At 44.8% G+C, this 68,849-nt stretch overlaps 1 long non-coding RNA gene across 1 annotated transcript; it reads left to right on the top strand.

The window, feature by feature from the left end:
* The first annotated feature begins 8,449 nt into the window (after nucleotides 1-8,449).
* On the top strand, nucleotides 8,450-43,833 carry LOC112205877 (uncharacterized). The gene is made up of 7 exons (XR_002939987.1): nucleotides 8,450-8,572; nucleotides 17,892-17,980; nucleotides 23,706-23,790; nucleotides 26,450-26,558; nucleotides 41,165-41,284; nucleotides 43,047-43,130; nucleotides 43,660-43,833. It is a non-coding gene; the product is annotated as an uncharacterized LOC112205877 (long non-coding RNA).
* The last annotated feature ends 25,016 nt before the right edge of the window (nucleotides 43,834-68,849 follow it).

Below are 68,849 nucleotides of genomic sequence, written 5' to 3'. Positions count from 1 at the left end.
CCTCTCTCCTTCTGATCTTTTGCCAGGCTCCCCATTGGCAGAACCCAGTCCAGCCCAGGGAGCACAGGAGCTGAGCAATGCAGTCTGAGGGTGGGAGGTGCAGAGCCATCTGGGGAGGCAAAGAGGAGGGCCCAGCTCTGGCTTCTGTCTTTGCATTCTTTCCCTTGATCTTTCAGCTTGGGCCACACTAGCCTTCTCTCTATTCCTGAAAGATAGCAACCCTGTGGTGAGGGCCATAAAGGTGGCTCCTCGGGTCCTCTTTTAAGAAAGAACTTGCAGGCCGGGCTCAGTGGCTCTCACCTGTAATCCCAACACTTTGGGAGGCCGAGGCATGTGGATCACTTGAGGTGAGGAGTTCGAGACCAGCCTAACCAACATGGTGAAACCCTATCTCCATTAAAAATACAAAAATTAGCCAGGAGTGGTGGTGCATGCCTGTAGTCCCAGCTACCCAGGAGGCTGAGGTGGGAGGATTGCTTGAAGCCTGGAGGTGGAGGTTGCAGTGAGCCAAGATTGCGCCACTGAACTCCAGCCTGGGAGACAGAACAAGATCCTGTCTCAAAAAAAAAAAATAAAATAAAATAAAATAAAAAATAAGAAAAGAAAAAGAAAGAACTTGCCATTCAGCAGCAGAATGCAGTGAAATGACAGCCTCAGCCTTTAAGCCTAAGCCATCTTCCTTTCAGTCAAGCCCCAGCTAATGGTTAAGCACGGCAGGGGGCTAGAGCCTGGTGTATCTGCCTAAATGTGGGACTCCTATCCTTTCTCCAGAGCCCCCCATGGGGTGGGTTGATACTTTTCAAAGCTGTGTGGAGGTCTGAGATTCTCTCTTTTCAAATATGCTTCATTCCCCCTTTTTTTTCTTAGTCCCCCAAACTTATAGCTTCATCTCAGACTCTGATTCCTGGAGGATGCAACTAACACATCTGTCCCCACTGGATTTTGCATTCAATGTTCCCTTGAACTGCAAAGCTTCTCATCTTTAAGGTCTCAGCTCCAGTGCCACCTCCTCAGCAAAGCCTTCCTTGACTGACCATCCCCTAAAACCAGTCACTCCTGTGTTATTTCATTTCTGGCAGCTACTGCTGTCTTGAAACAATCTTGTTACTTTAATTTCTGACTTTTAAAAATTGACTCCTACCCTTGAATGTCAGCTGCATCTCCAGTACTTAGAACAGGGTTTTGCACATAGTGGGTGCTCAATATACATCTGTTGAATAAATACATGGTTGAAGAAATGAATGATACTTCCCTAGATACGGGGAGATGGAAAGGCAGGCCCGGTAACTGGAGTTGGGTATGGTGGGGTGGTCCCCAGGGTAGAAGGAAAGGCTAAACAGAGCATTGGGGGCTCTGCCCTTGGCTGCTCAGGAGTCATTTGGCTGACTCAAAACTCTAGGGATTTTCTTGTCTTATAAAGGCACAGGTTCCATCCTAGAGCTTCCCTTTCTGCCATGTGGAGGTAAGGTAAGGATAGACCACTTTAGACTTGGGAGTCTGAAGGTAGAATTGTTTATTTGTAAACAACAGCAGGAGAAATTTAGGGTAGGCTCTAGGTGGGACTTCCCAACAGCAAATAAAAACAATGAGGATTTAAAGGGTTCATAAGGTAGGCCCACTTCCCTGAGGGTCCTTAGCAAGACAGAGGACTGGTGAGACCCTCTTTGGCCTAGCCTGGACTCATGGGTGAACTCCAGGATCTTAAGACAGCTTGAAGATTCTGGCTGGGCTGGGAAGGATAAGCGGGCAGTTGGTTTCCTTCCTTGCCACCCCCACCTTGCTCATTGCTTCCCCCATCCAATTTTCTCTCCACCACCCCAACGTGGGGTCTCTGAGTCCCTGAGTCACTGTGTCCTCCAAGACTCTGCCCCGGCCCACTTCCCCATCTCTCCCTGCTGTGTTCTTAGCCACAGCCTCTGACTTTGGTTTTGTCCAAATGTGTGGCCTCTGGCTGGGATGGTCAGGACAGGTTAGGATGTGGCCCTGGGGCAGATGTTGCTTGTGCCTGCTCACCCCCACTCTCTGTTCTTCTGCTCACAGCACACTAGGCTGTCCTCAAGAAAGCAGGTGTCCCTACCAGCCATGTGCCCCAGGTCGGTGGGAGACTTGATCCCTCAGGGACATGATGCTAACTTCAGGAATGGGCATAGAAGACTGTCGAATGTGTCTGTCTGGGGCAAGGGGCTCCTCAGAGAGGAGCAGGGGAACAGAAGACATGGCCTTGTGATGCTGTTTGAGATCCTGGATCCAGCTATACCTGAAACCAATCTAGTCTTGGATTTTTCAGTCTAGTGAGCCCTTTTTATACTTAGTCCAATTTCAGTAACGTTTCTATTATTTGTACCTAAAAGCTCCTGGGCAATAGAAGTGTTACCTTGGAAAGGCCACCACTAAGCTTCTCCCCAGCAGGACTCATCCCCCAGGGAAGGAGTCTTCAGTGGATAAGGCTAGTGAATTGCCATAGGTCCTGGTGTGAGTCTGTCTGTCTGCAGGTCACTAAGCCAGGCAGTGACCTTGCCATTTCCTGTGCTTCTGGGGGTTGGGTTTTCCCTGGGCACCATGGGGTGGAAGAGATCAGAGTAGAGATCTGGCCCCCATGGAGCACCAGGACATCAGTGAGGAAGGGGCCACATTCCTGCTGCTGTTTGAGCAACCCTGGGAAGCCCAGGTTACGGGGAGCTAGTTGGAAACCAAGCAGCGAACTCCCTGTGCTATACGGGAATGTGCTCAGACCAGCTTGGGCTCCTCTACTGGGGGAGGCTGCAGAGAGGACGCTACCCACCCAGATCTGCCTCTGATTGGAGGACCTATGTCCAGCTGCTAGTATGATGCTGCCTTGGCAGAAGGGACCAGCCTCCCTGAAGGTCACGTCTTTTCCTGGAGCAAGGCATCCAAGGTTGGTTGGTGCCCAATTAGAAAGGCTCCACTCCCTCCTTTTCCCAATTTGGAACACTTCTTTTTTTTCTTTTCTTTTTTTTTTTTTTAAGACAGAGTCTCACTCTGTCACCCAGGCTGGAGTGCAGTCGTGATCTCAGCTCACTACAACCTCTGCCTCCCAGGTTTAAGTGATTCTCCTGTCTCAGGCTCCTGAGTAGCTGGGATTACAGGTGTTTGCTACCATGCCTGGCTAATTTTTTGTTTTTAGTAGAGACAGGGTTTCCCCATGTTGGCCTGGGGAGTCTCGAACTCCTGACCTCAAGCGATCCACCCGCGTTGGTCTCTCAAAATGCTGGGATTACAGGTGTGAGCCACCGCGCCCAGCCCAATTTAGAACATTTCTGAAGTGCCGTTCAGTTCTAGAGCTTCCCTGTGAGGTGGGATGAGGCCTTTGGGGAGACTGCACAGCAGCCCACCTTCTCTACCTGCCCCATTCCACTTCCTTCCTTCCCCTTCTGAGGGTGGTGACCCCGAGAGCACTTCCTGATAAATCTTCTGCTTACTCTTTGTCTCAAAGTCTGGGCCTCCTAGGCAGTCCATCCTGTGAAAATCCCCCATAGCACCATGGGTTCCTCATGGACACTTGTTCCTTTGGGTTAAGGCACTGTCCCTTAGGTGGGGTGGGGTTGGGGACAATACTTTTCCAGAGGAAAGGGAACATGGTAGCCGCACATTTGTTACTGGTAGCCTTTCCAGGCCTGCCTTCCTGTAGAATCGAAGACCACAAATGGTCGGAGAAAGGAGAGGCCCAGATCGGGGCATAGCCAGAAGTGGGGTCCTTGGGCAGTTAGGGGCTGCTAACTGAAGACCAGCATATCAGATCTGCACAATTCCCAGAGATGATCCAATTCAATTTCCCTGTTTAATGACAGCCAATGCTGGGAGAGAGACTGAGCACTGACTGCATGTCAGGCACTGTGGTAGGTCTTTTATGGATGTTAATTTCCAGGGTATTTCTTTGAAACGGGTGGCATGGTTAGCAACCTATTTAATAGTTGAGGAAGCTGAGGCACAGAGAGGATGACTTACTTGTGGCCGCACACTTAATATCAGCATCAGGATATGCCTTGGGGTTCCCTAATGCCATAGCCTTTCCACCTAACCACCACATTACATAGACTTCCCGGAGAGATGGGGAAACTGAGGCACAAGAAAGGATTTGCCTGGGCCACACAACAAAGGGAGGACAAACAGCAATCCCCTGGGCTCACTTTGAGCCAGGAACTGTGCCAGGCATTTTCACACAGGTTGTTGTACTCAGTCCTCCCAGTAAATTCAGGGATGACTAGGCTATGACTATGATGGGAAAAGTGAGCCCAGAGAAGTTAAGAAATTTGACCAAGGACACACAGCAAGTAAGCACAGTACTGGAACCCGAATCGTTGATTCTTTCCTCTGCAGCTGCTGCTACCTTTTCCGCGGCTGTGTTCTCTCTCTGCCCAGCTCCCCACTCTGCTGTCTCATGCCCCTTTGTGGCATCCCTGCAGCCAACATCCCTCTGCCCCTCCACTGCCCTCAGCTCACTGGTTCCCCCTAGTTTAGGGGTGTTCTCCAAATGCCCTCCCTTTGACCCATCTGCAACTCTACCCTACTTTCAAAGGCAGCTCAAAACTCCTTGCCTCCAGGAAGTCCTCCTTGATTCCGAGCACTTCATCTGCAGCCATGTTTGGGTACTGAATATGGCTTCCAGATCGTGTGACCCCAGGTGACAACCTCATAGAGCCTCACTCCCTTTATTTGTCCAATAATTGTAGCAACTCTCTCTCAGGGCTGTGGCAAGAATTTGTTGGTGTTTACAGTGCCTGGAATGCATGCAGTAGATATCTAGTAATTGATCATTATCTTTATAATAATGTGTTCCCTACAGTGTTCACCAAGCAGGCCTGTGTGTATGTGTATGTGTGTGCGTGTACAGGTGTGTGTGTGTGTGTATATATGTGTATATGTGTAGATATATGTATGTGTATATATGTGTGTATATGTGTGTGTTGTATATATGTGAGTATGTGTGTGTATATATGTGTGCGTGGATGTGTGTGTATGTGTATGTGTACACGTGTGTATATATGTGTGTATGTAGATATGTGTGTATATATGCACGTGTGTGTTTGTGTGTATGTTTATATGTGTGTGTATGTGTGCGTGTGGATATATATGTGTGTATGTGTATACGTGTGTGTGTATGTATGTTTATATATGCGTGTGTGTGTGTGTGTGTATCTGTCCAAATCAAAAGATCAAAAGTCTTTGGTGAGTACTTACTGAGTGCAAGGTTTTTATGCTGGGAGGAGGCGCCCAGACCATTGGCCGATGAGGCTCTGATGAGGATGGGGTTGGATGCTCATTACCCTAAAATAGAACTGGGCCTCCTTGGCCGCCGAGCTCCTCCTTGGGCTTAGAATTACCTGGGCAGGGAAGGATCTGTGCATCTCTCAGACCACAGGTTCGCTAAGGCGGGGTGACTCCAACCCCGATCCCACATTTCTAAGGCGCGCTTCCTTCTGCAGATAGGCTGCGCCATCTGGTGGCCACTTTTGGAGAAGCAGCCTCAGGGCTCAGAGCGGCCTAGATCAGCCCATTCTCTGGGCTCATGGCACCATCTAGTGGCTTTAATGCACAATCACGGTCCATTAGCTTCAGCCTCAGCATCACCTGAGGATGAGGTTTTGTAAAAAATTTTGGGACTCCATCTTAGAACTACATAATCAGAATTTGGGGGAATGCATCCACAGAATTTATATTTTAAACAAGATTCCCATGCGATTCTTAACTCTGGAAAATTTTGAGAATCATGACCTTACAAATACTTCTGCTGAATTATTTGCACCTGCTCCTCACCTGTTTGGTAATAAAATCAGCATCCACTTTACGTCTCAGAAAGCTCATTTACTATTTGTTGGCACTACTTATCCTCTTAAGAGGGAGACCGGACAGGCTGAGGTTCTTGCTTGCAATTTAAAGTTGAGGAAATGGGGACCCAGAGAGTAACATGTAGTCACCCACGACCACACAGTGAGCCAGCAGATATCTTCCCTCCTCGCTCTTGGCACGTGGGGGGCAGAAAGAAGGAGCATTTGCCATCAGGAGGCCTGGGTTCTCCTAGCTGCACTTGGCGAGCAAGAGCTCTGCAAAAGTGAGATGGTGTCACTGGGGTGGGACTTGTTGGCCCCTGGGTCATACGATGCTCTTGTTTGTCTGTCTGTCGATTACTGTAGCTATCTGGCTTGCCCATTCTTCATCCTGGTTGGGTCGAGGGTGGGGCTGGGCACTGACCTGTCAATCAGAAATAAGGACATGGAAGTCTTCCAATCATAATACCTTGCACTTGTTGACAGTGTTACAATATTGTTAGGCCCTGTTCTAAGTACTTTACATGTATTAGTTCATGTGATCCTTGCCACAGCCCCTGAGAATGCATTATTATTATGGTCATCTCTTTATGCTGAGGATACCAAGGCACAGAGAAGTTAAGAAACTCACTCAAGGTTACACAGAGAGTGAGTGTTGACCCAGGCAATCTGCTCTGGTGCCCACACTCTTAGGCTGGTGCCATCCAGTGCCCCCGGAGCAAGCAAGATTTGGCTTCTGCACCCTCAATGACATCAGTATTTTCTCTGAGCATCCTTGGCCAAAGCACCGTCCCGCTGGGGCTCTCTTTCTCTATATGTTTATTTGCCTGGTAAATGTTTATTAAGCCCTGTGCTGAGTGCTGGATATATAGCAGCAATTAACCGCAGTCATTGCTCTTGTGGTGTTTGCATTCCAGTGGGGAGACAGGCAATACAGAGCAAACAGACTCATACACAAGGTAATTTTAGATGGCTAGGAGACCTGGGAGGGATGAGGTCAAGATTATCTGATGAGGGCAACTTGAGAATGGGTGGTCAGGGAGGGCCTCTTGGAGGCCCTTGTTAGGTGTGAGTCCTGAAGGAGGAAAATGAAGCAGTCACATGCAGAACAAGGGGAAGAGTGTTCCAGGTAGAGCAGATGGCAAGTGCAAAGGCCCTGGGGTGGGAACAAGCTTATTGTATTTGAAGAACAGAAGGAGGCCACTGTGGCTGGAGCAGAGCGACAGGCACAATGAGCTTTTGTGGGTTTGGTTGGAGAGCATGTGTCCCCATCTCCTTGGGAGTTGTCCCTCCTCCCCACTGAGGACAGTGTTTCTGGGAAGGTGGATTGGGTTACTGTTCTGCCCTCTTCAGAAGCCAAGACAGTTCTAAGCCTTCCTCCTACTACCCTGCCAGGGTGCGGCTGTGATCTAGGCTGAGCCAATGGGACACTCATATGGTTTTGTTTTTTTTTTTTTGAGACAGAGTTTCACTCTTGTCACCCAGGCTGGAGTGCAATGGCATGACCTCGACTCACTGCAACCTCTGCCTCCTGGGTTCAAGCAATTCTCTTGCCTCAGCCTCCCGAGTAGCTGGGATTACAGATGCCCACCACCAGGCTTGGCAAATTTTTATATTTTTGGTAGAGACGGGGTTTCACCATGTTGGCCAGGCTGGTCTCGAACTCCTGACCTCAGGTGATCCACCTGAAAGTGCTGGGATGACAGACGTGAGCCACCGTGCCCGGCCCACTCATATGACTTTGCGTGACATAGATACAGATGGAACAATGGCAGCCCAGGCACAGCAACTGCGGGACCCTGAGGCCTGGTGTTCCCACCTTGATGTCTGCTCCAGTTGCCTGGCTCCCTTATCCTATTCTAACAAATCCCCCTTCGCTTATGTTGGCCAGAGTTTACTTCTGTGGCCAAATGACCCTACTGATGCAGTGGAGGAATGAAGGCAGATGAAGTTGGGCCCAGATGCGCTAGGCCTGGTTGGCCAAGCCAAGGAATTGGGTTGTGTTCCAAGGAAAATGAGGTCCCTGGGGATTTTTCTGGCACTGCCCTTCTGAGATGCTGTGATTCTGTGTGGGTGGCTTCCCACCTATGGGCATGACCTTAATCCACCAGCCCCTGTCCGGAAGCTCTCCCCTGCCCACCCAGGCCCAGGTCCCCACCACACTCTACCACTAGTGCACAATTGCCCTCCGCAGGCACCCAGGCAAGGTGAGCTTGGGATTACTTGTCTATTTCCCATGCACCCCCCATTAGGTCTCTCTATGGCTCAGATAAACATCTCTAAGATTTTATCCCTACCACACACTCCACCAAATGAAGAGTAAAACGAGAAGGGAGGAGAATAGACAATCAGAATGTTCGTCTTATATGTTGTGGAGCCCAGGAAGGGGGCTGAGGAGGGGTCAGGGAGCCAAGGTTCAGCCAGCGCCCCAAGTGCCTCCTGCCCTTGAATTCCGAAGCATCAGGAATCAGTCACGGTAACAACAGCCAGCTGGTGACCCCAATCCCTCTGCACAGCAACAAGCCCTGGCTCTTGTTTTTCTAAGAATCTAGTCAATCCTCTTTCCTGTAAGTTGCAACCCAGTCCTCCCCCTAGGCCGGGCTGAGGACACAGCTTGTCTTCCCAATGGTGTCACCTAGAACTCTGGTTCCCCTGCTCCCTTTCTCTTCAAATAGGAAAATTGGCACAGCTTGACTTTCTTCCACTGCCCTCCCAGCCACAGCTCAGACACCTACAAACTCCCACCGCAGGCTGGAGTGCCCTGGAGCCCTAACTGTGATACCCAAGTCAGTTTCCAAATCTGTACCTTTCTGCGTCTCCTGTTCCCACTCTCAGTGAACTCAGCTGGTTCCTGCCCTTCCTCCCCAATGACCAGCCCTGAGGAATTGACAGCTAGGCCACAGCCGCCTCTTCCTCCAGCTTGACCCTAATTGGAATAAGTACCTCCATCATGGAATCCCAGAGGGACTTACGGTGGGGTTGTAGGCAGTGAGCCATGATTGCACTACTGCTCTCCAGCCTGGGCAACAGAGTGAGACCTTCCAAGAGAGAAAGAGAGAAAGAGGGAAAGAGAGAGAGAGAGAACAGAAACAGGAAAAAGAAAGAAAGAAAAAAAGAAAGAAAGAAAGAAAGAAAGAAAGAAACCATTTAACATTTAAAGTTTACATTTAACAAGGGCTTACAATGTGCCAGGTGTTTTACAAGTATTCATTAATTGATTCAAAAGACATTTATTGAGGGGTGTAAAATGATTATCTCTATTTTATAGATGAAGAAACTGAGGCATACAGAGGTGAAATAGCTTGCACAAATGTTGCTTAGCTGGTAAGTAGATTAGTCATGGCAAAGCTAAGCTAGGCAGCCTGCCTTCTTTTTTTTTTTTTTTTTTTTTCCATGATGGAGTCTTGCTTTGTCGTCCAGTCTGGAGTGCAGTGGCGTGATCTCGGCTCACTGCAACCTCCACCTCCCAGGTTCAAGCGATTCTCCTGCCTCAGTCTCCCAAGTAACTGGGATTACAGGCATGCACATTTTTTTTTTTTTTTTGTATTTTTAGCAGAGACAGGGTTTTGCCATGTTGGCCAGGCTGGTCTCAAACCCCTGACCTTGTGATCCACCCACCTCAGCCTCCCAAAGTGCTGGGATTACAGGTGTGAGCCACCATGCCCAGCCCTTACAGTCTTAATAACTGAAAGACAACAGCTTCTAGAAGGATTTTGTAGCTCTCAGCATTGCCTGCCATGTCTGTACTGGGCAAGGCCTTCCCCGGGCAATTTCCTTTCCCATGACAGAAAAAGGGTGGTGACCACTCTATCCTGGTGTTGTGTGGTCAGCTATCTGGCTGTGGGTGCAAAAAGGATGCACTGAGACCAGGTTTTGAAGGCATTGACAGACACATGGAGCTCTTGGAAGGCTCCTCAGCTTGTCCTCTGGAGTGGTTCTCAGAGGTGGATGATGCCGCAGAAGCAGAAATGCTGCAGGTTCTCGCTTGGAACCTTCCATCCAGTCCAGGCCTGGAGGAGCAGCCATCCCAGGCAGGAATTGCAGGAAAGGCTGCAATCCGTAGAGAGATCTGAAAATGAGTCTATCTTAGTGAGGCAGCAGTTGGGAGCAAGAAACGGAAGCCCCCTTAGACTAACTAAGGAGAAGGGAGTCGGAGTATGATTACAAGAACCCTAGGAGGCCAGCTGGGGGGCTTGAAAATCACGGGCTCAGGCTGCACTCAGCTCTTTCTCCCTGTGGTCTCTGTTCCCCAAGCTCCCCTCTCTGCAGTCACCCTGGACAGCTCACTCTCCCTATCCCCTGACCCCTCACAGTGGCTCCGCGTGATCTCTCGGTCCACTCAGCTGTCCTTCCAGGTCCCTGTGGAGAATCCCTGAGATAGGAACATAGAAGGTGTGGGGGCCAGAGGGGGTGCAGAAGGTGAGGCACCATTTCATCTGTAACAGCCATGACCAGAAATGCTAGTAAATGCTTTTTGAGGCTTGTTTCATCGTGAGATTTTGCTTCAGAGGCCATTTGGGCGTTTTTCAGCCCTGGCCTCTTTGGCTGCTGGAAATAAGATCCCACTCTAGCAAAGGGAGGTCCTTTTTTCTTCTTTTACAATTCCACATCTTTCCAAGGGTGATATTCAGTAAGCCCACCTCAGATGGCGTCTGAGAGTGTTAGATTTTGCTCATCTGATGCTGAGGATGGTGTCTGAAACACAGTCAGTGCTGAGTAGTGGTTGTGAGCAGGAGCGGTTGGCTTCCTGCATATCCCAATGAAATCAGCCCGGGGGCTGCAGGGTGCTTTTCGGAGGGGCCATTCCCCAGGAGAGTGAGGATTGTGGGGATCCCAGTCAGTCCTGTCTCTCTGAATTCAGCCAGCTGCTTTCCCGAGCTCCCAAACAAGGCCGTTTTTTCAGCATCTATTACATTGGTGAAAAAGTAAATGTGGTTTTACTCAATGGTAAAACCACAATTACCTTTGCACCAACCTAATAGGGTTCCAAGACCTTGGGTGTCACAGGCCCAGGCAAATGAAGCTGAGGGCCAGGGGTGAGAGGAGATGGCTGGATTGGAGACTGGTGCATGAACTGGGCATAAGCACTGCAGGAGGGAACTGGGTGGGGCCTGGGAGAGCTGCTTTCGGGGATTCTGAGGCTGCAAGGGAGTCTGTGGTTGGAAATAACCCCCAAGAAAAGGACAGACTGGTGTCAGGGTGTGAAATGTCCTTAGACCTCTCCTCTGCCCCAACCCAGTGACCTAGAACTCAGCTAGTTTTGATGCTTGTTGAACCAGAAATGCTGTTGACTGAGTCTCTGAACCCTCTATTTTTTTGTAGGGGGAGGGAGGGAGTCACATAGAGCTGCCTTTTTTTTTTTTTTTTTTTTGAGACAGAGTCTTGCTGTATTGCCAGGCTGGAGTGCAGTGGTGTGATCTCGGCTCACTGCAACCTCTGCTTCCCAGGTTCAAGTGATTCTCCTGCCTCAGCCTCTTGAGTATCTGGGATTGCAGGTGTGTGCCACCACACCCAGCTAATTTTTGATGTTTTAGTAGAGACAGAGGTTCACCATGTTGGCCAGACTGATCTCAAACTCCTGGCCTCAAGTGATCCATCTGCCTTGGCCTCCCAAAGTGCTGGGATTGCAGGTGTGAGCCACGGTGCCTGGCCTGAGCTGCTTTTTAAAACATGAATTAGTTGCTATATCAGTTAGCTGTTGCTGCCTAACAAACCACTCCAAAGCATAATGGTTTCATACAACATTTTTTTAAAATTAGTCTACAGGCTGGCTGGTGGTTCTGCTGATCCAGGCTTAGCTGATCTGGGCTGGGCTCTCTTTCATCTGCAGAGCTGATGGGTCAGCTGAGCTGGGCAGGTCTATGCAGCCCATGGGATGGCGTGGCTCTGCTCTATGTGGGCTCTGGTCCCCAGCAGTGCAGCCTGGGCTTGTCTTCACGGTGGAGGCGGCTTCCAAGGCAGAGGATGGAAATGTGCAAGGCCACTTGAAGCCTAGGCTCAGAACAGACACAACTTTGCTTCTGACACACTCAGTGAGTCACAGCAGATTCAATGGGTGGGGAAATAGACTCTAGCTTGCAATGGGAGGGGGTACAAAGTCACTTATAAAAAGTTTGAAGACGTGGAAGATTGGGGCTATTTTTGCCATCAATCTACCAAGTCACTAATATTTCTAGCCTTTCTTAGCAAATGCCCAGTATCTACAGTAAACTGAAACAAAATAGGAACCACCCTTTCAGGATGGTTACTGTTAGGATGTGCTGTTTCTGTTTTTTTTTTTTTTTTTTTTGAGATGGAGTTTCACTTTTTTTGCCTAGGCTGGAGTATAATGTCGCGATCTTGGCTCACCACAACTTCTGCCTCCCGGGTTCAAGCGATTCTCCTGCCTCAGCCCCCTGAGTAGCTGAGATTATAGGCATGTGCCACCACAACTGTCTAATTTTATATTTTTAGTAGAGGTGGGGTTTCTCCATGTTGGTCAGGCTGCTCTTGAACTCCTGACCTCAGGTGATCTACCTGCCTCGGCCTCCCAAAGTACTGGGATTACAGGCCTGAACCCAAACTCACTAGGTCTGTCTTTCATATCTCTTACCTATTTGGCCCTGTAGGCAAGTGAGTTGACCATCTCATCCTCCAATACAACCAACTCATGCTCATGAACTGGCTCCCCATTGTCTACAGGAGAAAACTAAACTCCTTAGCTTGGCAGTAAAGGCTTTTTGCCATGGACTATTCCAGGCTTACCTCCTGCCTTTGCCTTTTGTCCCTCTCCTCAGCTCTCCCTTACACCCTAAGTCCTTGTCACACATTTGCAAACACAAGGCCCTTTTTCTTTATGTTCTTCTGAACCTGTCTACTTTGCAACCTGTTCCTTCTGCCAGGAATACTCTTTCTGTGCCTGGAGAAACTTTCTTCTCCTTCAGGTTGTGGCTCAATGCTGTGCCTACAATGTCTCACTCTATCCTTTTGGGCTTCGCTTGATGCCATCCTTCACATCTTGACCCAGCACAATTGACTCCTCCTTCCCCAGCTCTGTCTTTGAGAGTGTTATAAACACAGCCCTCTCACTCCACTGGATGCGGCTGTAGATGTGCCAGACTGCCCTGAAGTGTGTGTTTTCACCAACACACCTGCATTCACATCTTGCCTCCACCACTCTTGAACTCGGTTACCCTGGGCAGGTTAGTTGATGATTTCTTTGAGCCTCAGTTTCCCCATCTGTGAAATAAGTTTACAATATATCTACCTTCGAGTGTTGTTCTGAGAGGCTCAATTGAGGTAGCAGGTAGAATATACTTAGTATGGTGCCTAGAACATAGCAGACGTTCAATAAATATTCGTTGTATGAACAAATAGCCCAGGCCCAAGTCCTTTGCAGCCTCAGCACCTCCCAGCCTTCATGAGACCCTCTCTGTTTCTTTTTGGGCAATAATATTTCTGTTCTTCAATCCATGTCAACTTCTTAATCGCTTTGTGGGGATGAGAGTAAGGGGCACAAAACATGCCCACAAAGTACTTGAAATTATTGCTATTCAGGAATCAAAAGGCAAAGATTAGTTGCCTGTCTCTGTCTCACAAACAAATTAATGGAGTGGCAGCTTTTGGTGCAAAATACAGTTCTTGTCGAAAGGATTATAAGTATTAAATCCAGCTAGAATATACTGTGATTGTATGTGTGTGTGTGTGTAAAGCAAAGCTGCAATAATCATACATTTACAACTAATAAATTGGGTCCTTTAATTCCTCTGCAATAAGCCTTTGAAATATAATCTGTCATTTCAGACTTACTGAACATGACTTTTCATAATTATAATTCTCCAGCACACATTACTACTTATAATTAAATTCACTTTTAGGAAATATGGAGCTTTTTTTGTGGATTATCTGTTCATACGATGTCATGATGGTAAAATTAATGTATAATCTGTTGAATACATTTGGTTAGTTTTTGGATAAAAAACACATACTCTGCTATTGATCAAAAGCTGGAAAGACAGATGAGCTGAACAAAATACATACTACTTCTCAGCAACTGGCTCAAACAAAGCCAAAGCAAACCCAGGCATGTCTTTCCCATCCCTGCCTCCTAAATAGGGCATCTAGGACAATGAAAAAAAAGCATTTGAGTTATTTGAAAGGACACAAATGTTAAATTATGGCCAAATTGTCTGCTGGAGATGACACAGTGTCATAAATTTTGAACAGCAGTTGAGTAAAGGTCTCTTGCTGGATGGATGATCAGAAAACAGACCCCAAAAGGCTCCAAACCAGCAACCGTGTGCAGGAGACATATACGGATTCATGAGTTAAGACACAAAGGAAAAGATAACCAGATAAGGAAAAATGAAAACCCTGAGAAATAGGCACAGAGAAAGTGGGCATTCATGGTCTAACAGCACCATCTTCAGTGTTTTTTTTTTTTTTTTTTTTTTTTTTTTTTTTTTTTTTTGAGGCAGAGTCTAGTACTGTCATCCAGGCTGGAGTGCAGTGGTGCGATCTTGGCTCACTGCAACCTCTGCCTCCCAGGTTCAAGTGATTCTCCTGACTCAGCCTCCCAAGTAGCTGGATTACAGGCGGGCGCCACCATGCCTGGCTAATTTTTGGTAGAGACAGGGTTTCACAATGTTGTCCAGGCTGGTTCGAACCCCTGACCTCAGGTGATCCACCCACCTCGGCCTCCCAAAGTGCTGGGATAACAGGCGTGAGCCACCGTGCCTGGCCCATCTTAAGCTTTTCATCAAAAAAGCTACATTGCATTTTTACAACTCTGGACAAAAATGTTTTATCCAGCTCAAGGTCCAGGCTGGCCAAAGCCATGAATTGGTGTGTTCCCTACTCATGTCTCAAGAGAAGTAAATGCTTCCTGAAGACTGGATTTGAAGAATGATGAGGAAATCTCTCCCCACCAGTGGAAATGTCCTTCCAGGTTGATTCTTTTTCCTAAGGCCCAGGAAGAAGACCTCTGTTTCAAGGATAAGGTTTTCCTGAGAGGGGCAACTTGAATGAGAAGTCAAATATTTAGCATGAACCTGACAACGTGTATAACTTTGACAGAGGTGTAAGAGAGAGGGCACCTCTGCACTTGGGACAATGAGTTTGAGCAAGAGGACTGGGTGAATTGCTGTTGATACAGGAGTGGCTTCCAGGAGCAAAAGGCAGGGAAAAGATTAGAGAAGGTCTATATGTGTATGTGTGTGTGACAGTGTGTGTCTATATGTGTGTCTTTATGTGCCTGTGTATACACATGTTTGTGTGCATGTGTTTATGTATACATGTATCTATGTGTATGTGGTCTGTACATATGTGTGTCTGAGTGTGTAAGCATGTATCTCTAGGGGTGTGTCTATGTGTCTGTCTGTGTATGTCTGTCTGTGTATGTGTGCCTGTGTCTTAGTCCATTTGGGCTGCCATAACAACATTTCATATACTGGGTTACTTAAAATAACAGAATTTATTGCTCACAGTTCTGGAGGCTGGGAAGTCCAAGATCATGGCACCAGCAGATTCAGTGTCTGGTGGGGGATCCCTTTCTGGTTAACAGACAGTGACTTCCAGCTATGTCCTTATGTAGTTGAAGAGACAAGAGGTCTTTCTCTGGCCTCTTTTATGAGGGCACTGATTCCATTCACAGGAGCTCCTACCTCATGACCCAGTCACTGCCCAAAGGCCTTGCCTCCTAACACCATCACCTTGGGAGTTAAGATTTCAACATGGGAATTTTGGGGAATACTGACATTTAGACCATAGCAGTCCGTGCATGTGTGTATGTTTCCATTCTGAGTGTGTGAGTGTGTGAGTGTCCCTGTGTGAGTGTGTGTGTCTGTCTGGTATCTGAGTGTTTATGTGTGAATGTGAGTGTCTGAGTGTGAGTGTGTGTGTGTCTGTCTGGTATCTGAGTGTTTATGTGTAAGTGTGAGTGTCTGCATGTGACTGTGTCTGGGAACTGAGTATCTCTGTGTGATCGTCTGTGTGACTGTGTGTGCCTGTCTGGTATCTGGATGTGTGTGTGTGTGTGTGTGTGTGTGCGTGCGTGGTGTGTATGAAGACAGTGAGAGGGCGAAGAGAGGAACAGGCCTTAGGCAAGTTTCTTCTCCTTTCTGGCTCCTGAATTCTCCATCAGTGAAATGATTCTTTCCCCAGTGAGTCAGTTAATCTACCAACGTTGCCCTGCTATGTGCCATCTCTGTGCAAGGTACCAGGGATGCAGAAGTGGGAGTCAAGGGGCACTGCCCTCACAAGCTATCTGTGGCATCAGGTGGTGGATGATTATGGCTGGCATCTTCCCAGGAACCTCACATCAACAGCAAGAAGGGCCACCACCTGTGAGGCAGGGCCTGCCTTCCCCGCGTTACTAAAAGTACGTGCCTCCCCTGTAATCCCAGCACTTTGGGAGGCCAAGGCGGGTGGATCACAAGTTCAGGAGATCAAGACCATCCTGGCTAACACGGTGAAACCTTGTTTCTACTAAAAAATACAAAAAATTAGCCAGGCATGGTGGCGGGCCCCTGTAGTCCCAGCTACTTGGGAGGCTGAGGTAGGAGAATGGCGTGAATCCAGGAGGCAGAGCTTGCTGTGAGCCGAGATCGCACCACTGCACTCCAGCCTGGGCGACAGAGCGAGACTCTGTCTCAAAAAAAAAAAAAAAGAAAGAAAGAAAAGTACGTGCCCCCACCATGCATAAGGACAGGGTTAGGACTGCCAGGGGACAGAGGAGGAAGTCCCTCACTTGGCAATAGCTCTCTGGCTGTAGCCCAGGCAGTCACTACTCTCTGAGGTGGTGATGGATGCCACTTTCCTAGGCTCTCCATTGTTAAAGACTCGAAATGCTGCAATCTCAGCAATTATGGAGGCATTTCTTGTGGCTATGGTCCAGGCAGGGCACAAGGAGGAAGTCATGGGCAGATTCAAGCAGGAGAGCCTATTAAGACAAGCTCTCTAAACAGAAGTGATGTCAGCACAAAGGTCAGCATTGGCCTTGGGCCTGAGATGAGATCAAGGACTGAGCAGAAATCACCACTGTGTCAACTTAAAGTCTCATAAATGTTTCTCTGGTTTGTGCTATGGAAAAGGAGAAGCCTAAAGATGGAAAGGTATTCGCTCAAGGTCACACACAACTGAGAGGCCAAGACAGGTCTAAGGACATTGACTTTTAAAATTTTTAGTTTTCTATTATTTTTAGAGACATCTCATCTGTCACCTAGGCTGGAGTGCAGTGGCGCCATCATAGCTCACTGCAGCCTTGACCTCCTGGGTTCAAGCAATCCTCCCTCCTCAGCCTCCCGTGTAGCTGGGGCTACAGACATGCACCACTATACACAACTGACTTTTTTATTTTTATTTTTTTTGTTGAGACAGGGTCTTGCTATGTTGCTCAGGTTGGTCTCAAACTCCTGGCCTCAAGCAATCTTCCCACCTCAGCCTCCCAAAGTGCTGGGATTACAGACATGAGCCTTGGGGCCCAGCCAGCATTAACTTTTAATCTCTGGCCTGTAAAAGTATGCACACAATATTATTTAAAACCTATACCTGACTGTCTCCCTCTCCAAAGTCAAGAATAGGACCAGAATAAGGCTGGAGATGAGATTGGATTTGGGGTTGGACTCAATCCCATTTCTATCTCATTATCTTACACCTGAAGGCACTAATAAATATTCAGTAGATAAATAGATGCAGAGATGGACATATAAATAGATGAATAGGTGAATGAACAAATGAATAGATGGATGGATGAATGCATGGATGGATGAATGAATGGATGGATGGATAGATGAGTGAATGGATGGATGGATAAATGAATGGATGGATGAATAAATAAATGGATGGATGAATGGATGGATATATGAATGGATGGATGGATGGATAAAGGGATGGATGGAGGGATGGATGAATGGATACTAAAATTAAGAAAAGGGACAAAGCTGAGGCCTAACAGCCCCCTCCCAGGATTGAAGGCCGGAGTTTGTCCACATATATTTTGTGTGTGTATAATACAGTTGACCCTCACAAAGGTTTGAAATAATTAGTAGCCAGTACAAAATCAGGAGATTTCACATCTTAAAAGTGCAGATTTATGGCTTTTATTCTTTTTTTTTTTTTTTTTTTAAGAGACAGGGTTATGCTACGTTGCTTAGACTGACCACAACCTCCTGGGCTCAATCTTCCTGCCTCAACTTCCCAAGTAGCTAGAATTACAGGTAAGTGCTACCACAGCAGGCTCTGGCTTTTCTTGAAAAAAAAAAAAAAAAACTCAAAAGACATAGTAACACCAGGTTTGCACTCCACATGAAAACAATCTTGAAGCTGAATAGCAGCTGCTCCTTTTGAAGGGAGAATGATTTCTGGTTCACTACAGTCCCTACCATTCCCTACTGTCCCCACACCTCCCCAATATCCTCAGCTACATCACTTGGTCAGCCCCATAGGTATCTGCATTATCAACTCTTAACTTAAAGAAAATCTTTTGTCACTCTTGTTCCCTTCAGTTTGCTGATGCTGCACCAGCCAGTCTGAGGCTGGTATTTTCTTACTTTGCCCTAATCTTCCCCTTCATCCGGCATTCTGCAGTTCTGGGTTGCGCACCCAGGTGACGTTAACCAATGCCCTAACTTAAGATGCAGAGAAGACTCTGCAGCCCACCTCGCTCCAGTCTCCCATGGGAATGGTAAAAGGTCTAGGCAGCTGGGTGCGGTGGCTCACGCCTATAATCCCAGCACTTTAGGAGGCCAAGGTGGGCGGATCACCTGAGGTCAGGAGTTTGAGACCAGCCTGGCCAACATGGCGAAACCCCATCTCTACTAAATATACAAAATAAATAAATAAATAATAAAAAAATTAGCCGGGCGTGGTGGCAGGCACCTGTAATCCCAGCTTCTAGGAGGCTGAGGCAAGAGAATCGCTTGAACCTGGGAGTCAGAGGTTGCAGTGAGCCAAGACTACACCAGTGCACTCCAGCCTGGGCAATAGAGTGGGACTCCATCTCAACAACAACAACAACAACAACAACAACAAAAAGCCACAAAGTCTAGGTAAGGGCTCCCTCATGGCAGAAAAGAAAGGTAGTTTGGGTGCTTGTGTTGAGTAGGCATGCAGGCAGACTTGAGGAAAGGATGAGCCGGCCATCCAGAAGCTAAAAAGGAATGATTTCGGAAAGTGTCCCTTATGCACTTTTGTATTTCATTGACATTTTAATTAAGACTGGAGCACTCTTTGGGGAGCTCTGCTCTGAAGTTGAAATCACTTTAATATGCTGCCCTAGCATAAAGCTAGAGATGAATGGAAGCCTGGGGTTCTCATATGTTTCATGGTACTTAGCAATTCTTTTTCACAATGCATTATGATATTAAGATGGTTTATGAGTTTCTATTGGTTAAGTGCAGCCATATCAAATTATAATTTTTCTCAGTGGATTTTGCTCTGAGAAGATTAAAAAGCACTCAGGCCTTCCCTGGTGGGAGGCAGGTCCCAGGATCACCTCAAGCTCCAGGCAGGCTCCAGTAGTTAAAACTGTTGCTGTAGAGCAATGAGGTGAGCTCTGGTTGAGGGGCGGTTGAGTGTCATGGCTGCAGGGTCACAATCTCAAGTTTAGCAGCACGTTCTGGAAGCTGTCCTAGCTGGGGATGAGTTGATGTGTACTAGGAATTGCATTTCACATAAGACCCTCCTCAACTTTCGTGTGACAAATTTTTGCTTACAGAGCAATGCACTTTCATATCCCATTTTGGTATTTAAATATTTTTTTCTCTTGGTGGCTGAAACCTAAACACAATCAGAATTGCATAATGTGAAGTATTCCCACCATGTTTTTTATTTATAACATCAACTGGATGTAGCTCTTTGGTTGGTGTGTACTTACTGCCCTTGTTCTTCATCAAAGTAGTTTTATCTATATCATCTAAACTTTGTGCAAAATGGCTCCCACAAGCATTGTGAGTGGTATTATCAGTTCGAAATCATTATATAACCTTCCAGGAATGAAATAAGTGAAGAATACTGAAATAACAACTGCTATTAAAGTTTGGGAACTTCAAAAACTAGGGTAAAGAAGGCTCATTTAATACATCTTTTAATAAATATTTGGAATGAGTGGGTACTCATCTGGAAAAAATATAAAGTTGGATCCCTACCTCACAACTTATACAAAAATAAATTCCAGATGAATCAATGTTTTTATACATACAATAAAACATAAAAGAATTGAAGAAAATATAGAGAAACTTTAAAATAATCTCAGAATTGGTAAGATTTTTCAAAATATGACTGAATCATCAGAAACCATAAAAGAAAACATTGATCAATTTGCCTACAAGAAAATCTTTATAAGGCTGCATAACAAAAAAGCAAACATTAAAGTAAAGCAAAATAAATGTGGAAAAATATTTGCAGCTCCCATCTTGCAATAACAAATTTTCTGAATGCATAAAGAATTTCTATAAATCAATAAGAAAAAGTTAAATGACTGAACAGAAAAATGTGCTGAGAATATGAGCAAGACACTCAAGGAAAATGAAATTCAGTTGATCCTTGAACAACACGGATTTGAACTGCACAGGTCCACTTACACGAAGATTTTTTTTGAAAAATTTACGCAAAGGTCAGGAGCGGGTGGCTCATGCCTGTAATCCCAGCACTTTCAGAGGCCAACGCGGGCAGATCACCTGAGGTTAGGAGTTCGAGACCAGCCTGGCCAACATGATGAAACCCCTTATCTACTAAAAATACAAAAATTAGCCGGGCATGATGGCGGGTGCCTGTAATTCCAGCTACTTGGGAGGCTGAGGTAGGAGAATCGCTTGAACCCTGGAGGCAGAAGTTGCAGTGAACTGAGATCACACCGCTGCACTTCAGCCTGGGTGACAGAGCAAGACTCCATCTCAAAATTAAAAAAAAAAAAAAGTTACATGAACTGTGCTTGCCTAAAAGGCAGACACTTCCACTTAATGAATAGTAAATACATTTTCTTTTCTTAATGATTTTCTTTTCTCTAGCTTACATTATAGTAAGATTGTACTATATGATACATACACAAAATATGTGTCAGCTGTTAATGTTATTGGTAAGGTTCACAGTAGGTTATTTGTAGTTAAGTTTTGGGGGAGACCAAAGTTACACATAGATTTTGGACTGTGATGGGAGTTGTCAATCCAACCCCTATGTTGTTCATGGGTCAATTGTACTATTTTTCATTGGCCAGATTGGCAAATATCACAAAGTTTGACAGTATATTCTTTTGAAAAGGTTCTGGAGAAATAAGCAGACTCAATAGTACATGCTTCACTTTCTCTAGATAGACTCATGAGAAACAAGTCATTGTCCCTAAGGGGTGAAACTGGGTGGCTGGTATGTGAAAGAGACTTTGCAACTTAAAATTTTCCACCACATGTATGTATTACCTACTAAAATAGAATATTATTCATAAATATATATAGATATAGATGTAGATGAGATATGTATACAATACTGCTGGCTTGATTCTTGAACTTATTTTTCCATTGGTGTTTGCCAATATAGGCTTTAGCCCAAGAACAAACATTCATGGAATCAATTATACTTTAATTAAAAAGGACTGTTCTCTCTCCTTTCTCTTCTACCCTGCAAACCCTTCAAAACCTCAAGGCTAAGAGAACGAACACATAGTAGGAACTCAGTAAATGTTGTCAAGTGAATGAATGCACCTGACTTGGCCTGAAGTGGGGGCCAGGAAAAACCACTTTCTTCCCACTTTTTTCATGATTAGGACCTGAACACCCATGCTTCCTGGTTTCAGAAAGAGAGAAATTGGGTAGAATCAAATGACAGGTCACCTGGGCCAGACGACGACAGGAGGAAATGGTTAGGTCTAGCTGTACAACTTTAGACATGTTACTTAAACTCTTTCTGAATCTCTGTTTCCCGGTCAGTAAAATGGAGATACTAATTACCTTCTAGGAGATCAGTAAATGTTCATTGAATTGAATAGAGTTCTTGTTAGCAAAGGGAAAAGAGTCTTCATCATAATTGAGATAAATAAAAGTGGGAGGTAGGAAAAGAGGTCAATGTGGTGGCCTTGCGGAGGGTAATGATTGGGGGTGGTAGGGAATGGAGCTTATTTCGTACTTGACTTAAAGATGTGTGGCCCAAGGAGCTTTTAATACTGTTATGCAAAGTTAAATCAGGGCATGGGTAATGTAAGTAAGGCCCTATGAGTGTTCATGACTTGGTGAGCTTTTAAATACATTGTTTATTTGTATTGCAATATCTCTCCTTCCTTCCTTCCTTCTTTCCTTCCTCCCTTCCTTCCTTTCTCCCTCCCTCCCTCCCTCCTTCCTTCCTTCCTTCCTTTTTCTTTCTTTCTTTTCCTTCCTTCCTTCTTTCTTTTTTCTTTCTTTCCTTCCTTCTTTCTTTTCTTTCTTTCTTCTTTCCTTCCTTTCTTTCTTTCTTTCTTTTCTTTCCTCTTTCTTTCCTTTCTTTCTCTTTCTTTTTCCTTTCTTTCTTTCTTTTCTTTTTTCTTTTCCCTTCTTTTCTTCTTTTTTTTTTCAGACATGGATGCCCTGTTGCCCAGGTTGGAGTGCAATGGTGCAATCACGGCTCATTGCAGCTTCCAGCTCCTGGACTCAAGTGATCCTCCCACCTCAGCCTCCCAAGTAGCTGGAACTCTAGATGTGCGCCACCACGCCCAGCTAATTATTTTTATTTTTAGTAGAGACAAGGTCTTGCTATGCTTCCCAGGCTGGTTTTGAACTCCTAGCCTCAAGTGATCCTCCTATCTTGGCCTCCCAAAGTGCTGGTATTTCTAACAGTATGAGTGTGTGTGGATGCTTATGTGCATGCATTCATACACATGTACATTTAGTAAAATGCTTCTAAACTAGGACTCCAGTTCTATCCCAGATCTCCCAGGAAAACCTGGAAAACCTTAGCTAAATGTTTTTTGGGGAGTGCTTGGCTTTCTTATCTGTGGTTGGAGATGATTCCCTTCTAATCTCACTCACAGGGTTGTTTTCTGGTTTTGTTTTTTGTTTTTTAAAAATCAGATGAGGTGAATGAGAAACCAGTCTGCAAACTGGAAAGAGTTATGCACATTAATAATTATGAGGGTTTTATGCCTTTGCTGAATTCAGGCTCTGACTCTTATTAAAAATGCCAACTCCCTTGGTCCTTCTGCTTGGCCATTCATACTCACTCTGCTTAATCATTTGCACCTCAAGGTAAATTAACAGATTAGGCCAAGGAGAGTGTGGAAGAGAGTAATTCACAGTATGAGAAATAATAATTACAACAATAATAATGGCGACATTTATTGGGTGCTAACTCTGCGCTGGACTCAGTAGAGACCTCTCCAGAGATGAGGGATGTATAAGAGAAGAAAAGATAAATTGTGGTTACTCTGGCACAAGCTTGCTAATAGAGTGTTGTGATTTTTTTGCTCATAAGGCTTATGTGCTTGTGTGTGCATGTGCGCATGCGCGTGCGTGCACGCTCATGGGGGCGTGTGCTTGTTAGCATATTGGTTTTCCTCATCTCTTCCCCCTCAGGGGGAGAGGAGACATAGGAAATGGGGGAAGGCTTCCGAGCAGGCTCCACTAATCACATGTGGTACAATGCAGGGATTTCCAAACTGTGAGAGGTTGGGGTCACAACCTTGGCTTTGCCAGTGACCCTGCTGTGTGACTTTGGCCAAATCTCACCTCCTCTCTTAGTTTCATTGTCTGCTCTGCTGAAATGAAAGGGTTTCCTGAGTCACCCTGGTAATAGACACCTACGGTTTTGCCCCCACCCAGGCCTCCATTCAGTTTCTCTGGCTCTGAACTCTGGGTAGAACGGGCCAGAAGGAACCTATCCTTAGTTCCAGGCCGGCGGGGAGCCTAGACTGCTGTGATTGGCTCCAGGATGGGCAAAGGACCCCTTCAGAGCCCTAGCGATAACCAATGGCTTTTGTTCTAGGGATAGAACAGATGCTGTTTCCCAGGGGACCAATCCCAGAAATATGTGGAGCTGAAGCTTCTGGCAGCCTTTTTGCTACCATGAGGTAAGTATCTGTGTGAGTAAGGAAGCAACACAGCCAAACGTGGAGCAGAGAGATAAAAACTGACTCCAGGGGCCATTGTTGGAGCACCTGGATCCAGGTGATCCTGAACAGACACCTCTGTACTTTTCTCTCCTATAACCTAATAAACTTGATTGCTATTGCTGTTCTTCATTTAAGCCTATTTGGCTTGGGATTCTGTCACTTGGAGCTGTGTGGTGACCTTATGCAGTGTTTATGGAGTTTACACAGTGGTTGTCATGGCCTTTTCAGTTCAGGAATCCCAAAGCTTTATGGCTTCTATGATTCTCCTGGGAGTGAGTGGGGCTGGCTGCAGGAAACTGGGTCACAAGGCCTCAGCCACAGTCGCCTTGACTCTGCTAGTGTGGTGGGGGCTTGGCCTCGTCCCCACAAGGAGAGAAAGTGTTGAGTCCCATGTCTCACCATTCTTCATGAGTATAATTATTTTGATGCCAAATTATTAATGGGCTTGGCTGTGACATGTTTTCCCAGACCCCCCTTGGAGATGTCAGGTTATAAATGGTGATCTCATTGTATAATATTTTTAAATCTGAAAATTTAAATACTGAAATACCACTGGCCCCAATGGTTTCAAGGAATGGCTTGCAGACTTGTAGTGATCTCTGCTCAAAACTTAGAAGCTTTCACATAAAATTCCACATTCCTGGTTTCCCTGAAGAGGGAGAAGGCCTGGCATTGCTACGTAGTACGTAGCGCCACTGGGATACACACCCAGGGTGATAAGTGCCTGACACTGAGCTGTCCCCACTCCCTTGGATGGGGCCCACCTTCCACATCCTGACCCGGGTCTCCACTGCTGTGCACGCACAGCCCCCATATCAGTCAAGAATAAGGAAGACTTAGACAATCCTCCTTCAACACCAGTGCCCAGGGAGTTTCCAAAAGTGCAGTCACCCCGGGATACCTCTCTCCTGCACATTGCTTGTGATCCCTAGCTGTGAACACTAACAGGAGCTTTTATGCTTCTATGCTCTGTACCAAACGCAGTGTGCACCAGCTCATATCATTCTCATGACAGTCCTGGGTGAGGGTCATTCCACCCCTTTTCACATAAAAAGTCCGAGGGTCAAACACACCGTGTATCTTTTTTTTTTTTCTTTTTTTGAAATAGGCTCTTGCTTTGTCACCTAGACTAGAGTGCAGTGGCACAATCACAGCTCACTGCAACCTCGACCTCTTGGGATCAAACGATTCTCCCAGCTCAGCCTCCCAGGTAGCTGGGACTACAGCTATGTGCCACTATGCCTGCCTTCTTTTTGTTTGTGGAGACAGAGTCTCACTATGTTGCCCAGGCTGGTCTCAAACTCCATGCAATCTTCCCACCTTGGCCTCTCAAAGTGCTGGGATTATAGTCACGAGCCACCACGCCCGGTGCCCACACCATGCATCTTGAGCCACCACGCCTGGCACCCACAGCATGCATCTTACCCCAGGCCATATCCCTAGGGAGAGCTGGGACCAGAGAAGACCTCCTGCCCTGCGAGCTTCTTTTGACCTTTGTATCTGGGGCAATCAGCAGAGGTGACTGTACCATGGCACCCCACACCCAGTCCAGTTGTGAGAGGAAGGAGGTGGAGAGGAGTAGGTAGACATAGTAAAATAAATGTCATGGAAGCCAAATTTAGAGGATATGGAGAATGTCAAAGTGAGAAGCTGGCAGGTCATTTGGTCTAATACTCTTGTTTTCTCCATGGGGGAAAGTGGGGAAGGTGACAGTTTCAAGGACACATAGTGGCCCTGGAAAGAGAGAAGGGTCATTACAGTGGTTGTAGTGGTCATTACAGTAGACCAGATTCTGAGACCTAATGTGAACCCTGGGCTTCCCCATTTAGCACTGCTTTCCCCTGAAAGCTTCATTCACTTGTCTACCCAGGGCAAGGGGAACTCCTGGCCATGTGCCTGGGGGCCTTTGCTCTCTCTTCCTGCTCCTCCAGAATAACTTCCCTTTGGGTAATTTTTCCATTACACTGTTCCTCTTTGGACTTTCAGAAATAAAAACCCAGCCCCCCTGGTGTGCAGTCACACTTGCGCCCTGAGGAGTAGTTAAAATTCAACTTGAGGGGCACTTAGTGTCACAGAAGCCTAGATAAAGAAACAAGATTTCAGGCAGGAAGAAATAATAAAATAAAGAGGCAGGACTTCAAGTGTCCTGTGAAACACAACATTCGGCCTCCGGCACACACATCCGTGGGAGACGGCTCAACTTCTTTATAAAGTGGTGAGTTTTGTGTGAGCACAGATGCATTTTGTTTTCCTATGAGGAATTAATGATTAAATTATCAGAAAGCTAAAAACCAGGCTGCCTGAATATTCCCCGACGTGTCCCCTGTGTCTCCCCAGCACCTCCTGCTCAGGAGGTACAGGCTTTATCTCCAAAGCTTTAGTTTAAATGTCCAACACATCTTATTAATGAAAGTAATAAGCTGTTGTTTATTATATGTCATGATGGGGAATATGACTATTTAATATAAACCTGACATTTAAATTCCACTTAGTTATGAGACGTGGACGATATCAAGGCATAACTCTTTACCCTGGAGTAAAAACTCCCTGGGTCTGCATTTTAAAGCATTGAAGTTTTCAAAGTAATCAGGTTCCTTTTTTTTTTTTTTTTTTCCAGAGGAACCAAATTGTGAAGACATCTGTTCTGTTATTAATTTCACATACATCTTAAGCTCCTCAAGGCCAGAAATGAGGCTTCATTCACGTCGAATTAATGAAACATGATTGTAAGTCCCTTGCTTGGAAATGCTGTCACACAGTTCTGAGCTGCTTATAAGCACTGAGTAATCTCTGAAACTGCCAGGGGATGGCCACTTGAAATCTGCCCTCCCCTCCCCCTGCCACCCAAAAACAATATCTGAATATATCACAACACTAACTATATCCTGAAAGATTAATAGCAGATAAAAATTTCTGGGAAATGAATCAGACTTTCTCAGTAAAGGATACAGAGATCTCAGGCAAAAGCAGATTGCATAGTGGAAGAGCTCTTTGGGATACAGTTTAATAACTGTGCCCCAGGCTGCCCCTGAATACACCCAAAAGGACGATGGTGGGCCAGGAAGGGGGTGGGGAGTCTTGGAATTTCTTGCAGAGATGTCTTTTGAGGGTGTGTACGAAAATGTACTGGAGGTGACACAGATGTGAAACTGGAAACTTGATCTGCGAAAGCATGATGTATGTGTCAGGTGTGTGGGAGAATGTGTGTGCATATGGAAACTGTGTGTGAATGCATGCAGGAATGTGTATGAGTCTACTTACATGTGGGTGAGTATGTGTATATCAGTGTGTGAGTTTGCGCACATATGAGTGTGAAAATGTGTGTGTTGTGAGTTTGTGTTGGTGACTGTGTATGAGGGTATGTGTGTATGAATATGGGTGAGTTTGCATGTGTGAAAATGTCTGTGTTGCGGGTTTTTATTGGTGAGTGTGTATGAGGGTATGTGTGTATGAATATGGATGAGTTTGCATGTGTGAAAATGTGTGTTGTGAGTTTGTGTTGGTGAGTGTATATGAAGGTATGTGTGTATGAACATGGATGAGTTTGCATGTGTGGAAATATGTGTGTTTTGAGTTTTCATTGGTGAGTGGGCATGAGGGTATGCGTGTATGAATATGGATGAGTTTGTGTGTGAAAATAATTTTGTGTGTCTGTGGATGCATATGAAGGTGTGTTGTGTGTGTGTGGTGAGTGGATGCATTGACATGCACAGGTCTCTCAGGACAGACAGGAATCCGTCAGTCCGGGCTGGATCTTAAATAGCAGCTCAGCACAATACTGTGCCCATCTGAGCCAGTCTTGAAAGGAGCTTGCTCTTGAGGTTTTGGGTTTGGGGGGCTTGATTTTTTTTTTTTGTCAAATAACTGAAAATGCCAGCAGAAAGATTGTCTGGAGGGAGGCATGAGATGGGGAGCCTGAGATTTCTTAATCAAACTTTCAAGTGTTATTTTTGGTCTTCCGCTGAGCTGGGACCAAAAAAGAATCTGCATATGATATTTACATCTCAAATCTTCAGAGCCTCATTAGCTTTGATAGTTATTTATTTATTTATTTATTTGCAAAAAGGAATTTAAATCAAACAGAGAGGCACAAAAGCAAAACCTTTGAATGTAGTGCAACATTAATTAAAACAGGCAGCCGAAGGGTAGAGTGAAATACAATGGAATCCAGAAAAAAAAAAAAGACAATGAAACTAATTAGACTCTGATGGGAAGATCCTTCCTCGTTTGGTGATCATCCATTGGTAATTAATAAGTCACAAATATTGATGTTTGAAGAAAAGTGCCAGAATTTTAACCCCTGTTTTTCCAGAAGTTTAAAAAAAATTTCTTTAGATTCTGATCTTCTAAACTAAATCAGTCAAATGATTGGATGTTGAATTTTACAGTCATGTGTTGGTGACGGATGGGGATGTGTTCTGAGAAATGCATCCTGAGGCTATTTCATCATTGTGCCAACCTCATAGAGTGTACTTACACACACCTAGATGGTATAAGCTATATGGAATAGCCTTTTGCTCCTAGGCTACAAACCGGTATAGCATGTATCACACTGAATACTGTAGGCAATTGTAACACCGTGGTAAGCATTTGCATATGTAAATATAGAAAAGGTCCAGTAAAATTATGGTATAAAAAGTAGAGAATGGTACACCTGTATAGGGCACTTACTGTGAATGGAGCTTGCAGCACTGGAATTTGTTCTGGGTGAGTCAGTGAGTGAGTGGTGAGTGAGGGTGAAGGCCCAGGACATTACTGTATACTACTAGAGACTTTATAAACACTGTAGACTTAGGCCATGCTAAATTTATAAAAAATAAAGTAATTGCACTACAGTGTTACAATGGCTACCGTGTCACTAGGTGATATGAATTTTTCATCTCCATTATAATCTTATGGGACCACTGTCATATATGCAGCCTGTCGTTGACCGAAACATCATTACACAGCACAGGACAATATTGTGTTCTGGGGGAAACAGACTAGCCTATACCAGCAACTGGTTAGCTCTCAACACCTGTCCTCAAAATAATGTGCAGGTGGATCGAATTCAACTGTCAGCGGATAAAGATATATCTAATACAAGAGATGCTGGACTCCAGCAGTTAGCATTAACCCAGTGGTGGAACCAACTTGTATATATGAATAGATACAATCCCAGCTAGATTTTTGCCCCTGTATATTTTGAGGCTTTGTTGTATGATCCATGCTTTGTAGATCTGTGAAAAACATTTCCAGGCATCCAGTTGAAAAACCCTTGACCAACAGTATAAAAACGACTTTTAGCTTTGCCTAAGCATAAGGCAGCATCAAAGGGGTCTGGCTTCCTTTTTGGAAGTTCTTTTGAATGAAGTGATCAGTTAGTATTTATGCTTTTTGTCCTTCTGTATTATGCAACAGCACAAATGCACAACTGCCCCAGTGGGACAACCTAATGCATAGCCAGCCTGTCACACAGTTTTAAAGTTGGACGCATGTGTCTTTGGCACGTCCCAGGTCTCCTTTCAACTTCTTTCAGAATCTCTTTTTTACCACCCTCCAGCCCAGCGCTTGAGGTTCTCGGGATGACCCTGGGTCATTTCTAGCTTAAAGAGAGTGGGCTTTGAGAAATATCTTGATAAGTGTTAGTTCAATTTTTAAAGATGGCTAAAATGCTAATGGTGAAATTTCAGGCTTTGTGGCAGTTGGATGAAAGGAATGTTTTTGAGCAAAAGATCTTTCCAACGATCCCTCAAACCTACAATGCATAAAAGTGGACTTGTTTAGATAAGTCAGTAAATTATGCCTAATCTCAGTTTTCCTCCATGTAAAGAGGAAGAAATTAAACTAGAAGTAGAATGATCTTTAAGGTTTATTAAAGAGAGAGAGAGAGAGAGAGAGAATGGTTTGCCATGTGCAAAAAAAGGCAAGGCTCTTCCTTATAAGTAGCACAGGGATTCATTCATTCATTCATTCTGTGTGTGTGTGTGTGTGTGTGTGTGTGAGAGAGAGAGATCTCTGGGCCAAACCCTTTATCACAGTTCTTTCACATCATTTCACCTACCCCTTACAACAACCTTTGAGGTGGGTATTCCTAACAGGAGTGGTTGTCAATTTATTTAACTATCAATAAGCCACAGATACTTGCCAATCAGAAAGAACACTGAGTTAAACACTAGAACAGGGTCCTGGAGACCCCTGACTGTGCCAGGTATTTGTTGCTAGATGAGGAAAGAGGTGGGGAGGAGCCAGGGTGCCTGTCACAATGAAGGGGAGATTGGGAAGCTATTTGACAACTGGCCTGGGAAATGCTCTAATTTTTAAACTGCTGGTATGGATTTTGTACTATTGGATATGGCTGAACATCAGCCCTGACTTTCCATCTCCCCATTCTGCAAAGGACAAAGCTGAGGCCCTGGGAGGTCATGAAAACTTCTCAAGATAAACCCATCAAAAAGCGACAGGCTTGAGTTGAAGGCTACTTTAAGTCTTTGAGACTCCAAAGTTGGTGTTCTTAACCATTATGCTGACTGTACACATGTCTCTAAGTTGACCTCAGTCTGTGCCAGGCTGGCCTGGCATTTCTCTACAAAGAACTGGAGGAAAGTGGATCGGAGGAAAGATCTGGTTTGAGTGGGAGTAGAGTTGGCCAATTTAGTAAGTAAAAATACAGGACACACAGCTAAGTTTGAATTTCAGATAAACAACAAATAATGCTTTTGTATATTTTTAGCTTATTGCACGGGATATATGTACACTGAAAATTATTCATTTTTAATCTGATGTTCAAATTTAACTGGACATCTTGCATTTTATCTGGCAACACTAAGTGTGGAGGGAGGGCCACAGGGATGCTAAGACATTTCAAATATCAAGACACTTCAATCTGAAGAAACATTTTCTTTACTAGGAACTCCCTTTTGCAAAGTCAATGATATCAGCTGTAGTAAGAACACTTCTAACCTTACCCTGAGTACCTCCTTGATTTTAAAGTCATAGAATGTCAAGGCAGAGGTCATTTAAGCCAATACCCTGCCTCACTGTCTTTCTGCCTCTTTCTGTCCTCTCTCTGCCCAAGAAGGCAGAACCCACAGCACCGGCGCTGTGGCTTGGCTTTGAAGCCAAGGAGCATAGCCCACGAGGCATGTCCTCATCTCCAAAGCACATGGAAACTATTCCTTTCCTGAAGGTCTTCATGGTTAGCCTGCTGCAAGTCTCATGGTTTTTCAGCTGCAGTTGTAATTTCTATAGCGCCTCCATCCCAGCTCAGCTGGTATTTATTAGAACACATTCCTTTTGAAAAGAAAACTGCTTCTTAATTAAAGGTTGGCAATCCATAGCCTGTATGCAGATGAGAAAAATTGAGCAACTACTATGAACAGCGCAGTGTGTCTCCTCTGTTGGTTAGAACATTGCTGTCTAGACACGTGGAGTGTCTCCTGTGTTTTGGGCCGTCCCTGCATCTACATCTGAGTGCATTTTTTTTTTTTTTTTGGTGTTGCACAACAAACACTAATGAACCATGAGACCAAATGGAAGAGCTTTTGGAATGAAACAAACTTGTCTTCTGTTTTAACCACTCCCTGTCACAGACTGCTTTTCAAACATAATACCTGGGCGGGATGGGTGGGGGTTAATGAAAAATATTTCGTGTCCAAAACCCAGCCTTACTGTCTATGCCAAAGGGTTGGTTTCTGTGGCCAAGTAGAAGCTGAGAGGATCTGATCTTTGCCTCACCTCTGGACCAAGAATGAAATAAACTTATGAAGAATAAAAATATTCCTTTCATGGGGTGAAGATTCTTAACCTGGGTTCCATGAAACAGAAGCCTTCTAAGAATTCCATGGAATTCTTAGCTTGGATGGGAAAAAAAAGTATTTTTTTATTTTTGCTAACTTCTAACTGAAAGTTAGCATTTCCTTCAATTCTGAATGTAGGCAACAACTAAAATTGTATCAGCATTACATGGGACTTCTGTGACTTCGTCATTAACAGATATCACAGATATTTTCATATCACATTATAGTTGCTACAGAGTATCTTGAAACAGACTCACTACTCTCTGGAAATTATAGTGATGAGTAGACTCACCTCTATATCTTATTATATCTTGGTTAATAAAAGCCCACATATTACTATATTAATTTAAATAATTATTTAGATAACTGTTATTTAATATAACTTTTCTTTATAATGCTGTTTTGTAAATTTTATGCATGCAATGACATTATTCTGGAATGAGCCTTGAAGACTATGCTAAGTGAAGTAAGCCTGACTTGGGATAAATAGGATAATTAAAAAAGGACAAATACTATATGATTCCACTCACATGGGATATGTAGAGCAGTCAAGTTCATTCACAGGAAGTAGAGTGATGATTGCCCCAAGATGGGAAAGGAGGAAATAGTGAGTGGTATTGTTAATGGGTGTAGACTCCCAGGTTGGGAAGATACAGTTCTGTAGATGGATATGGTGGTGGCTATACAATAATGTGAATACTTAATGTCACTGACTTGTACACTTAAAAATAGTTAAAATAATACATTTTATGTCATGTATATTTTATCACTATTTAAAAATCCACAAGAACAATGCCAATATTTTCATCTCACATTTTAAAACCCACATTATTCCATAAGGAGGTCCATAGACCTCCCCTGGAGGGTCTGTAGCACAAACCTGGCTAAGGCCTCCTGATTTTAAGGGATTGCTTTTCCTGATGCCTTGTACATCTTTCCAGTATGTTTTGCCTGGAGGAATCTTTCTGTCTCTTCAGGGGTCAGCTCAAATACCACTGTCCCTTGGCTCCTGTTCTGTTCCCAGGGCTAATGTGGGGATATAGTCTTCATATTCCTCTAAGCCTATCTCTAATATCCCAGTTGGATCTTATTGCCTGCCAAAAGCCTAAGGCCTTGAGGCCTTTCCCTCTACTTAATTAAAGGGTTATTTGGCAGGTGTAAGAAAAGCACTTAGGCAATATTATTACCAGACTGAGACTTTCTCATGGATGCAATAGGGAAACTTGCTGTGTGAGTCAGTATTACTCAATGCCTTGTCTGGGCATTGATACATATCTCGTGGTCACTTTTTCACATTTTGTGCTACATTACATAATCTTATGAAATCTACAGAACCCGGAGGTTAGTGCTATCAGGCACAGCATTTTGCAGATGAAGAACTGAGACTCAGAAAGCATAAGTCGACTTGTCTGACCCCAGAGATATTTTGCATCAAACATCTTCCAGAGTGGCAGGATTCCTTGGGAGTAGCCCAAGCTTCATTTGATGAAGATCACTCATTGGAGAATCTGTCTTTGAACCTGACAGAGGAAAACAAGGTACTAAATAAGTAAGGACTTTGGATCCTCAGAGTTGGAAGGGCCCAAACTACCTAGTTTGTCCCACCTGTTTTAGATGTGGAAACTCTTGAGTCAACACCAGAAGAGTAATAACCACCACTGTGCTCTTGACGTGGATTATCTCAATGATTCTGAAAATTTCATCACTGTGGGCTCCTTTTATAATTTTGGACATATTTGAATGTTATTGATACTATGATCTACTTAATGCTGTTCTCCCCTTTCAATGGATCTGCTTTTAAAACCTAAATCCATTTACTCACACAGAAAATTTTATACTATTTCTGTGAATAGAAAACCACTAACCATAAAAATTATTCCAATAAAAAAGAAAATATGTATTAAGTTCTACCTAGATACTGTTGCCTGCAGTGGGACTCTGAGCCTGAAGTCTTCACTCCCTTTGTTAAAACACAGAGAACAAAACAACAAAAATAATTAGTACTTGTTAGGCGTTAAAGACACAATAGCATCAACTGGAGACTTTCTTGACGTAATTAGAAGAATTCAAAGAGAGCTAAAAAGGACCTAATACACTTACTGTTTGAGTCAGTGCTATTTAATGCCTTGTCTGTGCATTATTTCAAATCATTTTCAATACCACCCGTGGTCTCTGCACCTCTGGAAACACCCCATTATCTTAGCTCATCCTCGCAATAATCCTATGAGGTAAGTACTAGCACTAGGACTAGTTAGTACTGCCCCATTTGTTGGATGCACAGCCAGTCAGGCACCCCTGCTCTCTCTGTCTCCAGGGTGCCTGACCACAGTGATATTCTGTTCCATGTTGCAACTACCCATAAAAAGAGCATTTGGCAGCATCTTGTGGGTCCCCATAAATCTTGCAGGTCCAGATGTCCATCCAGGAATAAACTCCACTGCATGGAGCCCCATGGTGAGATGGACTGCAGGCTTGCAGCCCCACACCCATGCGCCAACAAAGTGCCCCCAGGAACACAGGACCAACTCCAAATTTGGGAATGAAGATAATGTTCAGGTAGGAAAGGAGGAGTGCACAGGAGAGGAAGGAAGTGAAAGCAAGTGGTGGAAAGGACAAGGGGAGCCTCAGGGTCCTCATTTGGAAAATGGGGCAAGAAGACCTGCTTCACAGGATGGTTGATTGTTGGGAGGATTTGAACACATAGCAGGTGATTCACTCTCCCTCTCCCCTCCCTCCTCTCTCCTCTGGCCCATGTCTGTCCCCCCTCCCCTCCTCTCCGCGCCTCTTCTTTCCTCTCCTCACCTCCCCTCTCTTCTCCTCCCCTCCCTTCCCCTTTTCCCTTCTCTCATCCCCTCTTCTCCCCTTCCCTCACCCCCCATCATACAAACTCACAGACACACATATGTATTGACGTAGTTTTAAAAGTGAAAATAGGGAATTTGTAGCCAAGGTCTGCTCTGACATGACAATAAATAGGTTGAGGGAGGCAAGAGAGCCCGGAGAGACAGAGTCCCCTTGAGCTTCAGGGAAAGCTTCCCAGGAGCTGGAGAAAGGGGTCCCTCAAGAGCTATCATCTGACATTGACCGGGAGGTCCCTCACGGCCAAACAGGCTCTAATGGTAATTCCACCATTGGAACCTCACGCCTTTGAGGTAAGCATTGCTCTCTCTTCTGCAGTTTCTGTAAAGAAATGCAAGAGCTGGCACACAAAGCAGAAATGCACATTTCAAGCACTTTCTTTCAACAGAGGCCTTGGGAAAAGAGGGGACCATGAGAAATGGAAGGAAAAGGGGAAAGGACAGGACTCAGCCAAGGTAGATGCTTCTCATTCACACATGGGCTCCAGGGTTCTGAGGCTTCACATAAGCCTAAGACTGGGAGAGGAGGTGGCCCAAGCCTGCAGAAGGACATGATTCCTGTGGCGTGTGGCTGTATATCAGTTTCCTCCACACCAGCCTCTTATCTTCTGTAGGCAGAAAGGTGAGGCTGATGGGAAGGCCAGATTATACCCCCGACTGGGCCTGCTTCTCATCGCTGGCAAACCACTTCCTTGGACTCCTTTGAGCTCGGCACATCTGGCAACCTGGTGGGCTTTTTCTTGAGGACCAGGGAAAACACAAACCCAGACTTGTGTGGGTGTGTATGATCCGTAAATACTCCCAACGTGCTGATGGAAGTTCCAACTTGTTCTGTGTCCCCAAACAAGCTCGTCCCCTCCCTGGGCCTCGGTTTCCTGAACTGCAAAATTGTGGCAGGGAGACAAGGCTAGCTGATGTCTAAGAACTCTTCTTGTCTTGAAATTAAAACATTAATAATAATAGGGGCACTGCTTTCACCTCCAGGGGTGATAACCAGGGAATGCACAGAGAAATATTTGTGGATATTCTTGCATACTGAAACCCAGTTTCTGCAGAGCCAAATACCTACGTATTCAGAAAAATCCATCTAAATGGCAGATTATCCATTATCAGCCTAAGAGATGGAGTCTTGCAGACTTAAGGGCCATATTTATTTGCTCGGAGTTAATGAGCTTAATCTGAACCTATACATTAGCGTTCAGGCACTGGTGGCCTTGTTTCTTTTGCACTGTACCATGTTTTTAGAAATTAGAAATTGAGCAAACAGGCCAGACACGGTGGCTCATGCCTATAATCTCAGTGCTTTGGGAGGCCAAGGTAGGTAAATCACCTGAGGTTTGGAGTTTGAGACAATCCTGGTCAACATGGTGAAACCCCATCTCTACTAAAAATACAAAAATTAGCCAGACATGGTGGTGGACGCCTGTAATCCCAGCTACTTGGGAGGCTGAGGCAGGAGAATCTCTTGAACCTGGGAGGGAGAGGTTGCAGTGAGCTGAGGTGCAGTGAGTGCAGTGAGCCACTGCACTCCAGCCTGGGCGGCCGGGGTTGGGGGGCAGGGGCAGAATGAGCAAGCATTTTAATAACAGAAGACTTCCTGTGAAAGTTTCAATATCCAACATTTCTAGAAAAGCCTGCGGATCTCATGACAGTCAGCTGGAGCCGAGGAGAGGGTGTGCCTGTTTGTCATGGGCGCAGTCTTCTCTTCCCAGTCCCACTAGATGACATTATTCTCTCTCATCACCTGCCTGGCCCAGGTGTTTGAGTTTGAGACTATGCATTAACAGAAAATGGTTGCTGAAGGCAGAAAAGAAGATGCCCCTGTTGGAAATGTTGCCTTTCCAGGTAAATGATGCAGAAATACCCATGTGCCTGCTCTGCCCTAGAGCAGTCAACCTTCCTGCTCTTCTTGGCCGTGAACAAGGCCTGACGCGTGGCTGCCCGAGCTTTTTGGACAACTGGCTGCCCTGCTTCTCAGACAGGAGTGTCAGCCAGCGAGGGCTGGGGCCCATATGCTTCCCAGAAATGTCCCAATCTCCCATTTGATTGGGCTTTCCTGCTGGATCTCTGTACCACCTACTGTCAGCTGGTGGCTTTTCCTTTTCTTCTGCCACAGGCCTTTTACCAATGTGTGAAATTGCTTTCTCTTTCTTTCTGCGGGTGGATCTCCATGTTTGGTGAAAGGGTTCTGCTGAGTTGGGGTGGAGGCTTTTGCAAAAGTGATTTTTTCAAAAGGCTTTTCCCTCTCTGACTTTCAAGACCCTACCTACCTGCCTCATTTTCCTTCTCCTCTCCTATCTCTAGCCTGCTGTGTGTCAGCATGGGGGAGGCGGGGGACAGCAGGGGACAACAGAAAGGGAAGGTTTCCAGAGGAGGGAATACTTGGCATGGCTGTGGTTCTATGGCTAAAAATGGCAGGAAAGTCATGCGAAGATGAGAAAAGAGCCTGTAGCAGGCCACAGAGCTAGGAAGGTGCCAGGCATGTGAAGGGAGCATGTGGTGAGTAGAAACATAGTGTGCCCGTGAGTGTAGTTTTCAGGGGAGTGTTGGCAAAAGGATGGTGATGGTGAGGAAGGATAGGCGGGGCCCAGAGTCCGAATGCCATGCTACACTGCTGGCTTTGATCTGAGGTCAGTGGGAGCCATTGTAAATTTAAGCCAGAGAGCAACATAGTCAGATCTGAGTTTTGGAAAGAGCAATGGATTGACTGGAGGAGAGACAAGAGACAGGAGGAGCAGAGAGAAAACAACTGCAAGAGTCCATGCAGGAGACAAAAGTCTGCATTGGCAGAGGCATGGCTCGGGGGGCCAGCAAGTCAGCACCATGAGAGGGACCCTTCCCTGGGTCACATATGCAGGGAGAGGAAAAGGGTAGAGCTAGAGACAGCACCAAAATGTGTAACCCGGGCTCCTGGATGACGGTGACTCCAGTAAGACAGAGGAGGGAAAAACAGCTCTGGGAAAAGTCCAAAGTCCAACGAGTCTGGTTTTACACTTAGGTAAGTACAGGTTGAGTATCCCTTATCTAAAATGCTTGAGACCAGAAGTGCTTTGAATTTCAGTCTTTTTTGGATTTTGGAATATTTGCATTAGGCTTACCAGTTGAGCATCCTCAATCCGAAAATTTGAAATCTGAAACACTCCGATGAGCATTTCCATTGAGCATCAGGTCAGTGCTCAAAAAACTTCTGATTTTGGATGTTTGGATTTGGGATGCTCACCCTGTAATTAATATGTGAGACAAAGATGGTTTGGGGGGTTGTAGGATCAGTTTGCTCACTCTTCAATTTATGGGACTATATGCATGTTTTTCAAACTTATAAAAGATTCATGTTGTATTGGTCTACAGAGCACTTTGGAATCAAGGAAAAGTCATTTTCTTTCTTCCTTTGCTGCCTTGGAGATTCACATTCAGCCTTCAAGCCCTGGTTGAAATGTCATCTCTTCCAGGCAGAACTACCAGCCTTCCCCGTGTGCTCCCTGTTCTTATTTCACAGCTGTTCTTACCCTGTGGACCTAGAGTTCACAGTCCAGCATCTCCCTCACTCAATGATAAGCATATTGATTTAATCTTTAAACCCCCCATCTGGCACAGTGTTTAATATATAGAAGCTGTTGCTAAAAGTTGAAGAACGAATAAATAATATTTTTCATATCCTTTTTACAGCTTTAGATTCATGGCACAGAGAAACCCAAGAGCTTGTCCTAGATCACTCAATGATCTTAGAGTAGATTCCTAAGACTTCTTCTCTAGCTTGGTCATTTCCAGAAGACTTCACACTCAGGTTTTCCAAAACATGTATTTACCCCATGCAGTTACTTATAAATTAGAGCCCCCTTGGAAATTCGATGATTTCACAACTAAATCTAAATTTCATTTCTTTTTTTTTTTTTTTTTTTTGAGATGGAGTCTTGCTCTGTCGCCCAGGCTGAAGTGCAGTGGTGCGATCTCGGCTCACTGCAAGCTCTGCCTCCCGGGTTCATGCCATTCTCCTACCTCAGCCTCCTGAGTAGCTGGGACTACAGGCGCCCGCCACCACACCTGGCTAATTTTTTGTATTTTTAGTGGAGACGGGGTTTCACCATGTTAACCAGGATGGTCTTGATCTCCTGACCTCGTGATCTGCCCGCCTTGGCCTCCCAAAGTGCTGGGATTACAGACGTGAGCCACAGCGCCCGGCTCAACTAAATCTAAATTTCTTATTTCTTTTGATAAGTCAGGAAATCTGGAGACATTGGACAGGCTCCTCTTCCCAGTTCGCCACACTCCCCACCATGCCCCAAGACTTCCCCAATACCAGGGGATGTGTTGTTATGTAATACCATGCTTGCACTGTTGCTTTTTTCTTATATAGAGGACCACAGTTGTATGGCTGTGGCTTTAACAGACATGGAAGCAAAATGAACCTAGAATGAGACTCATGTTTGGAGAAGAATGAGAAGGAACACATTTTTTGGTGGAAGTGACAATTATTCCTATGTGCTATCTTTAAGGTACAAAGGACTCCTTACTTCACTCATTTTCACATGCACTCTCTTTGCTGTGACTCCTGTGACCAAGTCCCCAGGCATTGAGACTCATCCCATAGAGAAGCAGTAGGGCACAGGGGTTAGGAGCATGGCCCTTCTGGGTTTTCTTTGGCTAAGTTAGCTTGGGTAAAGTTAGCAAGTTTTGTTGGGCTGGGGTTAAGCTCCTTAACTTCTCTTTCCTTCAGTGTCCTCATCTTCAAAAGGGGGTGATGATGATAATAATACCTATCTTGTAGGTGATTGTGAAGATGGAATGAAACAAGAAATGTAAGGAGTGAATGAGGCCGGGCACAGTGGCTCATGCCTATAATCCCAGCACTTTGGGAGGCTGAGGCAGGTGGATCACTTGAGGTCAGGAGTTTGAGACCAGCCTGGCCAACATGGTGAAACCCCATCTCTATTAAAAATACAAAAATTAGCCAGGCGTGGTGATGCGCACCTGTAATCCCAGCTACTGGAAGGCTGACACATGAGAATCACTTGAACCTGGGAGGCGGAGGTTGCATTGAGCCGAGATCGGGCCACTGCTCTCCAGCATGGGAGACAGAACGAGACTTCATTTAAAAAAAAAAAAGTGAATGATAGCACCTGACACCTGGTGAGGAGGCAGAGGACAGGACTATTTTTGTCATTATGGTGAGTGACAACATACCAACTCACTCATTAGTTAATTTATTTGGTAAGTGAAGATCGACTTATTGACTAAGAAGGTTGATGCCTTTGAGAAGTGCCAAATCAAAAAATTTGAAGGTTTCTTGGTCCATGTCAGTGGTTCTCAATCCTGGAAGTGGATGGGAATAATCTGTGTTGCTCTCCCCAGATACTAGTCTGGGGACCCCCCAAAGAGCAATTACACCAGACCCTCCAGGGACAGGATTTGTGGCCCCCAGAATGATGACAACTATGCCAGGTTATGGTCAGGATGGGAAATTCTTCTCAAGTCAGGTCAAGGTCATGCGCAGTCCTGAGACCAGGTGCCTCCTTACATTACACACCCTCAGTGCCTCATTTACCTGCCCTGGTCCCTGTCTTGCCTCAAACCACTAAAACAGAAACTCCCTGAGGGCAGAGACTTTTTTCCCTATTTTTCTTTCACTACTATCCCAGTGCCTGGAACAGCAGTGCACATATAATATGCTCTTGATAAATACTTATTGAGAGAATGAATAAATGGATACATGAATAGGCCCATCTTCCAAAGGTTTGGATTGCAGTCACCTCTTTGCTAGAGACTGCTGGATTTGCTCTACATAAACCAGAAGAGTGGAGTCCTAGACTTCCGATGCTCAGTGTTTCCAGAAGAGACCTTCAAGGTCAGCTGGGACAATTTCTTTTTTTTTTTTTTCCAAACCATGTCTCATCATCATGATATTTCCCTTGTCTGCATCCCACTTGAGCTGTTATTTCCTTAATGGTGGCTTTACATCAATTCGTGCTTACTTAGAAACATCTGTCTGACAAAGAAACCCTAAAAAGATCAGTTCTGCCAAGGAAAAACTATCACTTGCCATAAATAGAAAGGCAACTGTGAAATTAAGTACAAAGGAAATAAATCCAGTTATGAAATGGAGTTGGATGCTGATGCCTGCTGAGGATGTGAGCCTGGGCCTTCCCCTCTTATCATTATGAAGAGAGGGTTGAAAACATTGCAGAGGTGTTAAAGAGATGTTAGCATTGGATTGAGACTTTCTCTTAGAGGGAGTCAGAGGCTAGAAAGAGTCCAGAAGTGATACCTTTCTCTCTCTGAGTTAGTACTATTTAATACCATGTCTTTGCATGTCACCCAAACCCATCCATGTGCTGCCCAACCATCAGTGGTATTCATCCCACTGGAGAAATCCAGTTAGTCCCAGCTCCTTATTTTGTAAGACTTAGGTCCAAAGAGGCCCAAGTTCATATTCATTTATTCATTCATGCATTTGTTTGACATCTATCAAACACCTCCTATATGCCTGGCACTGTGAACTAGACAGGCTAAGTCCCAGCTATTTTGGAGCTACCAACCCAGGGTCAGAGGAGGGGCTATACCTTTGGTCCCAGACCCCTAGTGCAGTGCTCCTTCTCTGCCCCTTCTCAGAAGGTGTTTTTGTAATCCCCATCCACACCCTACCCTCATGGGTGACTTGGGCACTTAGTGTTGCATTAACATCGTTTCCTTTTAATAAAGCAGCTACATTTTCACCCCATCCCGGGCTCCATGTTCCTGCTGCACACACATCAAGAATGCTGCTAATTTCAGCGTCTGGCTTCCAGACCCAGACGTCAAAACAACTACCTTTCATCTCAGGTTTGTAACACAGAAAACCTTCAATATTGGGAACAGATAACCTCGAAGGTGGGTTCATATCTCTCAGCACGATTGCTGTAACTTAACTCTGCTGCACCCGATCAAGGCTTTCTCTCTGCCTCATAGGTATTTTAATACAAATGTTCCTTTCATTTGGCTGATTGAAGGTCTCCAACCTGCAATAAATGAAACATCTGATCCCCTTGAATCCAAATAACTTTTTCTTTGATTTTCTTTTACTTCTATTTCTTCGTCCTTTGTTCTACAGCCCGAGTCAAATTTCCCTTTAGAAATTGAAAGAATGTGTGTGGGTTTTTCCTGCTTTTTTTTTTTTAACCAAGCTCTAGTGCAACCGCTGGTTCATGGACTAGAATATTAAGATCCAATTCAATGGCAGACTGTCTCCAGCAACGTGTTTTGTTTTGTTTTTTTTTTGCCGTCATCCCCCCCACCCACTTGTGAGCAATGGTTGTACAAATTAGCCTCTGTGTACTAGTCACCGAAGCTGGCTTCCCAATTAACCCCAGGCTTGAGAGAAAATAAGACTAAAGATTCTTCCCCTCCTGAAAGAACTAAGTTATCCATGCACAAAAGCCTACATGTTGGCACCTGGCTATGGAGTTGGACATTTAATTGCCTTTGTAATGACTCAGTCCATCTGCATGGTATTGGGTCCCCAGTTTCAGGTAATGGGCCAGAGGGGCCTTGTTAGTCTCTGGAATGACCAGGCCATGTGTATTCATCACTTCGAAAGGCAAGCAGGGTCTGTGAGAAGCTGGTGAAGCTCTTTGTGTGTTCACATCTCTGATTGTGCCCTGTGTCCACACTTAGCCAGGACATCTACCCACTTAGTGGTCTTGGCTTTGTGTCTGGGGTGAGGGCTTGAGCTGTGGGTAACAGTGCTGATTATTACATGCTAGTAAGATTGTCTCCCTCTTTGAAGTGGTAGAAAGGTTTGTCCCTTCAGGGTGATTGGGTGAATATCAGAAAGCAACCACAGGAACATTTTGTTGTACTTTGCTAAGGTCTAAATATTTGTCTCCTCCCACCAAAAATTAGTGGTTGAAACCTCATCCCCAGTGTGATGAAATGAGGAGGTGAGGCCTTTGGGAGGTGACGAGGTCTTGAAGGCAGAGCCTTTATGGATGGGATTAGTACCCATATAAAAGAGACCTCAGGGAGCTTGTTCACCCCTTCTGCCATGTTGAGTACTCAGCAAGAAGATGCCATCTATGAGGAATGGACCCTCACTAGACACCCAATCTGCCAGTAACTTGATCTTGGACTTCCCAGCCTCCAAAACTGTGAGGAATCAGTTTCTGCTCTTTATGAGTTACCCAGTCTATGGCATTTTGCTATGGCAGCCCAAATAGACTGAGACATACTCCTTAACCTTTGACCCACTTCTGTTTAGGCCCAGCCAGCCTTCCTGAGCCTGTGCATAGTCTTCCTGGCTCAAGGAACTCTCTCTACCGAGGTGCGATCTCCTAACTCCTGGCACTCATTTACCTACCCATGGTTGGTAGTCAGCCTCCAAGATGCCTGCAATCATCCCTGCCTCCTGGGATTCATATCCTCCTCCACACTGTGCCAGGATTGGGCTCTGTGGCCAAAAAGAAAACAGCAGATGAGAGGATGTGTCTCTTCTCAGAATGGGTTAGAAAAGACTGTGGCTTCCATTTTGGATGACTTTCTCTCTCTCTCTCTCTCTCTCTCTCTCTCCTCTTTTCCTTCTTCTCTTCCTTGGATCTCTTGCTCTGAGGAAAGCAAACTAGTATGTTGTGAGCAGCCCAATGGAGAGGCCCACAAGACAACGAACTGAAGCCTCCAGCAACAACCCTGTGAGGTCAGTTTGGAAGTGGATTTTCTAGCCCCATTGAGCTTAAGATGACTTCAGCTTCAGCAGACAGCTTGACTGCAGCCTTTCTAGAGAGCAAGCACCACCCAGCTCTGCTGCTTCTAGACCCCTGACCTCAGAAATTGCATGAGATAACATGTTTGCTGTTTCAGGCTGCCAAATTTAGGGGTAAGCTGTTAGGTAGCAATAAATACCAGCACACCATGTGAGCTCGTCTCTCGAGGGACTCTCTGAGGCTCCTGATGTTCCTGGTTGGCTTCCTCAATCTATGTGCTTGTTGTCCCTTAATATGTATTTTAAGTTCTTCCTTCATAAGAAACACCCTTAGCTTTTAAGTGGATCCTTGGCTGCCTGGAATAAACACTACTTTGCCCCAGGTTTTCTGGCAGTTAAATGGGATCATGTGACTTAACTATATTCTGATCAATGGGCATATGTGAAAGTGGTGTGTGCAACTTCTGGAGAGCACCCTTACTAGGGGGATGCACCTTTCTTTCCACTTTCTTCCTTCCTGCAGGCTGGAACTGCCTATAAAGGCTGGCACCCCAGCAGCCACCTTGAGAAATGCAGTGATGATGCTGAGTGGCAAGACAGAAGGCACAGGGTCCCTGCACCTGAGGATTGCTGCTCCAAACCTGGGCTACCAGCCTGAAGATCCCGCCAGGGAGAAGTAAAGCTCTGTTTTGCTGAAGCCACTGCTATTTTGGGGGTCTCATCTCTTCCAGCTGATTCTAACCTGAAATTGAACCTTAATTCAATCTGGCTGATCCATGAACAACCATCACGCCTTGTGCTCTGTGTCAGATAGGTTTCTTAAGGGAGAATGTCACTTACTGACAGTGATTTGTCAACACCAAAGAGGAAAAAATATCAGAGAAAGGTAAGAGAGAGAACAATAGAGAGAGAAAGAGAGACAGAGACAGAGGGAGAGAAAGAGAGAGAGAGAGAGCAGACTTGGTTTAATTTCCTTTTTTCCCTTATTACTTTCTGACATTTTCTGACCTTAATACCTTTGAAACTTAGCACTTCCCTCAGAAGCCTCCACTGTAAACAAAGCCCCAAGATTTCCCTAGAATTTTCCCCTCCCTATTGGCCCATCAGTCCCCATGGGCTTCTGCTTACCAGGATGCCCAACTATTCCCCTGCAAACATCCCCCTGCCCAGTGGGCCCTAACACTCACTAGCAGCATTGCCTTTCCCCCTCTGTTCTGCTCTCCTCCAGAGGCTCCCCATTCTCTGGATCTAATGTTGTCCCAGAAGTTTACCCCTCCCTGTCCCACCCAGGCAACCTCAAATTCTCCTAGTGGCTTCCAATGACCCAGTTGTGCCCAGATGCTTCTCCCTAACAGCTTAGGCTGTCACAGCCTTCCAGAGGCCTCTCCCATCTTAGTAGGGTCTATTGCTCCTGTTCCTTAAGCCCTAGCAGTCCCTCCACCCAGTAGACCCTGAAACTGTAATGCAGTCCTCTCAGGCTGAGGACCTGCTCTGTGCAAAGGCCTGAGAGGGAGGTGGAGAGAAGCCAGGCAGAGGCCAGATATATTAGCAGTTTTCCTAGAACAGTTGCTAAAATAGAGCAGACAGGGGCTATGGGAGTTGATCAATAAATATTAATTGAACATCTACTTTGTGCTGCGAATGATTTCAGTCATGAGGGACATAGCAGACCATAAAACAGAACAGGGGAAGCCTTCTTTAGAAGTGGTCCTGGTATATTTCTGTCAATTGACATATATTCACAAATTCACGCATCCACTTAATACGTATTTATTGAGCTCCTTCTGTATACGAGGCACTGTTCTTGTTGCTGAAAATACAAAACTGAACAAAACAGAAAAGCTCCTGCCCTTGGGAGCTTATGTTCTAGTAAGGAAATCAAATAAACAACAAACAGCGAGTGCCTTCGGTCTTATGTTCCCAGAAGAAGATGCTGAGACAAGGGTTGAAGTGCAGGTAATTTATTAAGAAAGAGCTCCCAGGAGACATCCATAAGGGCATAGGGAAACAGGGCAAGAGAAGGGGAAGAAGCCCAGCAAAGGTGCAGCTTCCCAAAGTCCCAACCTCTGCCTGATCCTGTGGAGAGCTCTGGGGTATAAATTACATCTCAGGGTCTGTCTGTCTTTGAAGCAGGGGTGTCAGGCTTTTATACTCCCACATCCATTGGCTACAGGCTGGAGGGGTGAGGGGGAGTAAATTTTGGGTACTTTTCCTCCTCTCTGCATGCCATGGGGACAAAGCAGCTGCAGAGGTTCATGGGCCAGCACAGGAAGGAAGTTCCAGGTGTGAAACTTTTAGAAGTAAAATGCGTAGGGCCAGGTGTGGTGGCTCACGCCTGTAATCCAGCATTTTGGGAGGCCGAGGGTGGTGGATCACCTGAGGTCAGGAATTCAAGACCAGCCTGGCCAACATAGTGAAACTCCATCTCTACTAAAAATATAAAAATTAGCCAGGTGTTGTGGTGCACGCCTATAATCCCAGCTACTTGGGAGGCTGAGGCAGGAGAATAACTTGAACCCGGAAGGCAGAGGTTGTAGTGAGCTGAGATCATTCCACTGCACTCCAGCCTGGGCAACAAGAGAGAAACTCTGTCTCAAAAAAGAAGGAGAAGGAGAAGGAGAAAGAGAAGGAAGAGTAGGGGAAAATGTGCCTAGAGGCTGGGGGTGAGCACACAGAATAAGTAAAAGGGACCTGAGGGAGGCATCCATGCAATAGATTATCATAATATGATGACAGGCATGAGAAGCATTGAGGATTTCACCACTCCTGACCCCTCCTCCATGCACAGGGGCATCCCGAGGATCTCCATGTCTCTATTCCCCTTACCTTACTCTGCCCCAAGGGAGGTGACTTGGCTGATTGATAAGGATTCTAGGAGGAATAAACTGAATGTGAGCAGCTCTGTCCTATCCTCATTCCTTGTCTTATTTTGGTCTCCTTAAAGACCTAGGGTACAGAAGGAAGGGCAGTGACTGGGGGATTCCTTAGGAAACCAGCATTCTGAAAAATAATGATGTGGGCAAGAGAGTGGGAGTGGCTGGTGGTCTTCCCCTTGGGGGAACTGAGAAAGCTGCAGTGAGAAAGGGGCCATGGGGATGTTGGGGAGGCTCAGGCCAGGTAGGGGAGCAGCTCCTGCACAGGCCTCAGGGTGGGGGTGTGCTTGGCACTTTTGAAGATTAGCCAGTGCAGGTGGAGCAGGGTAAACAAGGAAGAGTGTGATAGGAGATGACATCAGAGAATGAAGCAGGAGCTGAGTTGGCAGGACCTGCAGGCCAAGCCCAGGACCGCGAGTTGGTGCCAACCAAGAGGGGAGCAATGGCAGCTTTCAAATAGGCAATAACACAATCATGGATAAAAGGATCCTTTTGACTTCTGAGTACAGAAGGATAATAGGGTTAAACGGAGGAAGGCAGAGAGACCAGTTAGGGTGCTCCAGCAATAGTCCAGGCGAGAACTGATGGGCACTTACACCAGATTCTTCTGCAATTAGTGGTGAAAAGTGGTCAGATATGGAATCTATTTTGCAAGCAGAGCCCACAGGTTTTGCCAATGGAGTGACTGTGTGGTAGGGGAGGGAGTGGTGGCAATCAGGGATTCTACAGCAGCCACTGTTGTGCCACATCCATAGGTCCTCTCTTCACCATGTTAGAGGCCCCGCTTCTAATGGCCAGCCTGAGGGCCATTTTTATTTTATTTTATTTATTAATTTTATTGCCTGAGGGCTTCCTCTGACCACTGGAGCCCGCTCTGCCCATGTGTCCAAAGCAGGCCAGAGGATCCCTCAGGGGCAGCCTCAACCGATGACTGATGGGAGATGGTGTATATGCAGCCCAGTTCCGTCACCCCACAGGGGAGGGACGTAACTCTGAGGCTTGTGCTCTGCCCTGGCTCCTAAAGTCCCCAGCAGGATGAAGCTCCAGTAGTTCATATTGATAACTTGCTTGACAACACACCCTTCATGGGGTGCATTTCTTTTCCATCTCGCTTTCCCACTTCCTCTCACTACTTCCTGAGAGCACTTTCCAAACAGACTATTCACACTCAAAGCCTGGCCCAGGGTCTGCTTCTGGAAGAACTCAACCTCAAAGAGCTAGTGCTAGAGCTTTTGGCTGGAGCAGCTAGAAGAGGGGCAGTGCCATTTATTGGAAGAAGGAAGAAGTGTCAAGACTGCAGATTGGCCACGTTGGGTCAGAGATGTCTATTGGCCATTCAAGCCAAGCTGTTGAGTTGGCACGTGGAAATACAGGTCTGGAGAGTTGAGAGTAATTGTCAGGCTGGGGGAATAAACCTGAACACAGAGCATGCTCATATTTTTCTGTGTCTACAGTAGAGCCCTGCACCTTCTGACTTTCTGTCACTAATGGCAGAGAAGACAACACCGACAAGTATAAGTCCAGGCAGGCACCAAGTCCAAGTTACTTTGATATTTTCAAAGAACGGCCAGGCTCAACAGGACCCTGCTTACCCAAATGCACAGACTGCTGGTGAGGGGGCCAGGTGGCTGTTTTAAGGTGGACACCAGTGGGTATTATCTGGAAGAGCTCAGACTTTAAAATCAGTCAGCCCTGGGCTGGATGTTTGGTTCTGTCACTTCAAAGCACATCATCCTTGGACAAGTCCACTAACTTCTCTGAGTCTTAGTTCCTCCATCTGTAAAATAATGCTGATAGAGTTATTGGGATGGTAAGATTTTTAAAAATCACGTCATACAGGATTCAACAAAAAGAAGGACATAATGCATGTTACTTAATTCCCCTCTCATGAAGGAAAAAAAGCTATTTTTTTCTATTTCTTGTCTGCGTATATTTCTTTGATGGTTCTTAAATATTTTTTGATGGCTAATATAGTGAGTGAAGACAGAAAGACATTGCGAAGACACCAAAGACACAAGAGCTTTCATCTTAGTTGTTACCTTTGAATGTTCCAGAACTACCGCTACAACAGAATAAGCCCAAGGTGATTTAGACAGAAATCTCAGGATGCTACATATTAGCCCCCTAGTTCACTGCAATAAAAAGTTTAGGTGGAGGCCAGACATGGTGGCCCACACCTGTAATCCCAACATTTTGGGAGACTGAGGCAGGTGGATCACTTGAGTTCAGGAGTTTGAGGCCAGCCTGAGCAACATGGTGAAACCCCATCTCTAAACAAAAACAAAAACAAAAACAAAATTTAACCGGGTCTGGTGGTGAGCACCTGTAGTCCCAGCTATTCGGGAGGCTGAAGTGAGCAGACAGCTTGAGCCCAGGAGGTCAAGGCTGCAGTGAGTCATGAGTTGTGATCACGCCACTGCACTCCAGCCTGGGCAACAGAGTGAGACCCTGTTACAAAAAAAAAAAAAAAATGTGGGCGAATTGAGGGAGAGATATATAGAGAGAGACTGATCAACTAGTTCTTCCCTTAGGGCCTAAATGCCACCATAACTTCTTGCATGCCCATTACTGGGCTGTTGACACAGCATTGGCACATGCCACACATTGAACCACAAATACCTGAGTTGGGCAGGGGATATTTCCAGACCTCTTGCTCCTGCTGGTGAAAAAGACTTTTGAGCTGGAATCTCCACCCCACAGTGGCAGTATCCTGGCTCTGGCTTTCAGAAATGCCAGCTCAGATGAGGAAAGGAGGACTTTGCATCTGTGAAAACCCTTGATGTCCCCTTCCTGAATAGGTCTAGCTTTAGCCACGGGGGTGTCCTGACTCAAGCTCAGAGTCTCCCTTTGCTATACCCTTTAGAAGCTCAGCCCAGGGCTGCGTTGGGGGTGTTTGTAAGCTCTTTAACATGTCCTGTAGTTAGTTTTAAAGGGTCTCCTTGTCCTGAAAGCTCTCTAAACAACAATCATCTCTTTCTCTTCCTTCTTCGTTTCTTTTCTTTGTTTTTCATCTCTGGATTTGTTTCAACCGTGATTGGAAACCTGCTGTTGTGAGTTTGCATGGAGGAGGTGAAGCCTTCTCATGTCCTCCTGCTTGTTACTTGCAGGAAGGCAAACATCAAAAGGCACTGCACCGGCTCCCCACGCGGCCCAGATCTTCCTGTGTAATGTGGAGAGGAAATTGGTGCCTTTGTGCTTCTCTTGCTCAGATCATATCAATTCAGTTTTCCCCTTCACTTAATTTGTAGTTCGAGTCGTCCTCGCAGGCACAGCAGTGGTGGGTGCGGAGGAAGGTCAGGAGGGGGAGAGGAAGCAGGCTGGATGCTGGGGCTCATAGAGACGCTGAAGGATTTTGGAAATGATGGGAGGAAAGGGCCAACCTAGTGGAGGGTAAACCCCAGGTCAAGGGATTGGAGAGGTGCTATGGCATTAACCCCAGATGCCCCTGACTCAGATACTTTCCTTTTCGAATCCATAAAATAGGGAGCTTGGGATAAATAAGCATTAGAAGCCTTTCCAACCCTGTAAGTCTGTGATTGTACTCCCAGTTCTGTCTCTTAAAATATAGCCTTGGCCACATCACTTAATCTCTGGGCCTCTATGGTGGAGGTTGTAAGGTGACTTAATGAGTAACATCCATGAAGGTGCTTAGCTGCTCCTGAGAGTATAAGAGAAGCCCCCAAAATGGCATTTAAATATACATCTCTTTTTCTGTACCTCTTGTGTACACACAGGGGGTGCCCAGGAATTTCTTCATTTGATATATTTATTATAGTAAGCATTTTAGGCTTTGTGGGCCATATATAGTCCATGTTGCATATTGTTTTCCAACCATTTAAAAACGTAAAAACCATTCATAGTTTGCAGGCTATACAAAAACATGTAGTGAGCTGGAGCTGGTCTGCAAGCCGGTTTGCCTGTTCCTGCTCTAGAGACAAAGTGGTTGTGTTCAAAGGCTAGCTTAGCCACTTACTAGCTGTGTGACATCGGACAAGTCACTTAACCTCCCTGATGATAATTTTCTTTATCTGTTAAATGGAGATTGTAACTTCCTTTCTCATAGTGATACTATAAGGATTATCCATGTATATGACACTTAGCAGAATATTTGGCATATAGTTAACATTTAATAGTGGTTATTGTTGTTGTCATTAATTTGTAGCTGGGAATTTGGGGGCTGCATAAATGAGGACTTGGTTGGAATAGAAGGGTTTTTTTTGTTTTGTTTTGTTTTGTGCCACAAGGTCAAGAGGGAAGGGATCTCCGAGAACAAGGCCCAGGTCATTTCTAGGCTCAAGATTCATTTATTAATTCACCTGTCCACTGACATATATTGAGGGTTTACTACGCCAGGAGCTGTAATGAGGATTGAGGATGCAGCAGAGTATAAAACAGGCAAAATTCTTGCATTTAAGGAGCTCATATTCTCATGGTGGTGGAGGGAGATAGATGATACACATATAAATAAGGTAATATGCCCAAGGTGATAAGGACTATCAGGAAAAATAAATCGGGTAGGGGTTTTGAAAATGATGGATTTATGTAGGGTGATCCGAGAAGACCTCACTGGGAAGAATGATATGAACAGAGTCCTGAAGGAGGGGAGAGAGTCAGTCATGTGGATGGATGTTTGGAAGAAGAGAATTCCTGGCACCAGAAGCAGCAAGTGCAAGGGCCCTGAGGCTGGAACATATTTGGCCTGCTGCAGAACAGTGAGAACACCAGTGAAGCCAGAGTCAAGTGTGCTAGAGAGAGAAGTCGATCAGACGCCAGAGAAAGGGGGACTTGGGGAAGGGGTGTATACCATGTCGGGCCTTTCAGGTCATTGTAAAGTCTTCCTGTACAAGAAAGCTGGGAAGGTGGACAGATTCTTCACTCATTTCCATTGCAGTCATTTGTTCTTTTATTCAACTTATATTCATTGCAGCAGCCACTCTGTGCCAGACAGCGTTCTCATCCCTGTGCCATAGACATGCACAGAGATGAGAATCACCTCTGCTCTCAAGAGCTCTAAATCAAGTAGGATTAGTTAGCCGTTAATCAAATAAACACATAAAAATAGGACCACTCCTTGGAAGGATGATGGGGGGATGATAGGGAGAACTGATGTGGTCTGGCATTCTGGGACTTTGCCCTGAGGAAGGGACGGTGGAGTGCAGGTCTGGGTGTTAGGCAGGTGGGAACTCAGCCCCTTCAAGGAGCTCTGCAAAGGCCAGTGTGGTGAGAAGGTGGAGAGCGAGGCCAAGCCTGGTGGGAGCATGAGGGCTGGAGTGGTGGGCAATGAATGGCTGGATCTCACAATGAATGGCTGGATCTTACAATGAATGCCTTGTGGGCTGGGGCCAAGACCATCTTTTCCTTCTCCTAAGAGCAAGGAAATCTCAGAAGTGAGTAGAGAATGGCATAATCACATTTGCCATTGGAAGAAATCACTCTGGCTGCCCTCATGAAGGGGGAATCGGAGTGAATTTGAGGTCACCAGTGAAGAAGTGATTACAGTTACCAAATTGAAGAATTACTTTGAATTACAAGTTGAAGAGTTACTTTGATAAGAGTTGAAACAAGGAGGCTGAAGAGAAGTAGATAAACCCTAGAAATATTTTGCCAGTAGGCTTGGAGAACTTGGTAGCAGATTAGCCATGGGGATTAAGGAAGAAGGAGCACAAAAAAGCCTCTGAGGTTTGGGATTTGTGTCCCCAGAAGAAGGGTGACCAGGATGTTGGCAGGAGGGTTGAAGCCTTGACAGTTCCCATTGCTGTGATCTGCCAGAACAGGGCTCCTGGAAGGTAAGGACCATGGCTAGTTCCCTGTCCTGCATCTCACCCTGCAACTGGTTCACACAGCAGGCGCTAGATCCCTGCAGAGGTGAGGGTTCCTTCAAGCCAGTCCTCCTCCAGAAAGTCAGGAGAGAACCTGGAAAACAAGTGGAATTGGTCGAAGCAGCATGAGATAAAACTTCTATTTGGAAATGGTGAGCATGAGGCTTAAACATCTGTGGGGTTTCTACAATGAGCTTTGCGAAAGTGGCTCATGATTTTACTCATCAATTTCTCGAGGTGACTTTTGATTGCCATCGCCCTGGCCTGGTTCAACTCCTCCTTTCCCTGTGCCCTTCCCTTCCTCTCTCCTCCAGGATCCTCCCTCCATTCCCTTTTAGAGGTCACCTTGAAAAGGACCCTCGGAGCTCCTTTCTACTTCAAGGCCAGTGCACATGCTGCCCTGTTGGCTGTGAAACCTCTCCTCTCCAGCACACTGCACCTCCATAGCTCTTCTCTCAGTTAACTCCTTTTTGTCTTTGCCTGCCACTTGTCACCTGATCAGGTAGCTTCCCTGATCCCTTTATTTGTGTCATTCATTCTCAGAGCATCCCGGCTTTTCCAGTGCGGCACTTTTCACAGCAGTCGTTAATTACTTATTCTTATCATTTTCTCTCCCTCTCAGTAGTTTATGATCTCTGGTGCCTAGGACCATGCTGGCATATAGGTGAATGCAATGAATGGTTGTTTATGAATGGTTAGGGAATGAATGAATGGGCCTGGGTTGTGCAGTCTTAGGGTTGATGCAGCCACCAACCAACTTAAATCATCCAATGGTGTTTTAGAAAGAACAGCTTTTGCTTTACATCTCCTAAGCATATCTGCATTTTATGAGACAAAATAAACCTTAGGCTAAAGGAATGCACCGCTTGTAATGGAGAAAATATTTTAAAGATATTAAATACTTGTGGTTTTCATTCTATAAATCATGTTCCCTACAGTCATTCCACCATTATTGCTCCAATGAAGGGTGAATGAAGGGTGAATGCCACCTTGAGAAGGAATATGATATGGGGTAGGAGAAGCCCAAGCCAGATGAGAAGAGGAGGTGGGAAGACACTTCCTGGCCTGGCAGCAGGGGAGAAGAAAATGAAAGACACAAATTTGTAGGGGAAGCAGGCAACGTGCCACAAGTGTTCTGACTGCCCACCTAGGGAACACATGCCAAGGCCACAGTCTCCATGTGAGCAAGAGCATCACCTGGAATATCCAGGTGGGTAAACCTTGGGAGCAAAGTGGAGCAACCACTCTCCAGCAGGCTCCAGGGAGCACTTAGAGGGCACAGTGTGGATGAGAGGTCTCCTCTCTCACTGTCATAAACACAGGGACTGCAAAGGACAATTTTAACTAGGAGGAGATGGTTCCAACTGAAGAAACGGAGTCATCTTTAATGAACAAGCTTAAAATATCCACTTCTGAACCCATCACCCAACACACATTGCCACTGGCAAGAGGCATGTGTAGATGGTAAGATCACTTACAGAAAATACAAGAGCTACGTTTCCTTTGTGTATCTAAATAGTAGCATGACTGAAATTGCAAGTTTTCCCCCGACACCCTCTAATGGTGAAAGCCTAGGGCTGGATTACTTACATGACACCTCAGGACATTTGCCTGTTGTCCCTATCCCAGCCACCAGATAGTACCCAGCATGCCTTCTCTCCCTTCTCCGTATTGTCCTTTTCCTCCTCATCTTCTTCCTCTTTTGTAGTAAACATGTCCAGCACCGAATGACTACAAAAGTTCAATAACAAACATAAAATGAGGGTGATGGGGCTGACTTGGATAGCTTGCTATCTTCCAGCCCAGCTTCCCAGCTCTCGACTCTTTTATCTGAGATACTGGTGCACATGAAACATCAGCAACAAAGGCTTTGTGTGTGTGTGTGTGTGTGTGTGTGCATGTGCATATGTGTGTGTGTTGGAGTGGGAGGCTGTCTGCCTTCATCCATGCTTCTTTGTTTCCACAGTGGGTTGTCTCAGTCTCACCTGTTCATACACAGACACGGGGGCCTCTGCACCTTTCAACCAGTCCCCCACAAAGGGTCTGTACTCTTGGGTTCTTTAAATAAGCATGCTAACTCCATTGTTCTCTTGTGGCCACCCTTGCCCACAAATCCTACTGCTAAGTGAACACCCTATCCTTCCGTCCTGGATCATCCTGCAGCTCACTCCAATTACTTTCTACTCCTTCTAGGAGTTAAATATTCCTGTCATGACTTGACCTTTTTGGAAATGTCTGATGCTTGTATCATAAAACAATGGCAAGGCACTTTAATTGAATCTTTTTTTAAGTGCATACTGACATCTAATACAGAATAATAATGCTTAGCACTTGCAGAGAACTTTTCATCTTCAAAGCACTTTGCTACCATTAAAGGCCACATTTGCTGAAGATAGATTCACTTTCCTTTGTGTCACACTGAATCACATCAGACTGAATTTGGAGGGGACAAGGAGCAAGGGGCTTGCTTGGAGTGCTGAGTTGTGCTTGAAAACAATCTAAAAATAAGCACTGGAGAGCTCTCAGAATAACTGTCATTTCCATTCTAACTGCCCCCAATTACGTTCATTTTATTTCTTGTTTGGGCAGGATCGGCTAGCTTACACTGCAGAAACAAACACTCACACAATCTCAGGAACTAACGATGTGAGAAGTTTATTTCTGACTCATGCTACATGTCCAGTGGGCCAGCTGGGACTCTGTTCCAGGTCTCCCCTGCACAGGGGTACCCAGGCTGAAAAAGTAGCCACCATTGGGAACAATGACAAATGGCGTAAGAGAGCGATTTGAATCATTCACTCACTGACTCTTAAAGCTTCCGCCTGGAATTCTCACGTCACTTCTGCTCACACTTCATTGGCTGAAACAAGTCACATGGCCACACCTACCAGCAGCCTGGGACCCATCGCAGCCTTCCTAAATATCTCTAGACCACCACTACTTTTCTCTCCCTCCGTTTTCACCCCCACCACCAGCAGCTTCTCTCGTTGACTAGACTTCTGCAGTAGCTCTCGTCTGATTTCCCTAAACTCACTCTTGTTTCTTTCTCCCATCTGCCCTCCATCCTCCAAGAAGAGTGAATTTTTCAGTTTGCAAATCTTATTTCATTGCAAAATGAAACCTACTCACCTCAAGTCAACCCCTTTCATTGACTTTCTGTTACTCGTAAAACTCAGACCCGGCCAGGCGCGGTGGTTCATGCCTGTAATCCCAGCACTTTGGGAGGCTGAGGAGGGTGGATCACCTGAGGCCAGGAGTTTGAGACCAGCCTGGCCAACATGGTGAAACCCTGTCTCTAGTAAACATACAAAAAATTAGCTGGACATGGTGGCAGGCACCTGTAATCCCAGCTACTTGGGAGGCTGAGGCAGGAGAATTGCTTGAGCCAGGGAAGGAGGAGGCTGCAGTGAGCCGAGATTGTGCCACTGTATTCCAGCCTAGGCAGCAAGAGCAAAACTCCATCTCAAGAAACAAAAAAACAAACTCAGACCCAAGTCTTTCCTGCAGTCTACAGTATTCACCGTGGCTGGACCCTGGTACCCATCTGCCAGCCACATCTCAGGCCATGATTCCCATCAGTCTCCTCTAAGTCTTGAATCCCACAGTCTTTGTACTTGCCATCCTCTCTACCTGGAAAGCTTCCCACTCCCAACACCCTTCCTCCAGGTAAAATCTGATCATCCTTCAGCTCCTAGTCAGTCACACCTTCTTCAAGAAGTCTCTCTGATAGCCCTTGGCAAGCCCAACTTGAGTCTCTCTTGCATAATTCTCACTGCAATGAAAACTGTATAGCATTTGTTTATATTATTAATGGACGGCGGAGACCTTGTTTTGTTTTTGTTCAGCAGTGTACTCCCACAGCCTCATCTCATAATGCTGGCACTCAGTAAATATTGATTGATCAAATGAATGAATGAATGAATGAACAAATGAATGAATTTCAAGTCCTTCCTCCAGTTCTGCCTACCCAAATATTCAGCTAAACTTAGGCTAATTCAGGTCAAAGTCAAAGTCCTCTGTGTGTAACTTTCTTGTGATGTTTTTCACATGCTTCCTTATTCCACAAGCATTGCAAGTCTGTCTTTCCTTCTCCCGCAGTGCCTAATACCTGCTGAGCCTTGGTTGTCGTACAACTTAAAACATGTTTGCCAAATTGGCCTGCAGTGGCTGGACTTAATGCAGAATGACACTTGTAAGGCATCCCTGTTGTACCCTGCAGGATCTGGCTCTGCCCATCTCCCTGTCTACATCTTCATCTCCACCTTATTTGTCCCTCTCCACTCATGACAGCAGTCTTGCTCTTCCAACACAAGCTTATTCCAACCTCAGGCCATCTGCACTGGCTGTTTCCTCTGCCTGGAATGCTCTTCCTCCAGGTCTTGGCATGATTTTCTCCCCCTCCTAATTCAGGTAACTGCTCAAATGTTACCTCTTCAGACAGGTCTTCTTTATTGAAGTAATACCCCTAGCTTTTCTCTCTATTTCCTCACCCTGCTTTAAAAGATTGTTTATTATGATTTTTATAAAGGCATTCTATGTATTTATTTGTTTATTTTCTAACCCTTCACTGGGAAGCATATTTCATAAGAGTAAGAGCTGTTTCTCTTGCTTATCACAATCTCCACAGCCTCTAGTTGGGTGCCTACCACAGAGAGGTTCAATGAACACCAGTTATTGTTTATGGTTTCAATGAATTGGCTAGTTTTGTCACTGAAGGAAATAATCAAGAGATTTAACTTGACTGGTGTTTTGGTCATATTGTAATAGATATTTTGTCATTCCCATAAAAATGGGAGGAACTGTCTTCCAAAACCCAATTTATTTGCTCTCTATATCTCTCTCCGTCTCTTTCTTTCTCAACCAATCAAAGGCATATGCATACATACACACACAGCACATACTCACAACAACTTTATTAGATCATTAGTTGAAGGGATGAAAAGTTGGTAATCTTTGATTTTGTTCTTCATATGTTGTAGATTTCAAATAAATTAAGTTAGTTCCAAGAAAACAAAGTCCGAATTTTGCAATTTTCTGAGAATTATTGGAACCATGTCTTCAACACGAGATATGAGTCTATAAATATTTTCAGTGCTTAGTGTACTAATTACATTTTGGTGCTGATTCACACTTAAATGCTTTCATATTTTCACCACATGCCTGTTGAAGTGTACATATTTTTTTTCCCAGAAAAGCACATAAAATACAAATCTTTCTACTTCAAAGCAGCAGCAGAGGAGTTAGAGTTCTAAATATTCTCTGATTTGGAATGGTGTTCCACTAGCATGAAACCAACATTTCATCAAAGCGGTTTGCTTCAATCAGGATTGTACCTGTGAGATATAAATTATAAATCATATCTTCTGTTTTACATGGGAAATGGGAGCTCTGAGGTGGATCGTGCTTGAACAGATGGGCTTGAGGTAGTTTCATGTCTTCTGCTGCTTATGTTTTGCTTCTAATGTCATTTTCAAAGATTCCATCGTTAACTTCAGAGACACTAGGCAAGGAGACTGCAGCAACTAAATATGGGTTTTGACAAAGGTTCTAGCAGCCAGACAAGGCAGGGTGGCCTAAGGTGACTGGAGAAGCACAAACTAGCAGCCTAGAGGGGTAGGCAGGAGAGAAGGGAGCTGGGAGAAGAGCTGGGACAGAGCAGGAACATATGCCCCCTCCCTCCTTCTCAGTTCCTTTCCCTCAGGCAGGGAATAAAGGGAAAAGAATGTGGAACGGAGTAGCAGAAGTCCTGGCTTTTAGATCTAACTCCATCTGCAACCCATGGTTAATTCTGAGGTTCTGTTTCTCACCTGGAATACAAAGAGATTGGACCAGGTCTGCACTGATATGCTGCAATGCTGCTGTGTGAGTTGTTAAATATGGAAATCCTGGTTGGTAAAAAGCCCTCCTATATCATTTGCCAGAGCTCCTATAACAACCACAGTTTAGGGGATTTAAAACAATAGAAATGTATTTGTATTTGTCGGTTCTCATGCTGCTATAAAAAATACCCAAGACTGGGTAATTTATAAAGGAAAGAGGTTTAATGGATTCACAGTTTCACATGGCTGGGGAGGCCTCACAATTATGGAGGAAGATGAAGGAAGAGCAAAGGGATGTCTCACATGGTGGCAGACAAGAGCAAATGAGATCGAAGTGAAAGGGGAAACCCTTTATAAAATCATCAGATCTCATGAGACTTATTTATTACCATGAGAACAGTAGGGGGAAACCAGCCCCATGATTCAATTATCTCCCACCAGTTCCCTCCCACAACATGTGGGGATTATGGGAGCTACAATTCAAGATGAGATTTGGGTGGGGACACAGCCAAATCATATCAGTATTCTCTCGCTGCTCTGGAGGCTAGAAGTCCAAAATCAAGGTATCAGCGGTTGACACCTTGCTCCCTCTGCAGGCTTTGGGAGGAGAATCCTTCCTCATCTATTCCGGCTTCTGGTGGCCCTGGTGTTCCTCGGCTTGCAACAGCATCACTCCACCCTCTGCCTCTGTCTTTCCATGGCCTTCTTGTCTGTGGCTCTCGCTATACCTTCTCTTTAGGCCCACCTGAAATCCAGGATGACTGCATCTTGAAGTCCTTAACTGCTTACATCTGCAAAGACTCTTTGTCTAAATATGGGCACCTTTCTGAGGTTGTAGATAGATATGAACGCTGTTGTGGGGTGGAGGGGACACACTATTGCACCCACCATATCCCCTGAGTGCCTCTGCTGCCCTAGCTTTCTTATCACCTCCCCTGGGACTCCTTGAAACTCCTCTAGATCCAGCAACTAAAGTGTTAATGCTTGGCACTGCAGGGTGCCCTGGGATGAAGCCCCAGGCCTCTATGCAGGACTAGAAGATCCAAGGGCCTTGTCTACTTGGGCATTCTGACCTATACAAGGAGTGAGCATGGGTGAGCTCAGTGAGGACTACAGAGACTTCAGAGTTACATAGAGGGAAGACAGTGACTGGGGAGCACATTCTAGAGAGACTGGGGCCCTGTGTGATAGTGGTGGTGGTGATGGTAGTGGTGTGTGTGTGTGTTATGTGTGTGCATGCATGAGTGCACATAGCTGTGATGGGGACGTGTGCCAAGAATAACCTCTGCTTGGCAAAACTAGATGTCCTGGTGATGTGGCTGGGAGAAATGTGTTTCCTACACCTCAACCATTCCTCATGTTGTTCCTTTGTCTGCAGTGCTCTTCTTCCTCCTCTTCTTGGGCTACGCTCCCATGCTTCAAGGTTTTCCGGAATTTTGTTCAGACCTGTTGTGCTGAGGATCCACTTCCCGTCCTTCCCCTGCAGGAGAGGGAGGAGGCTGCAACCTACACACTACATTTCCCAGAGCTGCGTCAGCTGGCCTCCAGCTGCATTCAACCAAGGGGAAGCACTGCTGGGACCTGGAGGGTGAGAGGAAGAGAGAAGCCAGGGTGTTTCCCGCTTTCTCTCTGCCTCTGATGGAATTCGCAGCAGCAGCTGTTTTCTCTGTGGCTCCAGTTCCCACCAGATAGACCTGCCATTAGTCCTTTATTTTCTGCTGTCCCCTGGTCCTCAGCTCCCATGTCTACCCCTCCTTTATTTCTGCAGCTCAGGAGTGCAGCTTATCTTGCTATTGTTAACCATCTTGGCTGCCTCACAACCCCATGTTTGGCTTATGTCCTCTATCGTTGGTAGCCAATTCCCCGTATTCAATTCTTTCTGTTTTAAATACTCAGATTATTTGACTGATGCACTTTTGCTGTATCACCAGTCACTGTACTGGCATTCACCCATTTACTTCTCTGCTTCCCTAATGAGACTATGAACTTGTAGAGGGCAGGACCTCTGTCTTACCAATTTTTGATACCTCTCCCCCTGCCAGAGGCTTCCTCTCGCATCTATTCTGTCCAGGGCCTTGTACATAGGAGACTTACATCAAATGTCTGTTGGTTGAATGAATAAATGATAGACAAAATTGGCTTTTCAGGAGCTTGTAAATTGACAGGTAGAGATTTTCTTCTATTTCCTTGACATAACTTACAGGAATCTGTTCTTTTCTTACATAGCACTTATCACAATGTGTAATTGTATAGCTATCTGCATGCTTATTTGATTAATGCATGTCTTTTCTCCCCAACTACAAGGAGCAAAGTGTGGAGCAGTTTGCTTAGGTCTGCATTATCCCAGCACGGTGCTTAGCACATAGAAAGTGCTTATGATATCCATGTTAAATGGAGAACCCACGTAGGCCTTTAGGAGCCAACAGGTGGAAGCAACCCAAGAGTTCATCAACAGATGAACAGATAAACAACATGAGGTATAGACATACAATGGGATGCTTTTAGGCCTTAAAAGGAAGGAAATTCTAATACATGCTGCAACATGAATGAATTTTGAGGACGTTAGGAAAGCATAAATCAAAATCCCAGTATCACCTCACACATATTAGGATGACTATTATTAAAAAAAGATAGTGTTGGGACGGGTGTGGAGAAGTTAGAACCCTTGTGCACTGCAGGTGGGAATGTGAAATCATGCAGCTGCTGTGGAAAACACTATGGCATTTCCTCAAAAATTTAAACATAGAATTACCATATGATCCAGCAATTCCACTTCTGGGCATATACCTCAAAGAACTGAAAGCAGAAACCCAAGCAGATATTTGTACAACAGTGTTCATAGCAGCATTATTCACAATAACCAAAAGGTGGAAACAACCCAAATATCTGTTGATGAATGAATGGATAAACAAAGTGTGATATCTACATAGAAGGAAACATTATTCAGCCTTAAAAAAGAATGAAGTTCTGTTACGTGCTGCGACACAACTGAACCTTGAGGACATTACACTAAGTGAAATAAACCAGATGCGAAAGAAGAAACAATGCACGATTCCACTTATACGAGCTTCGCAGAGTAGTCAAATTCATGGAGACAAGAAGTTGCTGGGTGCGGTGACTCACGCCTGTAATTCCAGCACTTTGGGAGGCTGAGGCAGGCAGATCACTTGAGGTCAGGAGTTTGAAACCAGCCTGGTCAACATGGTGAAACCCTGTCTCTGTTAAAAACACAAAAATTAGCCGGGAATGGTGGCGGGTGACTGTAGTTCTAGCTACTCGGGAAGCTGAAGCAGGAGAATTGCTTGAACCCAGGAGGTGGAAACTGCAGTGAGCTGAGATTGAGCCACTGCACTCCAGCCTGGGCGGCAGAGTGAAACTTCGTCTTGAAGAAAAAAAAAAAAAGAAGAAGTAGAATAGTGATTGCCAGGGAATGTGGGGGGGGGGGGAAAATAGTGAATTATTATTTAGTAGGTACAGTTTCAATTTGAGAAGATTTTAAAAGTTCTGGAGATATATGGTGGTGAGGGTTGTATAGCATTATGTATGTACTTAATGCCACTAGCTTTCTGCTTAAAAATGGTTAAAATGATAATATTTATGTTATATATAATTTATTACAAAGGAAAAAAATAAAGACTAGAATATAATTCTCTAGATTTGCAAACTTCCAAAATGTATTTTTGAAGGCACATGGGCTTTTTAAAAAACCAGATTCTGATTGACTAGCTAAAAATCATCATGTTAATTGGTTTTGCTTCAAATCAAAACCAATTAAATTCGAGAGTCAGAAACACCAGGCAGACACTACTACTTCCTCAAGACCCCTCAAGACCCTCCTTATTCTGACGTGGGTGGATGAAACAGCCCTGAGTTCTGGCCCGCATGCCGAGTCGACATCTTACAGCCCCGCATGCCACTTGGACACAATCAATATTGTCAGTGCTTGTGTGAGCAGCTCTTAATACCAGAAGCCGAGGAGGCAGGTGGATAATTTTGCAGTGAGAGAGGAGGAAAGCAAGCCGGCCAGGTATCTGTTACTCAGAGAGAGATGAAAGAGGAATCAGCAGGCCTTTTTTTAAGCTGAAAACAGCCTGCATAAGCTGATCATGGGACGGCCAGCTGGGCAGCAGGAATTTCTTCCATTATGGTTGACCAGACAGGGAAATCTTCTCTGGGCTGCTTGTGTTAATAGATTGTTAATGACGGATGCAGGGGGTGCCTTTTATGCCACCAAAGGAAAGGCAGAAACAGGGCCCTGACTTTGGCGTAGATTACTACACCAGCACTTGTTCCCTTGCAAAGACAGAATTTTAAAACATTTATGGTAGCTGAGCTTGAGCCAGGCTCCAAACAGCTCATGGAGGAATGAAACGATCTTGTCTGGTGTTCATCTTCCTTTGTTCTTTCACTCAGACATTAAAAATACAGCAGCCTAAAAGGAGAAAATAAATTTCAAAGATCCTCCTAGATGTCAGGCGCAAAGAGGAGGTAAGATGTAGGGTGAGTTTGCTAAACAGATAAAGCAAGTGGATAGGAGACGCGCGGTAGATTCTTTGGAGACAAGGACTTAACTCTGTCTTGGCTCCTCAAAGTCTCCTTGGAAAATTTCTCACACATGGGCCTGGTGCACCTGCTGCCCTGTTCCCTGGGTTAGGGGCTTTTGCAGAACATTTCAGAGAGATGCTGAGTTTTTCTTAAAAAACAGCTTTTCTCTGTGTTCTTGACCCAGCTAAGCTGATTATTTTAGAAAGTGACATGGCTTGAATACTTAAAAACAATAAACATATTTATTAACACATCCTATAAATACAGAAAAGCACATAAAGCATAAATGTGCACTTTTGTACATTATGTTCTTATATGTATATGTTCGCCAATTGAGTGCTCCACCTGCATCAGTAAACCTAACACTGGGTTGAGCGTGTTGTGTTCAAAGGACCAAAATTATTTCTTTGGAACTCTCTTTCCATTGCAGATCAGATTCTCACATACTTTGATAATGGCTAATAACTACAATGACTGTAGACTTTATCTTTTAAATGATGGGATTTTAGAGTATCTATATAAACCCCTTTGAGATGTGAACTACCTTTGAGAGTGAAAATGTACAACAGCCATAAATTGGAATTGTCCCAGAAAGCTGGGATGTATGTTCACCCTACCAATAACAAATAACAGTAGACATTGATCAAGCATCGAATGTTCTTGATTCTCCGTTTGCCACTGTCCCAACCCATCCACTCTGTGCCCCGCTCTTCCTGCTCTGTGCTCTAGGAGGTGAACTCCTGTGGACTGCACCTCTGGCTCCCTTGCCCTTGGATTCAGCCAATGGGAGGCCTAGCACCTCTTTATCCACATCATCTCATGGAGTTCTTACAACAGTTCACGAAACAGTTACTATTGTTATCCCCATTTTGTAGATAAGGAAACTGAGGGACAGGGAGATTTAGTCATTCATTCTCTAAGACGCACAGCTAGACAGCAGTGGAATAAGATCTTATAGGAGTGATTGGAATCTGGGGACATTGAGGTGAGTCTTGCTCAAAACCATTCTCAACCTAATGACTTGGGAACCTCTGACCACATCTCAGGGTAACCAGGTATCTCCAGCAGTTCTGTGCAAACCCTGAGGCTCAGAGAAGAAACTCATAAGCACAAGACTCAAGTGGGCTTTCTTCAGGCAAATAAGGCACAGACTGTCTATATGTTTCTCTTTTTTGTGAGTTGTTGCCTTAATATTGTAGACCAATATGGTTCCCAGACCTGATGCATCAGCATTGCCTGGGAACTTATTAAAAATGCAAAATCCTGGGCCCTACCCCAGACCTACTAAATCATATTCTCTGTGATGGGGCCCAGCAATCTGTGTTTTAACAGAGATTAACCAAGCCCTCTAGGGGAAGCTGATGCTCTGGCTCTTGGGCTCTTGTGGCTTCTGTGCTGAAGCCTGGCACTATCTGGCTGGAGTTCTTTGGGTTTCCCAAAGTCTTCCTTTGTCTGATGGGATTGAGAACAGAAGAGAAGATGACATGAAAACCCCAGCTCTCCTTCCTCCCTGACTCCCCTGTGGGCCTCCTCTCTATTTGTGCAGCTGTTATAATCATTGAAACAGTTGTTCATGAATATTTCAGGACTGCTGATAAATCCTGAGCCTGATTAGCAGGGCACAGAGGCAGGAACCCCAGAACCGGCTGACGATACAGCCTCTTGCTAATCCTAATGGGGCCTCCAGATCAGGAAGAAGGAGGCCTTGGTAAACATGGAGCCCATATCTGATGGAGGGAAGAGTCTATGCCTGACTTTCTCCATGCTGAGAAGCTTCTACAGGAGGAGTTATGGAAACATTATTAACATTGTACTATATGTGAGGTTCTGTTACTTCGTAATAAGCAGCAGAAACTACATTAAGAGATAAACAAAAGAAGTTTATTAGAGGGTATATTAATTTGAGTTCAATCAGATAAATAGAACCAGCAGAAGATATATGTTAACAGGTGTATGGCAAGGAATTGGCTTATGTAATGTGGAGCTAGCTGGGCAAGTCCTAAATCTGTAGGACAGGCTTTCTGGAAGGGCAGGTTGGAAGTCTTGGGCATGGGCTGAACTGCTGTCCACAGGTAGAATTTCTTCTTCTGGCCTTTCACCTGATTAAATCAGGCCCAGTCAGATTATTCAGGATCATCACCCTTACTTAAAGTCAACTGATTAGGAGCTTTAATCACATCTACGAAATACCTTCACAGTAACAACTAGATTAGTGCTTAATTAAATAACTAGGGACTACAGCCAAGCCAAGTTGACACATAAAATTGACCATCACAGAGGGGCATGGAGTGGTTCCAAAAATATAGAAAAAGCCACACTGGGAGAATCAAGGACTATTCTGGAAGGCCAATTAACAAAAGCACTTGGAATGCTCCTTCTGGGAGCCATATTTAGGGAGAATTATTGCAACCAGTTTTGACCTCATGTCACTTCTGCTCAAAGTTACAGTTCCTGAGTTTATATGATACCTACAATTCAATCACCAAAACTACAGTATCCTTCACTCTTCTGCATTTCATATATGTATTTCCCCCCCCACAGTGAGAACACTGTGTCCCATCACAATTGATATATTTACTCATTTGCCCTATCCTACAATATATGCAAAATAGTTTCAGAGTTACTACATCAATACTCTTATTAACAAAAAATATCCTCAGTAAAGTTCAGGATTTCTTTATATGCTTTTTGTTCTTAGACTATATCCCACTATAAGTGGATAGTCAGAATACTGTGTTCAAAAGTTGCTAGAATTACTTGTTGTGTGGGTGTATGGTTATATTATAATTGTGGTATACACTTCAATTCATTCTTTTCTGTTTGTGTTTGGTGTTAGGGTTTACTTTCTGTATTCTTTTAAATTTACTATTATTCTTTTAAAATATTTACAAAATTCAAATATCTGAACCCTATTTAAGAGGAAACAAGCAGTGAAGTCTCCTTCCAATCCCTTTCCACTTTTCCTTTTTCCTATCTACCCCTTACAGGAAACTATTTTCATTCATTTTTGTTTGATCTTTCCTGGGTTTCTTTTTATAAAAATAAGTAAATACTATATATACTCTTACTTGTCCTTCTTTCTTACACAAATGGTAGCATATTATATACATGTTTAATATTTTTTTGGTAGAGACAGGGTCTCATTATGTGGACCAGGCTGGTCTCCAACTCCTAGCCTCAAGCGATTCTCCCACCTCAACCTCCCAAAGTGCTGGGATTACAGGCATGAGCCACCACACCCAGCCTTAAAACTATTAATTGTGGTTAAAAAAAAAGAATACATATTATAAAACTTAGCATCATAACCAGTTTTAAGTATTTAATTTAGTAGTGTTAAGTATACTCACATTGTTGTGCAACAGATCTTTAGAACTTTTTCATCTTGCAAAACAAAAACTCTATACCCATTTAAAACACAACTTTACATTTCCCCTCTTCTTCCAGCCCATGGAAACCAGCACACTACTTATTGTTTCTCTGACTTTGATCACTTTAGATAATGCCTCACGTAAGTGGAATCATACAGTATTTCTCTTTTTATGACCAGCTTATTTCGCTTCGCATCATGTCCTCAAGGTCACATATACATTTGTTTGTACTTTACTTTGTTACTTAAAAACAGTTCCTGGAAGTCACTCCATATTGGTTAAGCAAGATCTCTCTCATTCTCTGATGTGGTTGTATAGTACTCTGCTGTATGGTTATATAATGATTTATTCAACCAGTCCTCTGTGGATAGGCATTTAGGTTGTTTTCAATATTTTACTATAAAAAAAATGTCATAGTGAAGAACCTCATTCATGTGTTATTTATATTTGTAAAGATGTATTTCCTGGGTAGATTTCTAGAAATGGGATGGCTGTGTCCAAGGGTAGAGGTATAAGCAGTCTTGTTAAATGTTGCCAAATCCCCTCCCTGGGAGGCATGCTGTCTTCCATTCCCTCCAGCAATCTAGGAGAGCCCCTGTAGCATCTCCAACAAAGTATGTCCATAAGCTTTTGAATTTTTGCTTAAGTGATAGGTGAGCTATGCTGCTGTCTAGGTCTAATTTGTGTGTATGTTACTATGAGTTCAACTGAACATCTTTTTATGTGTTTAAGGGCTATTTGCATATCTTTTTGTTGTGAAGGATGAAATGGATTTCCCCATTTTGATTTTTTTTGTCTTTGTCTCTTTCAGAGACCACACTCTTGACAACTATACTTGTTATAAATAGAAAATAACATAAAGAAGTTCGATGTTTAAAGTCATTGTTTATTTTTTTATGTACAGTATCCAACAGTTTCCTTCCTAAGAGCATCAGAATCTTTCTTTTGGGGAATGTCCCATTTTGTGGACAGTCCAAATCCACCTTTTCTCTCCCTACCTGGGCCATGATAGTGCTGAATACAATTAGACCTAGGCAGTCAGGCACATCTCCCAGACTCTGAGTCTTGAGCATGAGGCTCTAGGACACAAGGAGATCAGTTGACACCATCACTACAGGTACTGATGGTGTCAAGTTCTTCCATCAGCTGTGCCAGGAAGCTCTGGGAGGGTTTTGCAGTGCAGCTCTCCTGGAACTGCTGGGTACCTGCTGGTTCCCAGTCTGCTCTTTCTGGCTCTGGTTGAGGCTCTAAACCCCAGCAACTTTCCAGGTAACTAATAGATTCTGTTTACTCTCTGCAGAGTCAGTTTCTGTTGCTTACTCTTTGTGATGATTAATTTCATGTGTCAACTTGACTGGGCTAAGGAATGACCAGATAGCTGGTAAAATATTATTCCTGGGAGTGCCTGTGAGGGTGTTTCCAGAAGGGATTAGCATTTGAATTATAGACTGTGTAAGGTAGAGCTGTCCTCACCAGTGTGCGTGGGAATCATTCAATCTGTTGAGGGCCCAAATAGAACAAAAAGGCAGAGGAAGGGTGGATTTGCTCTCTGCTTAAGCTGGAACATCCATCTTCTCCTGCTCCTGGACTTTGGCACTCCTGGTTCTCAGTCCTTCAGACTTGGACTGGGACTTACACTACTGGCTCTCCTGGGTCTCGGGACTTTGGATTTGAGCTGGAACTACACAATTAGCTTTCATCTTTCAGAAAGTAGATAATGGGACTTCTCAGCTTTTGTAGTTGTGTTCACCAATCCCTCATAATAAATCTTTTTGTATATCTATATATATCCATGTGGTTCTCTTTCTCTGGAGAATCCTAATACACTCTCAATCATCCAAATTCATTTTTTCATTTGACAATAATTATTGAGCTCCTACTAAGGCACTGTTCTGGATGTGAGAAATATAGCTATGAAAAAACAGAAAAATCCCTGCCTTCCTGCAGCTTATGGTCCAGTAGGGAAGAGAGACAATACAGAAGAGAAGTAAGGAAAAGATATGGAACACTGAAAGTGGTAAGGGCTTTGGAGAAAAATGAAGTAGAGAAAAGGGACAGGAAGTGGTGTGAGTGGGTAGCGATTTTAAAGAAGGTAGTTGGAGAAGGGCACAATGAGAAGTTGACTGTTGAGTGAAGATCAGTTAAGGAGATTGAAGGAGATGAGGACTCAAGTCATACAGATAACTGGGAGTAAAAGGTTCAGGCTGGGCACAGTGGCTCATAACTGTAATTCCAGCACATAGGCAGGCCAAGAGGCCAAGGTGGGAGGATCGCTTGAGGTAAGAAATTCAAGACCAGCCTGGTGAAAATACTGGGACCTCATCTCCACAAAAAAAAAAGAAAAGAAAAATTAAAAAAAATAGCCAGGCATGGTGGCACATGCCTGTAGTCCTAGCTGCCCAAGAGGCTGAGCCTGGAGGATCACTTGAGCCCATGAGGTCAAGGCTGCAGTGAGTTACGAGTGTACCAATGCACTCCAGCCTGGGCAACAGAGGGAGACCCTGTCTCAAAAACAAAAAACAAGCAAATTTAAAAAAACAAAAAAAGGATTCCAGGCAGAGGGACAGAAGGGGCACTGGCATTGTAGTAAAGATGTGCCTGGTATGTTTGAAGACATCCATGGGCTTAGAGGTGAGCAAATATGGGGAAGGTCATAGATGAGGGCCAAGAAGTAAGGGTGGGGTAGGACCCAACTGTACAGGGTCCTATAGATCATTGTAAAGACCTGGGATTTTTCTCTGAGGGACATGGGAATCATGGAAGATTCCTGAGCAGAGGAGTGGCATGACAAGACTTATTTAACAGAACCCCTCTGGCTCCTGAGTCCAGAATACATTGTAGGATGCAAGGAAGGAAGGCCAATGAGGAAACAGAAGTGATGCAGTAATCACAGAAATTATGATGCTTTAGACCCGGGTGGTACTAGGGAGTAGCTGCGATGAAAAGATATTTTAAAAGTTTCTCCATGTCCCACCTATAACAGCATCATTTTTACTCACTGTGGTCTATGTGCTATACTTGCAGAACCCCTGTACTATACAATAAAGATTTAAATTTCATGCCACAGACTAGAAATGCTACTGAGTTCAAAGGAGAGGTGATCATTGAGGGTGGGTTGGCTCAGATTATCTTATTTGTCCTCACAGCAACAGGCAGAATGGAAATATTGTCTTAATGGTGCAGAAGAGCAAATGGAGATTTTGGCTCTAGTGGGGGAATCAGATAAAAAAAAAAGTAAATCAATGAGAAAATGGCCAGTTGTCATATAGGATACAAGGAAGAAAAAAAC

This window comes from Pan troglodytes, chromosome 18, assembly GCF_028858775.2.
Source record: "Pan troglodytes isolate AG18354 chromosome 18, NHGRI_mPanTro3-v2.0_pri, whole genome shotgun sequence".
NCBI classification, from domain to species: domain Eukaryota; kingdom Metazoa; phylum Chordata; class Mammalia; order Primates; family Hominidae; genus Pan; species Pan troglodytes.
Note: the sequence above shows the minus strand (reverse complement) of the source record. Positions and strands in the feature narration are given on the sequence as shown.